The 72,089-nt window shown below is 39.2% G+C and overlaps 4 protein-coding genes across 4 annotated transcripts; 3 read left to right on the forward strand and 1 right to left on the reverse strand.

Moving 5' to 3' along the window:
* Nucleotides 1-16,969: 16,969 nt before the first annotated feature.
* On the forward strand, nt 16,970-21,767 carry K441DRAFT_584284 (uncharacterized protein; the record flags this gene model as incomplete). Its single annotated transcript, XM_067644540.1, has 2 exons — nt 16,970-17,078; nt 21,712-21,767. Coding segments are annotated over 2 exons (165 nt in total), but the record flags the coding sequence as incomplete, so codon positions are not given.
* A 17,794-nt stretch (nt 21,768-39,561) lies between these two features.
* K441DRAFT_681146 (uncharacterized protein) lies at nt 39,562-40,559 on the forward strand (the record flags this gene model as incomplete). Its single annotated transcript, XM_067651436.1, has 3 exons — nt 39,562-39,962; nt 40,021-40,315; nt 40,374-40,559. The coding sequence occupies 3 exons, from the start codon at nt 39,562-39,564 to the stop codon at nt 40,557-40,559; spliced, it is 882 nt and encodes a 293-aa protein (XP_067498816.1).
* A 1,994-nt stretch (nt 40,560-42,553) lies between these two features.
* On the reverse strand, nt 42,554-43,660 carry K441DRAFT_681147 (putative ER-golgi SNARE complex subunit Sed5; the record flags this gene model as incomplete). Its single annotated transcript, XM_067651437.1, has 2 exons — nt 42,554-42,585; nt 42,649-43,660. 2 exons carry the CDS (start codon nt 43,658-43,660, stop codon nt 42,554-42,556), a joined length of 1,044 nt encoding a protein of 347 aa, XP_067498817.1.
* A 481-nt stretch (nt 43,661-44,141) lies between these two features.
* K441DRAFT_667727 (uncharacterized protein) lies at nt 44,142-49,265 on the forward strand. The gene is made up of 2 exons (XM_067649892.1): nt 44,142-44,553; nt 44,605-49,265. The coding sequence occupies exons 1-2, from the start codon at nt 44,507-44,509 to the stop codon at nt 48,938-48,940; spliced, it is 4,383 nt and encodes a 1,460-aa protein (XP_067498818.1). The 5' UTR covers nt 44,142-44,506; the 3' UTR covers nt 48,941-49,265.
* Nucleotides 49,266-72,089: the final 22,824 nt, after the last annotated feature.

The raw sequence follows: 72,089 nt of genomic DNA on the forward strand, positions 1-72,089 counted from the left end.
ATAAAAGCTAGGGCCTAACACTTAACTAGGTAGTTCTAGATATTAAGGAAAAGAATAAGACAGCCGGGCTAATCTATGTAGCAATCTTACGAGTTAAGAAGCTTTTAGGGCTTATATTTAAACGTAGGTTTAATATAAAACGATTTTAGTCATCTATAAGTAAGACTAAAGAGGTATAATAAGAAGATTTTGTATGGAGGCAGCAGCAACTACTTATAAACGACTTTTCCTAAATAGGAAATTATATACTGGCTCAGAGGTAAGCGGAGAATGCGGCATTCGTCTTAGTTTCCTAATTTTTGAATAGCTTAACCGCGAAATCCAATTTTCTAAATTTCAACCCCCCTATCCGTCCTACCTTCTTACCGCTTCTGGAGCTGTTAGATATATATATAATGGTATACAGGGAGAATTAGCAGTCTTACCGGATTAATATTGCTGCTGTCTATAGTGTTAATCGATTTTTGGAATTTTTTAAGTTTTTTTTAAAGGGCGGAAATATCGCTTATATAAGGAGTCACGTAACCTCCGAGAATACATGCTACTTGGGACCGCATATTAGCAGCCACGACTTCTTTACCCTATAGTTAAGATTTTATATATACCGCACCTAGAGCTACTTATAATAACTGTTACCTATAGATCTGCCGATTTATAAATTAAAAATTAGACGTGGTTAGAGCTGTTAGTAAGGGTTATCAATCGCACTCCCCGTGACAAAATTTTGGATTTTAGTAATCCAAACTAATGAATTAAATTAACGTCCAAATAAGGTTCTGCTAAGACGCTAGCTAGACCCTAACCTAAACCCTTCCTAACCTATTAAATTCTAAAAATGATAACCCTTACCGAATTAAAAATCAACCTTATCCTTAACAAGCCATCTAATTAGATTTAATAGTTCTTTATTATCTAAAACATAGCTAAAACTAATGAGGTATAGTAGTATATCGACCCATCTAAGAAGAAAGACGATCTTCCAAATCTTCTAAAGCTAGAACTACTAAGTCGGCCTACACCAAGGGATATACTACCTACGGCTACATTAATAGCAAAGCTAGACCCAAACCAGCTCACTACCTATAACTAGCTTTACGCCAAATACAAGGACGATCTACGCGTATACTAGAAGCAAAAACAGGCCATAAACAATATCAACAACTATATCATTTGCACCATATCGGTAGCCTACCTTCCACTTATCGACAGCCTTAGTAGTCGGTTACATCAAATATTTAAGGCGTCTCTACCACTGCAGTAGCCACTACAGTGACAGAGATACCCTATATTTTGGTAAGCAATCAAGCCCATCTTGTACGAGAATCTCATGCTATTAGTACTTACCAAATCACGTGCTCGCAGGGCCTCCTCCCGTCTATAAATACTCCTTCTATACCTTCCTCTCTTCCTTTCTTCTTCCTTACAAGAGCTGGCGGTACTCTAATACTCCTCCTTAGTCCCCACTAAGGGACCTATTAGTTAACGTGGCGATATAGACAGCATCGGACGAGGAGACGGGCGAGAGAGAAGATAGGAAGGACGGAGGAGCCTCCGGTAGGTGTCAGTCAAGCAACGTCAATGGCTATATTATGGCTGCCTAACCTCCTGTACTTGCAGGCCTCCTCCCGTCTATAAATACTCCCTCCTTTACACCTTCCTCTCTTCTTTTCTTCTTCCTTATAAGAGCTGGAGGTGCTCTAATACTCCTCCTTAGTCCCCACTAAGGGACCTATTAGTTGACGTAGCGATATAGACAGCATCGGACGAAGAGACGGGTGAGAGAGAAGACAGGAAGGACGGAGGAGCCTCTAGTAGGTGTCAGTCGAGTAACGTTAATGGCTATATTATGGCTGCCTAATCTCCTATGCTTACAGGCCTCCTCCCATCTATAAATACTCCCTCCTTTATACCTTCCTCTCTTCTTTTCTTCTTCCTTATAAGAGCTAGAGGTGCTCTAATACTCCTTAGTCCCTACTAAGAGATCTATTGGTTAACGTGGCGATATAGATAGTATCGGATAAGGAGACGGGCGAGAGAGAAGATAGGAAGGACGGAGGAACCTCCGGTAGGTGTTAGTTGAGCAATATTAATAGCTGGTTTTTGTCACCCAAAAATTGCGTTACGTAACAATATTTGGGAACGCAAATATATACCCTGTCCCATACTTATACCACTACTAAATATTCTAGATTTTATACTCGGAGCTGCTTATAATAGGCATTCCTAAAAGATCTGCCGGTTTAAAGCTCTACAATTAAACGTTGTTAACGTTTTATATAGGGGTCGTTAATTAAGCTCCCAGGACACGATTTTTAAAGTTTAACACTATACCAATATTACGACCTTCTTGCAGTGGCCGAGCTACCCCCAATCTCCTCCCCTTCCTCTTCTCCCTCCCATTACTCAGCGCCAAGCTATTGTGTCGTCGCTAAGCTATTGTGTCGTCGCTAAGCTATTGTGTCGTCGTACGTCCGAACTGGGTGGGCAATAACGTGGTTAATAGTTATTAGGCATTAAAAATATTTAGTATATAAAGCTTTAAATTGGAATTATAATCTACTATATTATATCCTACGTAGAGGGCTCTGTATTAAAGCTCTGCAGTCTAAATATGTGCTATATTCGTGACCAATATATTCTTTAGGCCCGGCTTAAGTAGGGCGCCTCGGTTACTGCAGTAGATCCTTACCTAGCAGTAACCAAGGCGCCTTAATCTTACTACTACTTCTAAATTAAGCAAAAGCTCTATATAGGGGGGTCCCAGGGGGTCTCCCCCTGGAAAACCTCATCTCTATATATATTAATTAAAGTTTATATAATAAAGCTCTAAATTAAAGCTTTGGGTTAACTAATTAGCTTATTACACTCGGGTTAAAATTTGCGTTGGGGGACCAACGTTCCGCATGTTATATATAAGAGGGGAACCGTACAGAGCCGGGTAAAACCTCTCCTTCTTCTATTACGTGGCCTATATGGCCTCTCTTCTAATTAGTAACTACTAAGCATAAGTAAACGTCTCCTTAAGGCGCTATAGAAAAGCCATCTTAATGCGTACTCCTAGGTCCGTCTAGTGGGTGTATAGCTAGGCCTAGGTTCGGTGTCCTAGGGTTAGTCCCGTGGTATATTCCTAGTTGCTCCCGTTATCTAGGTAGGGCGTAGGCCAGCGGCCCGCAAGGCTAGTGGTGTCGAAAGTTTATAGTAGGGAGGTAGATATTTTGCTATATTCTGCCGTATTCTACTAAGTTCTACCGTATTCTACTAATTTCTACTAACAGGTAGGTGGAATATAGTAGAGGTTAAGGTGGTCCTATTATATTCTACTAAATTCTACTAAATTCTGCTAAATTCTGTTAACGGGGTAGGTAGAATACAGTGGAATACGGTGGAATACGGTAGAGGTAGAATACGGTGGAGGTGGAATACGGTAGAGGTAGAATACGGTAGAGGTGGAAAACGGTAGAGGTGGAAAACGGTAGGGGTGGAAAGCGGTGGAGGTTGGTAGAGTCAAGGCGGTAGGGACGGGTGGGCATTAGGATTAGGCTCCTCTATAGTCCTCTTCCTCCTCTTAACGCGCTTCTTAGCCTCCTCCCTTTACCCTAGCCAGCTCTCTAGCTGGTAAGAGGTATAGTAGGAGGTTTATCTATATAAACCAGTCCGTAACTACCTTAGCAGCCTTAGGCTTAGTTAGGAGTTCTTTATATATAGACATTCTGGCACAGTAATATATTTCTACTTGGCTAGCGGCGTGTCTAGGGCAGAATACCACTACATGCATTGTTAATTGTTAATTATAGCCGCATAGGCAGGCCGGTGTTAGGTACCCTAGTACTTTTCGGTAGTAGAGGTATCTATTAAGCCCTATATACTTAGTTCTAAGTAGTATATTAATTATACTCTCTACCTTAGTAAGCTTTATGTGGCGTTTAAAGGCCTTCTTATTCTATAGCTCGGCCTAGGCCGTTATACGGTAAGTAAGTATGCTCTAGTACTTTTCCTACTCCCTTTTCCACCGCTCTTTGAACGCCTCTTATACCTTAGCCCTTCTACTCTTCCTATACTGCGCTTTAGATAGGTCCGCCAACCGCTTATCTATCCCTAAGATAGCGGCCGCTATCCTCTTAAGCTTATCCCGTCTGGTGGGCCGCATTAGTAGCTTTATTCTAGGCTGGAGCTAGTAGGCTATTATAGCCCGTATAGTGTTGTACTCCCTTTTAATATGCTCTCTTACCGGCCCCTCCCGCGTCCTCTCTGCATAGGCTATAGCTAGCTCCTCTAGGTGTATCTAAAGCGGCGGGAACCCCGTCTCGTGCTCTAGTACTACTATTAGCGTTAATTTATACGCCCCCGCAACAGTACAAAGGCATAGGTTCTGTGCTACGTCCAGCTAGCGCAGCTTAGCTTTACTTATCTCCTTAGGCTTTGTCCACTCTGGCAATAAGTACCAGGTGCTATATCCGTATAAGATTGCCGGCCGGACTACAGCGGAGTATATCGTCCTCGCCTTTTAGAAGGAGGCGCCCTATATAGAGGCCGTAAGCCGGGTTAGTGCGGCCATTTGGGTAACCGTCTTCGCCTTAACGATGTTGATATGCGGCCCCTATTTGAGCTTTGAGTCGACCTGCACCCCTAGCACGCGTAGGTTGCTAACTAGGCCCTCCGTAAAGCCGCGTATGTTAACTGTAACCTTCATGTTGAACTTCTTATAGCTCCTTGTAAAGTGGCAGGTAGTTATATATTAGCTAGTAATACAGTAGAGTTCAACACGCCTACTTATCTAGGCCTCTACCCCAGTTTTCTGGTACCTCAGTTCTAGTCTATAAGCAGTTAGCTGCCACCACCTAATACGGGGATTCTCACCAGTTCTTTCAGATATCTTATAACGGGATTGGCCCGAGTACTAGTCCGCCCCCCAGCGGTCTATATAAGAGTTTCCTCCTAGAGTTGGTACGCTTTCGTACGGCTTAGGAGCCTTCCATAGCCTCTAGTTTTACGCTTCTCTTTATTGTTTCCGCCAGCGCGGGCATAAGCTGCCATTTGCAGGGGTCGCAACTCCCGTCTTACGCGCCTACTGGCGTAGTCCTATGAGGGCGTCGTGGCTGCATCCTGCAATGTAGCTAGGTATACCTTCTACGGTTAAGGCCCAGCCAAAACCTCTCCCGCCTGAGTAACTCCTGTTTGCTCCTTAAGCGTCCCTCACCAGCGTACTGCCCTAGCGAGCAGTCCTGTCTATTGGTACACCGACACGCGCATCCGTTCTCTCGAGCCACGTAGTAGTCTCTCCGGCCAGGACGTGATCCTGCCTGCCTACCAGGTGCACTAGGGGTCAGAGCCCAGCTAAGGGGTGAGGTCCTTAGAGCCAGCAGTGGCTACTACGTACTACGCCCCGCGGGCCTTTTAGTTCCCGTTTCGCGTTACCTGTAAGAGTCTCCTTATGACAGGCCGACCGTGTCTTGCAGGAGGGGGCTATAGACCAGGTCCCGTGCCAGGCGACCTGTTCCCCCCTCTCCTACTAACCAAGCTTGTGTCCCCCCTTTTTATAAGCTGGCCTGTGTCTCTAACTATTGAGGACCTCATCCGACTGGCCTGTGTTTCCTTAGAGCCTCCCCCATATATATACGCGTCAGGTTGCGTGCACCACGCCTATTAAGACCCTCCTGTGAGTCACCTGGTTGAACGCCATGGGGCCGTCGAAGCTGGCCTGTGTTTCCGCTGCCTAGAGCTTTGCCCGTGTTTCCACCTCTTCGAGCCGTCTGGTCGCCGTCGCGTCGCCGTCGCGTCGCTGTCGCGTCGCTGTCGCGTCTGTCGTCCAGGTCGCGCGCACCACGCCTATTAAGACCCTCTTCTGAGTCACCTGAGTGTCGAGTAGTACCAGATAGGCCCTCGTAGAGGGGCCTTAACGAGTTCTCTAGGCAGGGCCTTAACAAGTTCTTCGCGGTGGCCTTGGGGCCTTAACAAGTTTCGTACGAGGTGCCTGCGACGCGTTAACCTTAACAAGTTCTTATAAAAAGAGGTTCCCTACGCCCTCGCCGCATCCCTTTGCGATCTCAGAGCTAGTGCAAGCCCAAGGGTGTCCTGTTGTACGCCTAGGGCGCGTCCACGTTGACTGGCTATGATAAGACCAGTTTCGGGCCTGGCTACGAGCCAGGTAGTTGTACATCGGGTGGTTTTCGTATCCCAGTTTCCCTTGATAGGCCTCCCTAGGTGGTAGAGCAGGAGCCTCAAGCGGAGGCAGTAAGGCTCCTGGTGTTGTTGAGGGCGATGCTTTGGTACGCGTCGCGGGCTCAACACCACAGAACCGCGACGACAGCGCGTTGCATGCGCTGCGACGGCTCCCTACCATCGCCTCTGCACTTAGCCATCAAAAGGAACGAATTCCTGATGATGTTTCCACCCGCGGCGGCGTGGACGCGTGCAGTAGGGCTTCGCGGGTTTAAATCCGCTATAATAACTATTATAGCCCTAGTTAGGGAATAAATAACTATAATATAATAGTCCTTTATAGATACCTTGGCCTAGTAATAAACTATACTAAAAGCTTAGTATTAGTAATTAATTAAAGTAATATGCAAAGGACTTTATAATACTAAAGTACTTGCATTAGAGACCCTAATAGCAACACCTATAAACGAAAATTAAAATAATTATATACGAACCTAACCTATTAAATATAAACCCTAAACTAGTAATAGCAGCTTAACCTATACCTATAATAAACCTAATACCTACTACGAAATCTAAAAAGCTCCCTAACCCTCTAATGTTTAATAGAAATTAAAATAACCTACGTCCCTTTATAACTAAGCTCCGTCTTAAACTTTTAATAAACTATAACTAATACTCTACTAAAGCTAGCAAGATTAGCTATAGAATATCTTATTTAAGTAAAAACGCTATATAAACTATAAACCTATTCTTCCATAATAGCACCTTTATTAATTTTAAAATCTTTATCTCTCTACTAGAATAAACGTATAATAACGCCAGCTGTAAATATATAGCTATTACTAAACTTAAAAACCTATAATAACGGAACCGAGACTTTACTAGCTTCTTTTCGGAATTTTTAGGCTTTATTAATAAACTAGATTGGAATAAAGCCGCTAGAGTTATTACCCTCCATTAAGCTATTTCGGATAAAATTAAAGTATAGTTAGTAGGTAGAGAACTACTAAAGGACTTACCCAAATTTGCTATAATATATTAACGAATTAATAAGGACCTTTAATATAATAAATAGACTTGTTTCCTAAAGCTAACCACACCTTATATTTAAAACTCCACGAAACTAGTATATACCCTAAAGCGCGATCTATCTCTAAGACCTAAAAGCCCTATATATAACCCTATAGACCTTAATACTACTTAATCCTATACATCCTTAGGAACTAATAAATAAAGAATATAAGCCGTAAATAGAGAATATTTTAGATGTGGAAAAAAGGGATATATTTAAAGGGATTGCCAAACTTACCCTTTTAAAAAGGTTTGCTGTAGCTCCTCTTAATTCTTAAGTTGCACTTATTTTATAAATTGTACTTATTCTATAAATTATACTTAGTTACTATAAAGCGTCTTATCTTCGGTTAATTCGGAAAATAAATTATCCTAGGACTAAGTTATGCCTTAAGATAAGAAGTGGAAGAGCATAAGTGTCTAGGCTTTTTTAGCGCTAATATATAATATAACTCCCTTAATATACTTAGCAAAATTTAAACACTTAAAAAATAAAAGGAAGTATAAATCCTTATAGACAGCGGAGCTATTAGTATAGGCTTTATTAATATAAACTACGTAAAAACTTAACGCTTAAATTTAAAAAAAACTTAATAAGCTATAAGGCCTATAAGGCTTTAATAGTAAGCCTTTAATATACGGCGAACTAACGCACTATACTCTTATAAAGATGCGGATAGGCAAATACCTTAAATATATTTCCCTATTTATAACACCCTTAAAGCATTATAAGGTAATACTTAGATATAGATAGCTAAAATAACACGACCCTTTAATTAAAGAAACACTAAAATTCCGTATAACCTACTACCGAAGTTATTACTTAAAATACTACTTACCCTATAAACATGTATATAACTATTTAAATTTAATATAATATAAATTACCCTTACTATAAATCTTAAACTAATATAATAAAGTTATAACTACTAATTGTAGTAAAGAATGCGAAGATAATATATTAAAACCCCATAAAATTTATATAGTATAAGCCGCATTCTTTTATTTATTAGCAAGAAAACAAGACTATAAGATTTTTACTATAACACTAAAAGATATTAAAAAGGCGTTAGAACTAAAGTAATATATTAACCCCTAACCTCTTATACCTAAAGAATATTATAATCTAATTAATATATTTAAGAAACGATTTATAGACTAACTATCCCTATATTAAAACGAGTATAATTTTAAGATAGAACTTAAACCTAGTATAACGCTAAAGTTTGGCCCGTTATACGGTATATCGCAAAAAGAGCTATTTATAATGCGATAATACCTTAAAGAGCACCTAGAGAAAGGATTTATTTGCCCTAGTTAATTACTATTTACCTTACTTATACTATTTATTAAGAAACCTAAAAGAGGCTTAAGATTCTATATTAATTATTAAGCCCTAAATATAATTATAATTTAAAACCAATATCTAATTCCTCTGCTTTAAGAAACGCTTAACTATTTAGTAAAAGTATAATACTTTATAAAGCTTAACGTAGTTACTGCCTTTAATTAAATCCGTATTTATAAAGGAGATAAGAAGTATACGGCTTTCTATATATAATAGGGACTTTTTAAATACCTAGTAATGCCGTTTAGTATAAAGAACGGTCCTAGTATATTTTAGCAATACGTTAATAATACGCTTCGCGAATTCCTTAATATATTTATTACCGCGTGTAACGGAACCTTGTAGCAAGAACTACGGTAGGCTCATTATTAGGCTAGGTGTATAGGAAATGCAAGTATAAGAGTTAACAACGTAATAATAACTAGTGGAGTGGTTACCTAACAGATTAACTCTAATTGTATTCTAAAAATCACTATAAGGAAGGAACTATCTAGGTAGGGATTAAGGGTCCTTAAATACACAACCGTACTCCTATGAAATCCTTCTTATACGTGATATACGTCTTATATATAAGGTACATAAGTTCCTCTCGTTCCTCTTATTCAATATATAGCATATTATATAACCTTAGTTACCATTCCTCGTCACATAGTTCTATCGGCTCTATCCTAAACCGTGCCTAAATTAACCAACTAGCTTCTTCCGTTTCTTCTCTAAGTAGTTATAATATCATACTTAAAGCGTCCGTAACACTATCTCCCTCCTCTTTATCTTCGTCCTCAAAAATTCAAAACATCTCTAAGTTATTCACTAGAGGTATAATATCCGTTTAATTAATTTGGTTAACATTATTACTTATTATACCTAAAGTAATTTCTTCTTTACACGCCTAACGTCGTACTCGCACTATTACTGCAATATTATCTCTTAATGAGATTATACCGTCTCCGTATTCTCATTATTTAAAAGAGGGGTTAGTTTATATTGCGTTAGCGAACCCATCTTCGCGATAACCGTCCTCTTATTTAGAGTGTACTAAAGCGAATATTTATTCGTCCTATAACGTTCGCTCTACTTTTAATACTAAATATACGCGACCTATTACTCTTAATAGTCATCTAGTTCCCTAATTGATTTGTCTTAGGGTCTTATATTTAATCTGCTACTGCGCGGCTAGATAGTAAACTATTATAAGCCCTTGCTAAGTTAGAATGTTCCTATAACGCGGAATAGAAGGCCCTAGATGCTTGGATTACGGCATTTACTTATCTGCTTTGTCTTAAAAAGGTTTATAAGAAGGTTTATTTTAAGGAGTGGAAACTTATAGAATAAGGTTTATAGGAACTAGGTAATAAAAGAACGGATTCTCCTCTAATAGAGAAGGAAACAAATCTAAGTAGTTCAGCAACTGCTCTTTTTAGGTCCCCCTTAGGTAACTTATTTTTTAGCGATTCTTCTTTATTAATACTGCCTGACCTAATCTCTTCCGATACTCCTATACCTTTCCTATAGCGTTCTTTAAATTTTCTAGTAGCTTCTAGGTAGTCTTAGTATAGCCTATCCACTTAACCTCGTACTATATCTCATCGTTAGTGTTCTTATAATTAACAATCTTTAAAACTTACTATTTGTCTTCTTCTTATCCTCTATATATATCTGCTTTATAGACCGGTGGCTTAATATTCCCATATACTGGCTTTAGCATTGTGATATGCTATATAGGGTAGATCTTTATTTTGGCTAGTAGGTTTAACTTAAATATAACCAGTAAAATCCTTTATGTAATTTTAAAAGGTCCTAGTTTAACATGGTTTAACTTCTTACTTAGTTATCAACTCTTAAAATTTTTATATAGTAACCACACTTTATCTCCCTCCTTAAGATCTAGTCCCTCAGATCTCTTAGTATCGTAGTACTTTTTTATTCTCTCTTATACTTTCTTTACTAATTCCATAAGGTCTATATAAAGATTCATTAACGTCTTTATTCTCTCTTTAGCTATACTACTTATTTTCTTTACTTGCCGTAGTAATAATAATATTCTTAGCTTATATCCGTAATTTGCCTTAAATAGTAATATACCTGTTCCTTCTTAAGGTGTTGCATTATATGCGAACTATATAACTAGTAATAGTAATACCTAATTATTCTGTACATAATTAATATAATGCCTTAGATACTGCTCTAGCGTCTAATTTAATCTTTCTATTTAACCGTCTGTCTACAGGTAATATACGGTGGAAGTTACTGCTTAAACTCCTTACTCCGCTAAAAAGACTTCCCAGAATACTACTATAAATCTTAGATCTCTATCTAATATAATCTTGCTTAATACTCCATGTCTTGCAAACACTTCTTTAACGTAGATTCTAGCAATATCTTCCGCTAAGATTTCTTCTATGCATGCTATAAAGTATCCCCACTTCATAAGCTTGTCTACTATTACTAAGATTACATTATAATCTTATCCGGTAATAGGATCTTTTAATTTTAGCAACTTAATAATAAAGTCCTATAATATAACCTCCTATAGTCTCTCTGGTATTTTAATAGGTTATAGCCCTCCGTATAGCTTATACCTTATTAGTTTATTCCTTTAGCAATCTAGATATTCCTTTATAACCCTTTTAACTATCCTCTAGATTCCGTTAATAATGTACTCCTCCTAGAGTCTTGACACTAAGCCCGTAGCTCCATTATGTCCTTAGGTTAATCCCTTATAGAAGTCCTCCACAAACTACTCTGCTATGCTTCTTAGGATATACTTTACTTCTTAATTTTCGTATATATCCGTCTATAGATCTTCTAGCTGTACTTCTAGAATTCTTTATACCTAAAAGCTTTCTAGTGTTTTATAGACTTTCTCTAGTTTATTATCTTCTTAAATTACTACGATTTTTGGATAATTATACCTAATTAATCTATCTATATCTTTTTGTAATAAAGCCCCTAATAGCTTTTCTTCATTTTATAGTTCAGCTTTACAGCTTAGAGTATCTGCCCTTATATTGTCTGTACCCTTAGTATACTAAATCTTAAAATGGTATTCCGTAAGTATCTCTACCTATTTAACCTATCTTTAGTTAAGTTCCTTTATTATTAGGAATCCTATTAGGTTCTTATAATCCGTCTTAACTATAAATGGTTTCTCTATACCTTATAAAAATGCTCTCTATTTTTTTAATACTATAACTATACCTAATAACTCCTTATTATAGATGTCATAGTTTAACTCTAGTGGTGTCATTTTCCGACTATAGTATACCACTAGGTGCCATCTATCTTAATGCCTTTATATAAAGTATGCCCCTAGTGTATAGTTTAATATATCTATTTCTACAACCGTCTCTAGTTTTAGTTAATAGATCTTAAGAACTGGCTCCTGGGTAAACAACTCTTTAACTTTCTTAAAGAGTTCTTTTTACTCCTTTCCCTATACCCATAGTTCTTCTTTCTTTATTAACCGCGTAAATGGCTTAATATCCTTTAACTACTACGCTATAAACCTTCTACAGTAATTGCAAAACCCTAGGAACGATCTTAACTATATAACGTTCTCTAGTTCCTGCCAATTTACTATAGCCTCAATCTTTTTTAGATCTATGCTAAGTTGGCCTAGTTTAATAATAAATTTAACAAAATCAGTCTTCCTGGTAAAGAACTCGCATTTCTTAATTGCTACTGGCATCTATTCTTCTTATAGTCTCTTTAAAACCCATTTAATGTGTTCCCCATATTCTTTTTTAGTCATTAAGTAGATAATAATATCGTTAAGATATACTATAACAAATTTATCCAAGTATTCTCCTAATATATTATTAATACACTTCTGGAATATTACTGGTGCGTTTATAAGTCCGAATTGTATAACTAATAGTTTATATAGTCCTTCTTTTAACCTAAAGGCTGCCTTCTATTTATTACCTTCCTTAATTCTAATCTAATAGTACGCCTATCTTAGATCTATCTTTATGAAGATTTGCGCATTACCTATCCTATTTTAGATTTCGCTAATTAAGGGTAAAGGATACCTATCCTTCCTAGTAATGCTGTTTAACTATCTATAGTTAATACACAGCCTTAGTTTGCTATTCTTCTTTGGTATAAATAGTACTAGATAACCCACTAATAACTGCGATGGTCTAATGTATCCCTTTTATAGATTTTTCTAGATAAACTCTTTTAACGCTCTACCTTCTTCTTTAGTAAGCTTATAGATTAGAAAGAACTTTAGACTTGTTTCTAGTTCCAACTCTATTTTATAGTCCCATGCTACATATTTTGACAGCTTTTTACTTTCCGGTAACCATAGTTTCTTACCATACTTGTAGTATCTCTTTAGTATATAGCTTAGTCCTTTTTTTATTTCTTCATAGGTTGCTCCTACTTAGTACTATACCAACTTGGCTTATTATTATATCTTGCGGCGTTAAGTATCTCTAATATTGACCTAATCTATAATCCAATTGATCCTTGGATTATATTCCTATAACTAAGGTATACCTAATACTGCCTCGTCCTATCCTAATAGTAGGATATTAAAAGACACCTTAATTTATCTCCCTTTAATAGTTATCCGAATAGGTCCTGTTTTAAGATTAATAATCCCTCCTCTATAGGTTATTAGATCTCCTAAAATCGTAACTAATAGGTAAGGTTACTCCTTTTATCTATAAGGTAGTCCTATTCTCTTAACTGCTGCTAGTAAGATATAGTTTCGCGTTACTCCACTATCTATTAGCGCTTTAAACTACTAATCTTGCTAACTAACTTATAAATTTAGGTGTCGTCCTTAAATTCCTTTAAGGGTCTAAGGCTCTACCACTAGCTCCCTCTGGTCCCGTAGGCCTCTACTTTTCCCAACTATTAACTGCTTAATCTTGGTGCACTTAGCTCGCTCTTTAGCTAATGCCTAGTTCGCTTTTTATCTTTAATATACCATAGATATATATTTTCTGGGCATTCCTACTACTATTGTCCGTCTAAGCATTCTTCTGTAAGGAATCTTCCTAGTTAAAGTACTAAACTTCCTTCCTCTTGGACCTCTGCTGGATGCCATCTATATATATATTTAGCATTTCTATACTATTACTCGTCCATTATCCAGTATATCTTTATAGGGTATTTCCGATTCTTTTCCTTCGGATTTTTATATATTTCGTATATATTGTCCACATACGCAATCTATAATAACGTGTAGTATACTAGGTGCTTTGGGTTAACTCTTAGCTTATCTTTATCCCTAAGTTTAAACCTTTATTATGCTAATCTAAACGTTATAACCTTATTTATAGGTGCTAAGATGCGTCTCTCGCTTCTCTAGTCCTCTAAACGTTCCTTTAGATCCTTTAACGTTATAATTAAGGCTCCTTTAATATATGTTATAGCCTTCTTTATAATCGGGTGGTCCTAGATAACTTTTTTATCTAACCATATATAGAAATCTTCCTACTTATTATTATGCCTTTGCCTATACCACTTTTAGTATAGCTACTAGAGTATATATAGTTTATCCGTAAGGAAGTATCTTCTTATTACTGCATCGTGACAGCCCTTTATATATCGTTCCTTAAACCTAGTAGGAATCCCTAAATCCTCTTTATCTTCTAGTTTAGTAAGCCACTTAGCTCTTAGTGTGCCTACTCTTAGCCTATTAGTGATTCTTTATACTAGTACTCTGTCCTTTATACGTCCTAATATGCTAGATCTCTTATCTAGTTTCTATTCTTGCTATATAATAATTCTTTATCTAAACTCTTCTATAGTTTCTTTTGGTTTGCGCCTTGCGCTCTAATCCTTAAAGTTGTCTTACTTCTTAATCCTAGTATTAACTTTTTAATCTTTAGTCCGAATACTTTGTTTAACTAGTAAATCCTCTAAGTCTATGTATTCGTCTCCTAGTCTAATTACTGTTTATACCGCAGATTCTCTAATCTATAAAGAAGCTCCTTATCTTTTATCTATAGATATCCTAATTCGCACTCCAAATTCTTAACCCCTTAAGTTCTTTAATCCCGAGCTTACTTCTAACTTAAGCTTAGCTCTAGCCTTAGTCCAACTAGGCTTATTTAGTGTTCTTATCTCATTTTAAGAGTCTTAAATCTCACTTATCTTATCTTAAGAATCTTATACCTGTAGGAACTTTTGTCCTAAGCTTATTTATATAGTTCTAAACTAAGCTACTACTCTACTCTATCGGTTATTATCTGTTGTAGGTCCTTAAGCTTACCTTATCTCGTCTTAAGAATCTTGGTTATCTCTTATCTCGCTATAAAAATCTTAAGCCTTTGGCCTTTTGCCTTTATTAAGTGCCGAAGTGGTTCGCTATCCTACTTCTCTTACGTCTTATAAAGCGATAGACATCGTGTTTAGTGGGGTTTTAATCCCTACTAATATTCCCTATTCTATAGTGGAATTATCCTCTACCTTTGGTATGACATTTCTGAGGTCTACTCGCTCCTAGTAAGCGGCCCTTATTGCCTTATCGTTATGGAATGTTTCGCCTAGGTTGAATTTATTATCCTTAATGTCCGATCTACGAACTGGTTCATTAGTTCCTCTGTATCCTATAGGTGCTAGCTCTTATAGCTAATAGCTTGCGCCGTACTTAGCGTCCTTATAAATTCGGTATACGTTATTATAACAAAACGCAAAACTTTTAATTAAACATTTTTTTGTTCCTTATAGTATATTATCGTCCCTCTATACGTATATATCGTCTACTAGTCTCATACCTTTTACTATATAGTAACTCTGCCTACTTCTACAGTCTCTAACGTAATAACCCTATTTTCCGCAATTTATATAAGCTCCTTCTTTAAACCATTTCTCTTACTATAGAGTCCGTTTAAATATCTTCTGCTAATAAGATCCCTAATTTGGCCTCTACTTCTTAGACTTTTAATTACTTAATCCTTATTCTCTAGGTTTCTATAGTTTGCTCTATCCCCTATAGGCTTCTTTGGTACTACTTAGGTCTATTAGCTCTACGCTATACCATAGTTTCTAACTTGGCTTTTATTGTTGCGTACTCTACGCCTTATATAACTATAAAACTCTATCCTAGCCTCTCTTAGCCTATTCCCTTTAGTAGATTTAATTATTAATCTTAATTACCTAATCTATTAGATCCTTTAGGGTGTTTATATCTTTTATTAGGATAATTATGTCCTAGACTTTAGCCTTAAGTCCCTATTTATACTGTGCCATAAGCGCCCTATTATTCTACTTTACTTATATTGCTAGTGTCTAGAACTATATTATATACTTAATTACTAAAGTTCGTTATATAAGGTTCTAGAGTTTTTTTTTCGCTATAGTTATTTCTTCTAGGTCTCTAAATATCTGTGTTAGTTGCTCTATAAATCCTTCCTAACTTAAGAACATAAATCGCACGTCTTAGTTAGTGGTCGTTATTTCGTTTGCTTATATCTCTATAAGGTAAAATTTAAACCACTTAAGTGCTTTTCCTAATAAGAATAGTCCTGCGTAGGCTATCTAATTTATAGGTGTAGGTAACTTTACTTTTTCTTATAAGACCTTAAAATGTATCTATATAAGGAATCCTTTAAGCTTTAACCTCTCTCTAGTAAATCTCCTAATTAATAGTAGCTTAATCTTTACTGCTCCTATCCCGTTAAGTCTTTCTTCTAATACTATATTATTAGCTATTAGCTGGTTAACTATTTCCTATAGCTATCTAACCGTTATAGGTTGCTATAAGTTAGTATTTGCCATACTAGTATTACCTCCTATCCTTAAAGTAGTTGCTGCTGTTAATAGCGTTGTAGTGGCTGCTTTTAGTAGCATATTGTTTAACTTCTTATATTAATATTGTAACTAGGTAGTAATTATATAACGGAACCTTGTAGCAAGAACTACGGTAGGCTTGTTATTAGGCTAGATATATAGGAAATGCAAATATAAGAGTTAACAACGTAATAATAACTAGTGGAGTAGTTGCCCAACAGATTAACTCTAATTGTATTCTGAGAATTACTATAAGGAAGGAACTATTTAGGTAGGGACTAAGGGTCCTTAAATACACAACCATACTCCTATGAAATCCTTCTTATATGTAATATACGTCTTATATATAAGGTATATAAGTTCCTCTTATTCCTCTTGTTTAATACATAGCACATTATATAACCTTGGTTACTATTCCTCGTTATATAGTTCTATCGGCTCCATCCTAGACCGTGCCTAAATTAACCAACTAGCTTCTTCCGTCTCTTCTCCAAGTAGTTATAACATCGTACTTAAAGCGTCTGTAACACCGCGTATATTAATAATATCTTAATTTATTCGTCTTTGCTTTTTAAGCATTAAAAGTATATTTAAATAGTCCTTAAACGCCTATAAGACGCAGGCTTATAATGTAATATTAAGAAATACAAGTTCTATATATCCAAAGTTATATACTTAGGCCTAATTATATCCCGCAACGAAATTAAAATAGACCCTAAAAAAATCGCTATAATTATAAACTGGGAAAGTCCTAATAGTGTATAAGACATTTAAGGATTTCTAGAATTTGCAAATTTCTACCGTTAATTTATTAATCACTTCTTAAAAATTATTTAGCTATTAGTAAACTTAATAAGAAAGAATATAAGATTTAAATAGACTACTAAATATAAATAAGCTTTTAATAACCTAAAATATTATTTTATAACTGCTTTAATTCTTACCNACTTTAANCTAGACCTTAAATNTATTATTAAAANAGACTNNTCTAATTATATANTANGAGGAGTNTTATTATAATATAATAAGAACGGCGAGCTACGCCTAGTAGCCTTTCTCTCCTAGAAACTTACCCCTGTTAAATTAAACTATAAAATATATAATAAGGAACTGCTTATAATTATTAGATGCTTTAAATAATAGCGTCTAGAACTTAAAGGATTATTATTTCTAATACGCGTATTAACGGACTATAAAAACCTATAGTACTTTATAACTATAAGTAATTAACGCAGCGCTAAATTTATTAGGCTAAATACCTCTTATAATTTAACTTTAAGATTATATACTAACCTAGTAAACTTAATTAGAAGCCTAACTTATTAATATAATAATTATAGAACTTACCTATAAACGCCTCTAATAAACGGATTATAAATTAATTATAAATTCTACTACCCCCTAAACGCTTTAAGAAACTACACCCTATATTTTTAAATACGGAACTTAATAGGAATAAATTAGAAATTAATAAGTGGGATATAGAAATTAATAAATTAATAGAGTATAAATATAAGAACGACCCCTAGATAGCAGATATAATAAAAGCAATTTAAATAGAGAAACGGCAATATAAGGATATTACACTCGCTAAATGCGAAATCCGCAATAATCAGTTATACTATTAATAGAAAATAGTAGTCCTAAATTCTAAACCCTTATAATTTAAGATACTCAAATTTATACACGATTCCCCTATAGTAGGGTATTTTAGCTATATAAAGACCTATAAGATTATCTAACAAGTATATTACTAGCCTATAATGCACGACTATATATAAAAATACATTTAAGCATATAGAATGTGCGTACGTGGGAAGACCTCTTATATAAAGAAATAAGGAGTACTTTAACCGTTGCCAATTCTAATATAAAGATAGCAAGATATTTTAATTAACTTTATAGTTAACCTGCCTAATAGTAATAGGTTTATAAATATTATAGTAGTTATTAACCGTCTTATAAAAATGTAATATATAATTTCTATAGACTTAATTAATGCAATATTAGTAGCTAAATATTTTATTAAGTACGTCTTTAAGCTACACAGACTTCCTAATTGTCACGGGACACCCCCATGACACCTTATACACGTCCACCTGTTTCCACCAACTCAGCAACTAAAGACTAACCACAAGACGGCAATTTACGGCAATCTGACGGCAATCTGCCATATTCTACCATATTCCGCCAAGTTTTACTAAATCCTACTAAGTTCTACTAGGACTACTACCTAAATCCTATTCTACTCTATATATATATTAACTAAGCAACCAAGCTAACAATATATACCCTTTCTTCCCATTTCCCTACCTTCTCTCCTTACGTAACATCTTAACCTTATTACACAGTTCATATATATAACTTAATAGTATCTACTTTACTACATATTATCGCCGCTTATACTCACTCCGTAACACTATATTACGTTAACTACCTATACTACCGTTAAAATACAGACTAAACCTAAAGCCCCTATAATAACCGCCAGTATTATATCCGCACTCTAAGAATAATTAGTAGAAATATAGAAGTCTTTTATAGACGCCCTTATACAGAACTAAGCCACTTTAAATTAATAATAAGCCGAATAAGAAGCACGACACCGACAATTAATTAAGAACCTCTAAGAAGAAGTCCGCACCCTTAAGATGCTTACGCTAGGACCTTAAGACCGAACGCCGTCTTTAGAAATAAATACGCGGAACGCGAGCCCCAAACCCGCAGTAGTTACTTACCCTAAACCGACTACTGCACCGCAATAATCTAAACGACTACTAGACCCTCTAATATTTACTAGCAAATAACGAGAACTCTAATTATTTCTAAGCTAGCTTAAAAATAAGCTAACTGGTAATGCTAACCGCTACCTAACTAAAGCTAACTAACTCTGCTACGCCCTAAGTCGACTAGAAAAAGACGCAGCTAACTTTATTAAACCCCTTTAACCGAACTTAGTACTAAGTCTAGTTATACTTCTTAAAGCTATATATAGTAACCTAAACCGCTAAGCTACTGCTTAGAGAAAGATAAACTATATAACTTAAGGAACGAAAAGCTTTCTAGTATACTTCTTTAAATTTAACTATTACGCAAAGAAAACAGGCTAGAACGACTCCGTACTAATTAACAGCCTTATTAAATCCTTAAGCTCTAAACTAAAAACCTCCCTAATAGGCGTAGACCTACTAGGAGCCCTTAATACCTACGCAAACGTTATTAATAAACGGTATAACGATATACTACGCCTAACACTAAAGCCTGCCCCCCGATACAATATAACAACCCTATAAATATCTACTAAGTCATTATCTTAGCCTAAGCACCCCGACGCCATAGATATTAACACTAGAATCCTAGATTATGCCCTACTAGGGTCCTCTAAATAAAAACAATGCCTTAAGCTAGGCCTCTGCTTTAAATGCGGAAGGAAGGATTATATCTTAAAACACTACCTTATTCCCCTACCTACGCACTAAAACGATTTATAAACGGCTAACACTAACAGCCGTTTACCGTATTGATCTTCCGGTTACCGTCCCCAATCTTTATCTAGTTCCAGCCCTATATTTAGCAAGCACTATTTATAAAGACGAAGTTCCAACTAACACTCTATAAGAACCCCGCCCTAATTACCTCTAAAAGGAAAGTCCTAGAGCTAAGTCGCTCTCTAGGACGGCTTTGCCTTAGGATCTTATTAAACATATTTAACGTTATAAACTCCAACTCTTAGGACTGTAGCATAACTATTAACTACCGTCTTTAGCAGAATAGTTAATAGGCTAATACTTAAATCCTAATTAATACAGGAGCTAGCGGCATAGGATTTATTAACAAAATCTTTATATAAGATAATAGTTTCACCCTAACCCCCCTTAACCGGCATATTAACGTATTTGGATTTAACGGCAAACACACCGTCTTAGGCTGTATCACCTATATAGCAGCCCTAAGACTCTAATACCTAAACCACAAAAAACTAATTAAGCTTTTTATTACCACCTTAGGTTACCTAGTAATCCTTAAATAACCTTAGATAAAGCTATATAAGGTAACTATTGACTAGAATAACCTTAAGCTTCTATTTACCGCCTCCTATTGCAAGCAGAAGTACCTTATAACTCGCTGCCCTAACCCTAAACTAAAACCCAAAAAATCCACCAGATTCTACTAACCTAAGAATTCCACTAAATTCCACTAACATAAGATTTCCACCGATATCCACTAAAGATCTAAAAATTCCACTAAACCCCATAAACTAACCCCAACTACTACACCACCCTAAACTAAGCAGAAGCTTAAGCTTAGTATATAGGAGTACCAAAAGAACTAGTACCCTATAATAAAAAGAATACTTAAAGAACCTAAACCTAAATCTAATACCGACTTTATACCTAATACTAAACCTAAACCTAAACAAGAAACTATATAAGAGACTATAGACGATCCGAGAGAGCTTAACACCCTAAATATCCGCATAATTAGAGCTACTCCGCTAGCTTAGCTTACTAAGAAGCCTAAATATACGATTTTCGCTGTTATAATAGCTAATATTAAGAAAGCCTTAGCACTAAAGAAGCACACCAACCCTATTATAAAGGTACTAGCAGAGTACTATTACCGCTTAGACGCATTCTTATAAAAGAAAGTTAATAAGCTACTAGAATACCGACTATACAACTATAAGATTATACTTAAAGAAGGAAAGTAGCCCGGATTTGGACCCCTATACGGAATATCCCAAAACAAACTCTAAGTGCTATAAAAGTATCTAGACGAGAACCTAAGTAAAGGATTTATTAGAGCAAGCTCTTTACCTATAGCTATACTAGTAATCTTCGTTAAGAAACCTAGCGGCGGTCTGCGCTTCTATGTAAATTACTAAGCCCTTAACGCCGTTACTATTAAGAACCGATATCCGATCCCATTAATATAAAAAACGCTAAACTAACTAAGTAAGGCTCGCTACTATATAAAGCTTAATATTATCTCTGCATTTAACTGCCTCCGTATAATAAAGGGAGATAAATAGCTTACCGTATTTCGTACTCGGTATAGATTATTTAAATACTTAATAACGCTATTTAGCCTCGCAAATACTCCGAGCTCGTTTTAACATTATATAAATAATACCCTACGCCCCTACCTAGACATCTTCTATACTGCTTATATTAATGATATCTTAATATATAGTAATAACCTAACCAAATATTAGAAACACGTTAACCTTATTCTATAAGCCCTACACGGAGCTAGTCTATAATTAGATATAGATAAATATGAGTTTTATAAGACGGAAGTCTTATACCTTAGGCTTCTTATTTTTATAGACGGTATATAAATGGACCTAAAGAAAATTAAAGTAATTATAAACTGGTAAGAACCTAAGAACGTTAAGGACGTAAGAGCTTTTATAAGATTTGCTAATTTCTACTAACAGTTTATTAACAACTTCTCCGCCCTAGTTTTACCCCTTATAGCTCTAACCTAAAAGGATAAAGCCTTTATCTTTGACAAGGAATATAAGAAGGCCTTTACTTATCTAAAGGTTATATTTACTACCGCGCCCGTACTCTAATACTTTAACCCAAACCGAATAAGTGTTATAAAAGCTAACTTATCTAACTACGTTACTAGAGGCATCCTGTCTTAATATAATAAAGAGGGAGTATTGCACCCTATAGCATACTACTTAAAACAACTAAGCCTAGCCGAATGTAACTATGAGATCTACAATAAGGAACTGCTAGCTATTATTAGATGCTTTAAGCAATAGCAACCTAAACTAGAAGGCGCTGGATTCCTAATTAAGGTCTTTAGCAATTACAAAAACCTATAGTACTTTACAACTATAAAATAGCTAAGCCACCGTTAGGCCCGCTGGTTAGAATACCTATCTCGTTTCCAATTCTTAATTACGTACCGCCTAGGCGTTTAAGGCTAGAAGCCTAATGCCCTAACCCGACACTCGCAAGACGCGCCAGTACTAGAAGAGGCACATTCTTACTAAAATTAGACCCTACTTCGCCCCAAACTATTTAACCCTCCTACTAAAGATCTTATAGTATAAGTCCTCAAAATAACTAATTAATTAATTAAATATATTATAATTAATAAATACCTAAATAACGAGTTTATCTAAGAGACGCTTAAGCTAATTTAAGATAGCGTTAGACGCTCTAAAAAGATCTCTTTAAGTGAATATAAAGCTTGCGGAAACCGCTTATATTACTAGAACCATCTAGTTATTCCTAATTACAATAAACTTAAGCTTAAGCTCCTTAAATACGTACATAACCTACTAGTAGCCGGCCACCTAGGCTAAGGAAAAACCCTAGAGCTACTCTAATAGGAGTACTACTAGCTAAACATATATAATATAACACAAAGGTACGTCTCTAGCTATTACGTCTACTAACGAGCCAAAGCTTTGCATAAGATATATAACGGCCTTCTAAAGTTACTGCCTATTCTAGACTAAAGATAGAAGGACGTCTTAATTAACTTTATTATTAACCTCCCTATAAGTAAAGGCTGTATAAATATTATAGTAGTTATAAACCGACTATCTAAGATAAGACACTTAATCGCCTGCCCCAATATATTAACACCTACCGTCGCCCAACTGTTCCTAGACTACGTATAGAAACTCTACGGACTCTCTAAAACAATTATCTCCAATAAAGGCAGCCAGTTTATCTCTATATTTTAAAAAAAACTAACTACCTAACTCTATATTAAAGCACTGTTATTTATAGCATATTATTTAGAAACGGATAGTTAAACGGAACGTGTAAACGCTATAATAGAATAGTATATTCGGATATATACGTCGTACTTATAAGATAACTAGATTAATTAGCTTATATTCGCCGAGTTTACCGCAAATAATTCCGTTTCGGAAACTATAAAGGTCTCCCCATTCCTAGCTAACTACGGCCAGCATCTATAAATAGGTTTTAAACCCTTTAGTAATGTTCCTTGCCCTACTTATTACACCTTATAAGTTGCGGAAGTAAATGAATTTATAGAGAAGATAGAGGAACTATAATAGTTCCTTACTAACGAAATAATATAGGCTCAATCTATCTATAAAGCCGCAGCGAATAAGAAATAAACCCCAGCACCGGCCTACTAAATTAGTGACTTTGTCTAGCTAGATATAAGAAATCTAAACACAAAACGACCTGCTAAGAAGCTTAATTGGAAGAACGCTAGCCCTTATAAGGTTAAGAAGGTTGTTTCCTCCTACGCCTACTAACTAAAGCTCCCTAATATGGTTAAAATCCACCCTATATTCCACACGTTAGTCCTCTACCCTACTACTTTCGCATTAGACGCCCTGCCCGGACAAATATAAGACCCTCCCCTACCAGTTAAAGTGGATAGTAAGAACAAGTACTTTATTAAAAGAATTAATAATATTAAGTATAATAAACGGAAACGTTAATATATATATTTTATAAAATAGAGAGGCTTTATTAAGCCCTTATAGGAACCTATTAACTCTATAGGACTTATATAAGCCGCAGAAGACTTTTATAAACTCCATCTAGAACTACTATAGCCCCATCTCGCAGAAGCTTAAGTTTAAAGGGGGGGTACTATTATGGGACACCCCCGTAATACCTTATACACGTCCACCTATTTCCACTAACTTAGCAACTAAAGACTAACTATAAGACGGCAATTTGCGGCAATCTAACGGCAATCTGCTATATTCTGCCATATTCCGCCAAGTTCTACTAAATCCTATTAAGTTCTGCCAGGACCACCACCTAAATCCTATTCTACTCCGTATATGTATTAACTAAGCAACCAAGCTAACGATATATACCCTTTCTTCCTATTTCCCTGCCTTCTCTCCTTACGTAACGTCTTGACCTTATTACACAGTTTATATACATAGCTTAATAGTATCTACTTTGCTACATATTATCGCCGCTTATACTCACTCCGTAACACTAATTTAATAATATCTAACTATAGAAGCTAGTTTATTTTAGACTTCTAGTAAGCCCTATATAAATAATTAAGTATATAAATACAACTCTTAACCATATTTTATCTAAAGATAGATAGTTAAACTAAAATTACAAACGCGATTATAGAATAATACCTATAAATATACTGCTCCTACCTATAAGATAACTAGGAAAAGTAGCTACCTTTAGCTAAGTTTACTATAAATAATATAAGAAACAAATTAACAGGCGTAACGCTGTTCTACGCAACCTATAAATAAGACCCTTAATGTAACGGAACCTTATAGCAGGTACTACGATAGGCTCGTTATTAGGCTAGGTGTGTAGGTATTGTAAGTAAGTTAACAACGTAATAATAACTGGTAGAGTGGTTGCCTAATAGATTAACTCTAATTATATTCTAAGAATTACTATAAAGAAGGAACTATCTAGGTAGGGACTAAGGGTCCTTAAATACATAACCATACTCCTAAGAAATCCTTCTTATATATAATGTACGTGTTGTATATATTATACGTACATTCCTCTTATATACTGTGTATACTGCGTATAATATTATATAACTCATTTACTATTCCTTATTATATAGTAGTAGATCTTTAATTAACGTCTAATACGGATCCTATCTAGGCCCACTCAGACTACTCCGTACATAAGGGGAAAGTAATATTGATAGGAAAAACCCCTTGCTATTAGGGGGGAGGAAAAACCCTATAAGCCACCTTAGTAGGATAAAAACCCCCGAATTGCCATACCTACACGTAGCAGCGGCCCTACGGGCCTATAGCTACGTCCTCCTCCTTAGATGTTTTAAACTCCTTAGGAACTACTGCTTCCTTCTCTAGCTTATCTAGAGCTAGGGTTCACTACGTCCTAGCTAGGCCTTACTAATCGATTGCTATACGCTTATAGTTATATCCCGTATCTTAACTACCTCCTATATACTATCTCTTATTAACCATTACCATATACGCCTTGCCTCCCCCCCCCTAAGGCCTATTAAAGGCGTAAGGGGGATTTATCCGTTCTACTATCCTAATACTAAAAGACGAAAGCGGGATGTGTATATATGTATATCTAGGTATCTTTTATACCTAGGCCCTAGTTACTAGGCCCTCTCTAAGGGCACCACTCCGTTAAAAGGAGATAAGGAAAACCGTACGGGGTTATCCAGCTGCCTTTTAGTAGTATTATGGTAGTACGGTAAGTGACCGCATGCTCCGCGGGCGATCGCCCTAGGGGTTAGGAGGGGCCGTATATTTACTCATTCGTTCGCTCGCGCTTGTCTATTCGTCAATATAAGGTCGTTAATGCTTTCCATTAGGGTTTTTGGGGATGTTATTAAAAACTACTTATCCATGTTGGATCGTATAGGTGCCCTAGATAGAACAGTGTAGTAGTAGTCGTCGTATTGTAGAGGGCCAATAGTAGTGGTTTTCAAGATCTCACCATCCGAAAATTTTTCACCACCGCCCTTAACGCCCATAACCACCACTAGGTCCTGTCCGCACGCTATGCGACGTTTCTGCGTTGGCTCTGGATCTGAACTTCAAAGACTAGGTTTGTAGCCGTCACCACGTATAGGTGCAGAGTCCGATTTCGACGGCCATTCCTTATTATATAGTTCTACTAAATCTATCCTAGACTATACCTATATTAACTAACTAGCTTCTTTTAACTCTTCTCTAAGTAGTTATAATATTGTACTTAAAGCGTCCGTAATACTATCTCCCTCCTTTTTATCTTTGTCCTTAAAGATTTCTAATATCTTTAAGTTGTTTACTAGAGGTATAATATCTATCTAATTAATTTAGTTAATATTATTACTTATTATATCTCCTAAGGTTTCTAAACCTCCTTTATTTTTATAAGCATAGCGTTATACTTATACTATTGCTAGCATACTATCGCTTAGTAAGATAATGCTATCTCTATATTCTCGTTGTGCGAAAGAGGGGTTAGTTTATATTGCGTTAGCGAGTTTTTTCTCCTAGCAACCCTTCTTATTTTTGGAGTGTACTAAAGTAAATATTTATTTGTCCTATAACGTTCGCTTTATCTCTAACGCTAAGTATACGCGTCCTATTACTTTTAATAGTTATTAAGTTCCCTAAGTAATTTATTATAGGGTTTTATATTTAATTTACCGCTATAAAGCTTAATAGTAAGCTATTATAGGCTTTTGTTAAGCTTAAGTGTTTTTATAATACGGAATAGAAAGCCCTAGATGCTTAGATTATAGCGTTTACCCATCTTCTTTATCTTAAGAAAGTGTATAAGAAGGTTTGTTTTAAGGAGTAGAAACTTATAAAATAAGGTCTGTAGGAACTTAGTAATAAGAAAACTAACTTTCTTTTAATAAAGGAAATAACTTTAAGTAGCTTGGCAGTCGCTCTTCCTAGGTCCCCCTTAGGTAACTTATTCTTTAGCGATCCTTCCTTATTAATATTACCTAACCTATTTTCTTTTAATACTCCTATACCTTTCCTATAGCGTTCTTTAAATTCTCTAGTAGCTTCTAGGTAGTCTTAGTATAGCCTATCTACTTTACTTTATACTATGTTTTATTATCTACGTCCTTATAACTAATAATCCTTAAAACTTGCTATTTATCCTCTTCTTGCCCTTTATATGTGTCTTCTTTATAAACTAGTNGCTTAATATTCCCGTATACTGGCTCTAGCATTATAATGTGCTGTACTAGGTAGATTTTTATTTTTGTTAGTAGATTTAACTTAAACGTAACCGGTAAAATCCTTTATATAATTTTAAAAGGTCCTAGTCTAATATAGTCTAACTTCTTGCTTAGTTGTTAACTCTTGAAATTTTTATATAGTAGCTATACTTTATTTTTCTCCTTAAGATCTAGTCCCTCAGATCTTTTAGCATTGTAGTATTTCTTTATTCTTTACTATACTACTTTAGCTGTTTCTATAAGGTTTGTATAAAGATTTATTAAAGTCTCCATTCTTTACTTAGCTATGCTATTTATCTTCTTTGCTTAATATAGCGATAACAATGTTTTTAGCTCGTATCTATAATTCGCCTTAAATAGTGAAGTGCCTATTCCTTCCTATGGTGTTATATTATATATAAGCTATATAACTAGTAATAGTGATACCTAATTATTCTGTGCGTAATTAATATAGTATCTTAGATACTGCTTTAGTGTCTAATTTAATTTTTCCGTTTAACCGTCTGTCTGTAGATAATATACAGTAGAAGTTACTGCTTGAACTCCTTGCTCCGCTAAGAATACCTTTTAGAATACTACTATAAATCTTAGATCTTTGTCTAATATAATTTTACTTAGTGCTCTATATCTTACAAACACTTCTTTAATATAGATTCTAGCGACATCTTTCGCTGAGATTTCTTCTATATAGGCTATAAAGTATCCCTACTTTATAAGCTTGTCTACTATTACTAAGATCGCGTTATAATCTTGTCCTATAATAGGATCTCTTAATTTTAGTAACTTAATAATAAAGTCTTATAATATAACCTCCTATGGTCTTTCTAGTATTTTAATAGGTTGTAGCCCTCTGTATGGCTTATACCTTATTAGTTTATTCCTTTAGCAATCTAAATACTTCTTTATGACTTTTCGTGCTATGCCCTAGATTCTGTTAATAATATACTCCTCTTAAAGTCTTAACACTAAGCCCGTAGCTCTATTATGTCCTTAAGTTAGTCCCTTATAGAAATCTTCTATAAAGTGCTTTGCTATACTTCTTAAGATATACTTTGCCTCTCTATACTTATATAGTATTTCTTCTCCTAAATATTCTAACTGTTCTTCTAGCTATGTCTTAAAGATTCTTTATGCCTAAAAGCTTTCTAGTAACTTATAAACTCTCTCTAGTTTATTTTCCTAAGTTACTATAATTTTTAAATAATTATATCTAATTAGTTTATCTATGTCCTTTTGCAGTAAAGCCCCTAATAGCTTTTTATTATTCTGTAGTTTAGCCTTTTAACTTAACGCATCGGCTCGCGTATTGTCTATACCCTTAGTATACTAAATCTTAAAATAGTATTCTATAAGCATCTCTGCCTATTTAACCTATCTTTAGTTAAGTTTTTTTATTATTAGGAATCCTGTTAGGTTCTTATAATCCGTCTTAACTATAAATAGTTTCTCTATACCTTGTAAGAATACTCTCTATTTTTTTAGTGCTGTAACTATACCTAATAACTCCTTATTATAGATGTTATAGTTTAGTTCTGGTGGTGTTATCTTCTAACTATAGTATGCTACTAGGTGCTATTTATTTAGATGCTTTTATATAAAGTACGCCCCTAGTATAAAGTCTAATATATCTGTTTTTATAACCGTCTCTAGTCCTAGTTAATAGATCTTAAGAACTAGCTCCTAGGTAAATAACCTCTTAACTTCCTTAAATAGTTTTTATTGTTCTTTTCCCCATAACTATAGTTCCTCTTTCTTTATTAACCGCGTAAATAGCTTAATATCTTTTAACTATTGCGCTATAAACCTTCTACAGTAATTGTAAAACCCTAGGAATAATCTTAACTATATAACGTTCTCTAGTTTCTACCAATTTACTATAGCCTTGATCTTCTTTAGATCTATACTAAGTTAGCCTAGTTTAATAATAAATCCTATAAAATTGGTCTTCCTGGTAAAGAACTCGCATTTCTTAATTGCTACTAGTATCTATTCTTCTTATAGTCTCTTTAAGACCCATTTAACGTGTTCTCTATATTCTTCCTTAGTTATTAAGTAGATAATAATATTGTTAAAATATACTATAACAAATTTATCTAAGTGTTCTCTTAATATATTATTAATTCGCTTCTAGAATATTACTAGTACGTTTATAAGCCCGAATTGCATAACTAATAGTTTATATAGTCCTTCCTTTAATTTAAAGGCTGCCTTCTATTCGTCGCCTTCCTTAATTCTAATCTAATAATACGCCTATCTTAAATCTATCTTCGTAAAGATTTGCGTATTACTTATCCTGTTTTAGATTTTGCTAATTAAGGGTAAAGGATATCTATCCTTTCTAGTAATGCTGTTTAACTATCTATAGTCGATATACAGCCTTAGTTTACCATTTTTCTTTAGTATAAATAGTACTGGATAACCCGCTGATAACTATAATGGTCTAATGTATCCCTTTTATAAGTTTTCCTAAATAAACTCTTTTAATGCTCTACCTTCTTCTTTAGTAAGCTTATAGATTAGAAAGAACCTTAGACTTATTCCTAGTTTTAATTCTATCTTATAGTCCTATACTATATACTTTAACAGCTTTTTACTCTTTAGTAACTATAGTTTCTTACTATACTTATAGTATCTCTTTAGTATATAATCTAACCCTTTTTTAGTTTCTTTATATATTACTTTAACTTAGTACCATACCAACTTAGCTTATTATTATATCTTGCGGCATTAAGTATCTCTAATATTGACCTAACCTATAACCTAATTAATCTTTAGATTGTATTCCTGTAACTAAGGTATTTCTAGTACTGCCTTATTATTTCCTAATAGTAATATATTAAAAGATATCTTAACTTATCTCCCTTTAATGGTTAACTAAATAGGTCCTGTTTTAAGATTAATAATACCTCCTTTATAAGCTATTAGATCTCCTAAAATTGTTATTAATAAGTAAGGATATTTCTTTTTCCTGTATAGTAACCCCATTTTTTTAACTGCTGCTAGCAAGATATAGTTCCTTATTACTCCACTATCTATTAATACCTTAAACTATTAATCTTGCCACTTTACTTATAGATTTAGGTGTTAACCTTAAATTTCTTTAAGGGTTTAAGGCTCTACTACTAGTTCCCTCTAGTTTTATAGGCCTCTACTTTTCCTAACTATTAGCTGCTAGATTCTGTTTATACTTAGTTTAACTTAAGCTAATACTTAGTTCGCTTTTTATCTTTAATATACTATAGATACGTATTTTCTAAATATTCCTACTACTATTATCCATCTAGGCATTCTTCTATAAGGAATCTTCCTAGCTAAAGTGTTAAGTCCCCTTATTCTTAAACTTCTACTAGGTACCAACTATGTATATACTTAGTGTTTTGGTATTTTGCCTTATCTATTATCCAATATATTCTTATTAAATACTTCTAATTTTTATTCTTAGGTGCTCTATATATATTATACGCATTATCCACGTATGCTATCTACGATAGTGTTTTAGGTTAACTCTTAGCTTATCTTTATCCTTAAGTTTAAACCTTTCTTGTGTTAATCTAAGCGTTATAACTTCATTTATAGGTACTAAGATTCACCTTTTACTTCTCTAGTCCTCTAATTACTCCTTTAGATCCTTTAACGTTATAATTAAGGCTCCTTTAATATAAGTTATAGCCTTTTCTATAATCGGGTAGTCTTAGATAACTTTCTCGTCTAATTATATATAAAAATCTTTCTACTTATTATTATGTCGTTGCCTATACCACTTTTAGTACAGCCCTTTAAGTGTATACAGCTTATCCGTAAGAAAGTATCTCCTTATTACTGCGTCGTAATAGCCCTTTATATGTTATTCCTTAAACCTAGTTAGAATCCCTAGATCCTCTTCTTATTCTAGTTTAGTAAGCTACTTAGCTCTTAGTGTGCCTACTCTAGGCCTATTAGTAATTCTTTATATAGGTGCTCTATCCCTTATANANCCTANNATNCTAGATCTCTTATCTAGTTTCTGCTCTTGCTATAAGGTAATTCTTACTCTAAATTCCTCTATAGTTTCTTTCTTTTCGCGTCTTATAAGTGGATCCTTAAAGTCTTCTTACTTCTTAATCTTGTCGGTAGTCCTTATTTATATATTAAAATCTTGGTTTTATAGGATTCTTAATCCTAAGCTTGCTTCTAACTTAAGCTTAGCTCTCGCCTTAGTCTAACTAGGCGTTTATAGTATTCTTATCTCGTTTTAAAAGTCTTAAATCTTACTTATCTTATCTTAAGAATCTTATGCCGTAGGAAACTTTTATCCTAAGCTTATTTGTATGTCTTTAAACTAAGCTACTACTCTACTTTATCGGTTTTTATCCATTATAGGTCCTTAAGCTATTCTTATCCTATTTTTAGAATCTTAGATCTCTCTTATCTCTTCTTAAGAATTTTAAGCCTTTTGCCTTTTGCCTTTATTAAGTGGTAAGCTAGCACTAGCAGTCGTCTACTTATTTAATCTTCTTTAGATATTACTCCTTTCGTCTTATAAAGCGATAGATGCTATATTTAATGGTATTATAATACCCGTTACTAAACCTTACTCTATAGTAGTCTTAGTCTCTACTTCTATTATAACTTTTTTAAGGTTTGTACGTTTCTAGTAAACTGCCTTTATTACCTTATTGTCTGTAAATGTTTTGCCTATATTAAACTTGTTATCTTTAATGTCCGGCCTATACGATGGTTTGTTAGTTCCTCTACACTTTATAGATTTTAGCTCTTATAGCTAATAGCTTACGCTATACTTAGCATCTTTATAAATTTAGTATGCGTTGTTATAATAAAACGCAAAACTTTTAATTAAACACTCTTTTGTTCCTCGTAATATACTATTATCCCTCTATATATGTATGTCTTCTGCTAGTCTAGTTCCCTTTATTATATAGTAACTTTAACCATCTTTATAATCCCTTATAAAGTAACCATATTTACCATAATTTATATAAGCTCTATCTTTAAACCACTAACTTTACTATAAAGTCCGCCTAAACGTCTTTTACTACTAAGATCCCTAGTTTAGCCTTTACTTCCTAGTCCTATAATTACTAGATCCTTAACCTTTAGGTTTTTATAGTTTCTTACTCCATCTCTTATAGGCTTCTTTAATACTACTTAGGTCTATTAGCTCTGCGCCATACTATAGTTTCTAACTTGGCTTTAGTCGTTATGTACTTTACGTCTTATATAACTATAGAACTTTGTCCTAGCCTCTCTTAGCCTATTCCCTTTAGTAGATCCAATTATTAATCTTAATTACTTAATCTATTAAATCCCTTAGGGTATCCGTATCTTCTATTAGAATAATTACGTCCTAAACTTTAGCCTTAAGTCCCTATTTATACTGTGCCATAAGCGCCTTGTTATTCTACTTAACTTATATAGCTAACATTTAGAACTATATTGTATACTCTATTACTAAGGTTTATTACGTAATATTTTAGAGTTTTCTTTCCGCTGTAGTTACCGCCTCTAGGTCTCTAAATATCTATATAAGTCGCTCCGTAAACTCTTCCTAACTTAAGAATATAAACCGCACCTCTTGGTTAGTGGTTGTTATTCTATTTACCTATATTTCTATAAGGTAAGGCTTAAACTATTTAAGTGCCCTTTTTAATAGGAATAGTCCTATATAAGCTATTCGATCTATAGGTATTAGCAGTTTCGCTCCTTCTTACGTGACCTTAAAGTGTATTTGCGTAAGGAACCCTTTAAGCTTTAATCTCTCCCCTAAGAATCTCTTAATTAAAGGTAACTTAATCTTCGCTACCCCTATCCCATTAATCCTTTATTTAAGTGTCGCATTATTCTCTATTAACTAGTTAACTATCTCTTATAGTTGCCTAACCGTTACAGGTTGTTATAAGTTAGTATCTACTATACTGGTATTACCTCCTAACCTTAAAGTAGTTACTTCCGTCGATAGTGTTATAGTGGCTGCTTTTAGTGGCATATTATTTAACTTATTAAAACCGTAACTAGGTAGTAATTATATAACGGAACCTTGTAGTAGGTACTATAATAGGCTTGTTATTGGGCTAGGTGTATAGGTATTATAAGTAAGTTAATAACGTAATAATAACTAGTGGAGTGGTTACCTAATAGATTAACTCTAATTGTATTCTAAGAATTACTATAAGGAAGGAACTATCTAGGTAGGGACTAAGGGTCCTTAAATACATAACCGTACTCCTAAGAAATCCTTCTTATACGTAATATACGTGTTATACGTATTATACGTACGTTCCTCTTATACACTGCGTACACTGCGTATAATATTATATAACTCGCTTACTATTCCTCATTATATGGTTTTACCGGATCTATCCTAGACCGTGCCTGTATTAACTAACTAGCTTCTTCTAACTCTTCTCTAAGTAGTTATAACATCGTACTTAAAGCGTCCGTAACACTTAACTTAGGTTTAAACTATAACCCAAAATTAATATAATAGGCCCTATAATTAAGAGGATTTAACTAATTAACGCGTATAACTTTACTAATTAAATAAAGCAGTTAATGGAACTATTATAAAGTAAATTAGCGTACGCTTAAATGGTATAGAAATGGCATATAAATAAAGAATAAGCTCCTATATAGGACTTTAAGGAAGGTAATATAGTTTACCTAAATATACAAAACCTAAAGACTTAACGACCCTTAAAGAAACTAGACTAGAAGTTTACGGGCCTATACTAAATTAAGAAGAAACTAAGCCCGTATACTTATAAGCTTAAACTACTAACTAAAATAAAAATAAATCTAACGTTTTACGTAAACTTGCTATAACCCTTAAAGGGTAAACCTATAACTTGCGAAGTACCACCGCTACCTTCTATAATTATTAATAATGGTAATAGTTCTTACTTTATTAACTTAATTAACAATATATAATAGAAAACATAATCTAAATAATTTAAACTTCTTATTAAATGGGAAGGATATAAAATATAAACTTAGGAAACCTATAACTAGATTAAGACCAACGCGCCTTCCCTAGTAAAAGAATTCTATAAAGACTATTCTTTACGGCCTGCTTTAGCTAGATAGATATAATATAAAGGTAAATAACTACTACCTAATATAAATATATAAAACACAATAGCAGAAAGCTTAAAATTAAAAAGAATTTAAAATACGTTATAACGTTTATAATATAATTATATAATACGTAAGATATTAAGGAACTTTAACTACTAGTTAAAGTTATCTAATTAGTTAGATCCGCCTTGCTAAGACCTACTATAAAGATATTAGCTCTGCTTACCGCCTTAACTAAGCTAATAGTAATTTTCTATCCTGGGGATAGAAAATCCTAATTGGCCCATTTAATAATAGAATCGGTAAAACTCTATACCGCCACCTAACGTGAAAATATAACACGCAATAAGTTATAAGTCTTAACTAAAATTAAATTATTTAGACCTTCGGCTAAAAGGGGGGGTACTATAATGGGACTAGCCTAGTTATAGTAGGAATGTCTTAGTGAAACACTTAACAGCAGACCTGCGGAGGATAGGCCGGATAGGCCTCTCGGATAATAGACTTATTAGCTGATAGTATCCGGAGACTATCCGGATAGTCTCCGGATAGTCTTGGCAAAAACCCCTAATATACTTACACTTATAATGCACCCCCCAATATTAAATAAATAATTTTTCTATTAGTATAGATTTATAGAGCTTATAAAGCGCTTTAAAATGGTACCACTTTTATCTAAATATCCTAAGGATAAGTAATATTATATAGATATAAGGCTTACAAGAGCTCTGCGGGGGAGCCCCGCACAGAGCTCTACCAAAGCTCAGCAAAAGCTCCGCACGAAGCTCTGCGGAGGCTCCGCTCGAAGCTCTACGGAGGCTCCACTCAAAGCTCTGCGGAGGCTCCGCATAAAGCTCTACACGAAGCTCTATATAAAGCTCTGTACAAAGCTTTTATATAGAGCCTCCGTAGTAGAGCCGTTATACACAAAACCGTCGTACACAAAGCCGTCGTGTAGAGCCTTCATATATAGAGCTTTGTGCAGAGCTTTATATAGAGCCTCCGTAGAGCTTCATACAGAGCTTCGTATAGAGCCTTAGCAAATACCTTTAGCTTTCCTACTAATTAGATATCTTCTTTCTACCTTTTTATTTATATTTCTCTTTATATAAAATACTATAAAATAAAATAAAAATAGGAAAAAAGAGAGAAGACCCAGCAGTTTAAATTTAGTAACTTTTTTCTACTCCTTATCATCCCCCAGTTCCACGATCCAATCCTTACCCTTTAATACTCCCGCTACCGCCACTATAGGCTAAGAATTTATATTGTACAACGAATATCGAGCTCTATAATCCCGCCACTTACAATTTCCACAGCACCTACTACAGAACCCTAGGAGACTCCAATATTTAGTAAAGGGGCAAGGGCCCACTAGACGACGTAGAGTCGCCGTATAAGCCTTGCAAGGCTAGTATTAATTAGCTCTCTGCCTTATACAAGTAATATAGATTACTTATAGTTATATTTAGAGACCTACAGCTCTAAATTAGAATTGCATTTATATATAAGGGCCTCCCTATCTACACCTACCTCTCCAACACACCCCTAACCCAAGCCTCCACATTAATTGCCAGTAAAGCTTCTACCCTCTCTTACTTATTCTAAGAGTAGTTAGTTATATAAGTATATTATACGGAAAGGAGAGTTTACTTACAGTATGGTAATATTGCCGGAGAATCTATTATACGGTAGGACGAGAAGTATACCAGACAATTGTATTTCCCAATTCTTAATAAAGGACGACGTTAGTGGGATTTAAACTTATAATCTATTAAGTTTAAAGTTAGCATATATTTACCTATGCCACCTACGCGCCTTTAGTGGTTACCTTTTGCCTAAAATTATTTTATTTATATACCCCCCTACCCCCCTTTAGTATTATATAATATACCCCTTATATACTTTCCCTTATACGACTATAAGAGAATACTTAGAATCTTATAAGCTGCCTAGTCCTTCACGCATTCTAATACCTTAAGTATTTATAGAGTAGTACTTATACGATCCCATAGAACGCGACGTTAAGAACCTAAAAATACTCTCTCTAGCTTATCGCTTATTTTAGGTATTAAGAGAACTTTAATTGCAAGCTATAAGAGTTATAGAAATCTTATATACTAAAGAGGCTGGTTCTACCATTAAATAGCCATTGTATGGCTATTAAGCGGAATTAGATTCTTATTAATATAGTTATTAAACTTATCTAAACTCTACGGACGAGTATATTTTAAATAATACTAAAGATAAGCCTTATAGAAGGTAGAGAGATTTTCTTTAGACTTTAAAGGCGGCTTTTAAGTTTTCTTAGTTGCGTACAATATAGTTAAACCTAAAAGTATTACTTTCTTGCGGAATCTCTCCTAGAGCTTTTATACGCTAAAAAGCTTTTTTTTTTTCCTTTAATGGTAATACAATCGTTCCGATCTTTTAAGAAAGCTATATAATACTTTAGGTTAAGAACTTATGCCGCTAGATAGTAGGGAGAATTATCTAGCTTTTTAATGTACTTTATAAGCTTTTCCTTAGCACATTAGAGTTAAGGAGTCATAAACTTATCCTTAGCCTTAGTAGCTATTACCTATAGGAAAGTTAGCTAAAGAAATATTAAGAGTATCGTATAATATACTAATGCGGTCTATATTATATTCTTAAGAATATTAACTAATTCCAGAACCCTCTTTAGTATTGTATAATCTCCTTAAAGAAATAGAGTTACTTCATAGAAAGACTAAAGGAAATCACGAATTATATAAAGATATATCCATTCGCTTATTAAGAGGATATTATTTTTTAAGTTATCCTTATAGTGCTCTACGTAGAGTTAAAGCCTAGCCTTTACCTTATCCTCTAGAGCTATATATAGTATAAGAAACCAGCTATTCTATCTTATACGGTTATTAAGAGGAACTATTTTACTAGCACGTTTAGTAAACTATATTATACGGTTAGCTAAGCTATAGATATAAACGATATAGTTATAAAGCTTTCCCATTAGCCCTATAATATTTTAAATATTTTTACCTCTTTTACGCTTTTCGTCTAATGCTAGCTCTAATTCTTTATCCTTCTTTTTCTTTTTTTTAACTAGCGGTAGTACTTATCGTATAACTTCTTCTTCTTCCTCCTTTTCTTCTTCGTCCTATTCCTTATCCTCTTTATTATATAAGTTTATAAGCTTCTTATCATTTTTTAAACTAAATAAATAATAAGATTAATAACGTGCCCCTAATAGCGAATTCTTTAATACGTTATAATTTAGTTAATTTTATACTTAAGGCTAAGCCATTAGCCAATCGTATAATAGAGAACATCGTTTAATCTAGTATTATCGCTAACAAAAGCTCTAATCTTTATTTTAATGCTATACTTAATAAGAACCGGACGAAGCGCCTTCTATTAATCTATACTACTCTAACTAGACACCGTATAAAGGGCAATTAAGGGGTTCCGGTATTTATCCTAGATATTAATAAAGCTAGTATAGATTCTAAGAAAAAGGGAATAACTTAGAGAGGTCCAGATATCTATAGCAAGGTAAATATTTATTTTTGCAGATTAAAGTACTTTTTATATAATATCTTAACTTTTAGTAAAGTGTTTAAGAATCTAGGCTATAATTTTTAAGTGGTATATAGGGATAATTAAGGGTGCTTTTTAATTTAATGCTTTTATAAAAGTATAAAACTCTAGCCATTCTATATATAAGAAGGGAAGCCATTATACGATAATTAGATCTAGAAGTGCTTGCTTTACAGTATTTTAATATACCATACGCTTTAGAATCTTACCCTTAAGACCTTAAACTTCTTTTTTTACTAAAAGCTTTTAATATAGTTCTAAAAGAGATCTCTCCCCTTAATCTTTTACTGTCGTACACTCCTAGTTCTCTGCTGGATTCTATTTAATATTATATTTTTTAAGATAGCCTTATAATCTAACGGTTAAGAAATAGTGTCCTTTTAGGTCTTAAGGAGGATAGTATTTACAAAAGTAGCGTTTCTTTATATAAGCCTTTTCTTCCTTTATTGCCGTACGAGTATATTTATGAATTAAGGAGACTTATCTTAAGATCTGTGTTATATAAGTAGTTAGGATTAAACCAGTATTAGCTTTGGTCTTAACGCCGCTTAAAAGGGCGGAAAGTGTATTAACTTTAAAGGAATTATTATCATTAAAGTTTTTAGGGTGAATTTTACTAGTACTAGCTATATTTATAGCGTCGTATAATAGGCGGTAAAGGTTTAGTTTTATAGTTAAAATTTTGCGGATATCTAGATGTTATCCGGATATTATCCGATATCCGGGCTATCCTCGGATAGGATTATTATCCGCCCGACCGGATAGGATAATCTATCCTCCGTAGGTCTGCTTAACAGATGAATTCTAACGCTTTGACCGAATTCTACTAGATTAATTAAATTCTACTAAAGTCCGTTAAAGACCGCGTGCGTATATACGCACGCATTGACCACTAAGCCCCTAACTATTTAATTATATAATTCTCTTGTTATTCCTTTCTCTTCTTTACGCAACGTCTTGTTCTTAGCGAGAACTATATACCCTTAGATTTAGATAGAATTTATATTGTTCCTTCAAATCTTCCCCGAAGTCTCTCCGCGCCCTTACAGGCCACTTAGTAGGGTAGGCCGCTTGCTAGTGGATTACGTTAACCCTATACTTAGAGGATATAAAATATTTTAGTATCTCTTAACTAAATATAAGTTTTTCTGCTATAAGCAATCTAGCTTATATATTATATATAGCTTATATTATAAAATTCTACTTATTACTAGTATTAAAGAAGAGGTATTAACAGATTATTATAGCGTAGGCATTTAGGATTATATATCTTTATAATACTTCTAATATAAGCTAGATATATCCTAATTACTATCTTTAATATTTATATATATGCGTTCCTCCTATACCTATTACCCTTTTATAAAAGAAGTCCTTCTATAATTATTCTAAGTCTTTAATTAAGGACTAAGTTTCTTCTATTAGTAGTAGTATAAAAAAAACCACCCAAGATAGGTAGTTGCGTAAGGGTGCCTAGATTATATCCTAGATATATTATTAATCTATCCTAAATATATCTCTGCATACCTTAAAATAGCTATATATTATTAGCTATTTCTAATACTAAGATTTATATAATCTTAAATATACTAAAGATAGGGTACAGTTATATTAAAAGCTTATTGGGTATACACGAACGGGGCTAAAGTTCATCAAGTGCAAGATTTTGCAACATGGCGTATTTGAACACTCCCGGAGCTTTCGGCTAACGTTACACTCTCCGAGCTTCACACTTGTCGATTTCGTTAATGCTGCCAAGACAGTTTAGGTAAGCATTGTTGCCCACACCGAACGCGTTAAAAGCGTCACCGAGAACCAAAACACACCACCAAGACGACACCAACTTTCACACAACATCAGCAATCTGTACAACCCGAGATTGGACTCCTCCGATTACCATGGATAAGAATTCGAGATATCGTACTATTAAGGAGAACTATAACCAGCTTGGCCCACTGAAAGCCAGCCTCCAACAACTACCGGGAACTCATTTGAGCAAAGCTGATCTCGCGGAACTTGGGATACAATTAATGCAATTGAGTCTCTACTCTAAAAAAGCCATCGGTTTTGAACCGCGATTCTGCACTCCCTTGTCAGCCAACAAAGTTGACTCGCTCCTTCAGAATTTCATGAACGACAGAGAATCCCGTGGCTCCAAGCCAGACTGGCCATTACCTGTTCCGGATATCGACAGCTATTTCTATGAAGGGCTCGGTATCGTCTCTTGGTTTGAAAAGGTTTTGGGTTGTGGTTATTTTCCGGATAGCATGCTGTCGTCAACTGAATGGATGCAGCAACAGTGAGCTTCTTTTCTGCAGTTGAGCGACACAGGGAAATCTGTTACTGATTTGTTGTAGCGGGTCCACAAGACAGCATCGATACCTTTACGAGGACTTCGAAGGGCACCATTGGGCAACGGAAGCTGTCCTCCATGCTCTTCCTCAGGCGAAGAGATGGAGAGACCCTCAGCCTAACGCACCCGAAGGCGAATATCGAGACACCACAAAGCCCAAAAAACCGCATATTGCATCTATACTCATCGAGGATAGCGTCGGGGATCACAGAATATTTCGGAGCGAGATGATTGTGGCATTGGCCCGCATGCGGGAGCAGATGCGCATCAGGGAAAACCAAGACCATTATATCTTTCCTGTTAGTATCCTTATTTTCGGCCTCATCTAGAGTATTTGGTATTTGCTGACGCGTCTAGGTCTTCGTTTATACCTTCTCTGGCCGACGAGCACGCGTCGTTCAAGTCCATTTCAATGGCACATGCCTTGTAGTTCGCCTAACCAAGTGGATGGACTTTGAAGAAGAGAATACGAATAACATTAGACTGATGTTAAGATGGATGATGAACACGCCTATCGGAGATACGTCTTTCCACTCTTTATAGATGTATCGGGAACTAGAATCCTCCACTGAATACCACCTACACTGAGCAAACGATCACTAAATTGTCGCGGAATTTGAGTATCTGGTTTTGCTTACAGTTCTGCAAACCTAATACATAATAACCAGTCCTTGCTGTACTCTTGTGGAACTAGCTCTTGTCTTTTAGGCGCATTAATTGGATTATTACAAAAGCATTAGGAAGAGTTTCAGTAAGCTTTCGAAATTACGATAGTGATGGCTGAACAAGGAATTGGCGCATTAGAGGTATATTGTACTTTTAGAATGTGTCGGCACACGATGGCATAGTGGCACAGGGAAGCTTATAGCTGTGCCAATTTCATCCAATATTCCATTTAAAGTTTTGCAGAACCTATGAGCCATGCCCTAGCCAAAGATAGCAACACTCATTCACTTCATATTTCTGCAAGCACTTTGTTCTCTCCGCTCTTCAGTGTTAAGTAGCCGGATGGAGCGGTCATGTTAGTTCTATATAAACTGCTCTTCCTCATACTTTACATGATGCCGGTGGAAAAGGTTTTCCTGTTCTTAATATCATCTATTCTTATTGCTCTACGCAGAACAAACATAGTAACGCGCTATATTCCATATCTCTACTGCCCCTAGGTCTCTCACTATAGTAGTGATCGTACCCCCACCACGATTGCAGCTCAGATCTCCTCTATGGTGTTGATTTCAGCTAATGTCAGTACAGATTTTATCCCAACCTATCCATATTTTTAGAGCGGTTATCTACGGTTTACTTTCAATTTCATCGTGCTCGTATAGGGGTGTGACAGAATTTCCATTGGAATGGCACAGTTGTATTAACTAAACATGTGGCTTCACTTTTCAGTGAACGGCACCTCCGGGCCCATGCAGAAAGATATTCACAAAGGTCACACAATCAAACAGGCGCAACTCCACTTGAGTCATAAATTCTGGCGTCTGACTGCTCCAGTGGGGGAGCGGAAGACTGCTAAAGAGCTAATTGAGGATCCCCGGCTTGTTATCAAAGAGTGACTTCAGCTGTTACTTTTGGAAGCCCAGTCTATTTACAGGACATTGCGGTGATACGGCTAACTGGTTAAAGGGCTTTCTTCTGTATTCTTGTCACTCTATACTTTAGGATTTGCTGGGGGAGAGCTATACGAAGCTCTGAAATTCCACACTTACATACCGGGTCTTGTACACCTACCACATCAGTCAGCCTCCGCGGCAGCAATTCATAGAAACGAAAAAAGAGTAGCGAACTAAAGGTTGGCGTACATAATGCTGACACAAAAGCTAGTGTGAGATAATCAGTCACATAACCCACCAGCGTAGCTCCAAGTCCCGATTTGCTAGGAGCCAGCGGTTAGATGATGATGTTTCTGTAATGTGATTCGTCCTCTAATGATATCTCTCGGCTTGATGCTTAGCTCTGACGTTGTGCGGGTTTCAGCCCTAAACACTAGTCAAGCATCTTAAGCATAAATGACACAGCCACAATGCAAAGCTTAGGTCTGAGCTAAACAACGCACTTACAATGCCTCCACATTGCCTTGATTGAAAAACTATGCCAGACGTTTTGGTAGAAATTTGAGTTGAAGCCTGGTGTACAATCTTGTGGAAACAAGGATAAACGATTTTCAGGGCTTGGACGACAAATAAAAATCATGTGACTGAGGTAGAAAGCAAAAGAATTGACTTAGTGCAAGACAGCAACGCACATATAGAGTAGTTCGGATTGAACCGTCTTCATTCAATTGGCTGTGAGACCTGTATTCTATTAATAGGGACTAGTTGGCACAGACAACCCATCAACATGCCACGTTCTTCGACACCATACGTAAAAAGTACAAAGAAGAAAAGTAAAACGTAGAAATACAGAAATGAACAGTGTCAATGCTTAACAGTACTTTCCGGAGCTCTTGAGCAGGAGCTGGAGCCGCCTATACCTTTGTTTAAACGCCGAGAAAAATGCAAATGCTGGATTGGGAAGGAAAATGGAGTTATTCAGCCAGCGATGAGGACCCATAGCAGGAAAACTAGGGTATAAAGATTAGCATATTATTTCTTTAGGAAAACATAGAATTATCGAGGAAACTTACATATCATCAGAACTCCAAACATCTTCGCTACGAGCCATCTATTCCCGCTAACTCTACTCCAGTACTTCATCAGCTCCCTCTGGGCGCCCTGCACGTTATCTACCACGTCCTCGGTGTTGGCATCTATGCGCTGGATTTGCTCGCTCTGCTCTGATACCATTTGTGCAAGTTGTCCGAAGATGCTGCCGAGTTCGTTGATGGTGCTCTCGATTGCTTCGATTGCCTGCCCTCGCTGCTGGATGTATGTGTTCTGAGGCTGTGCTTCTTCCATTAACAAGAGTTGGGCGTCTGATTGCGGGGCGCCTCGAGTAAGAGCAGATGAGGACGAAGGTTCGAGGGACAGCAGGTCCTGCTGCGCGGCATTGGTAGTTTGGAATCCAGGCGAACGTCCACGTTGCGGGGCCTGGTACAGAGGTGAGTCTGTTCGCGCGGGATCCATGNTTGACTGAGAGTGCGAGGCAGCGGATGAAACGAAGTTCTCGGTCCGTGAGCGTGACGCCTGGATATTCTTCGTGCGCACTTCTAGGACTTCTTTGAAATTGCCGGACACATCCGCTAGTTTGCCTTGCAGCAGCATCACCACGTTGTTGTTGTGCTCGCCCTCTTGATCCCCTCCGCCCGGACGTGCGTTCGGATGCTGTGCAAGGGAGAGTGACTGTAGAGACTTAATTTGCGAGTTGAGTGCAGAGAGATCTTGCTTGATGATATAGGTGAGTTCCGCGATCTCGACCGGCCGGTCGTCGAAGAGAGTCTTGCGCTTTGCGAGTTGTGCCAGTCGTTCTAGTTTCGCCATTGTGCCGGAGATCCCGCGACCTATCTCGGCGGCCTTACGCGCGAATTCAGAGCGCTGGCGCTGCTGGCTCGATGCGCTGCCATTTGCGGCGGCCTTTTGTGAGTTGGTCAGGAGAGATTGCCGCTGGGCGCCAATTTTAGAATTTGCTTGCCGTCGTTGGGCTTGGGCGAGGATGCTGCGAAATTCGGATGTGCGGTCTTGTATGGATGTGGCGGCCATGACGAGGAGGGTGTAGGTTGAGATGAAGGTTAGAGACGGAGATAGAGGAGCGTGGGGAGGACGCGCTAAGTTTCGAGAAGGCGGGCCCGGAAATGGCGACAGAGGCTTAAATTGGCTTCACCTAGATTCCCGCGAAGTAACTCGGTGCGTGTAAACTTTTCGGGAGGTTGACCGGGTGAAATAGGCGGGTTGGTGGGTATTGAGAGGATATTGGGCGTGGTTGTAGACAAAGGGCGTGACTTTTTAATAGTCTCCTGGATGTATTCAAACAGATGGCGATGTGTTCGATGACAGGCCGTGCTCAGCCACAATTCATTGTCAGGTTTACGCGGGCGTTTCTGGCGTGAAGCAGGCCATAGCTCACTGTGGTGAAATGAGGTCTTTGGCATTCTTAACCACCCTTACCTACACCTCCTCTACAGTACTGATACCCTCTTTCGTTAATTGTAGCAGGCGCTGTTCATCTTAGTGTTCAAGCAGTATCGCAAGTCAACAGCAGGGGTTTGATCGCCATAGAACAGGTTCGCCGCATCATCCTCATCCTCTCTCCACACGAGCCTCGTCTTCTGCACCAAGGCCCTCGGGTCAGCAAACCTCCAGGCTTAGCTCTCGCTGCATATTCTATATCTAATACTACCGCCGGGCCAGCCTCTAGTAGTTCATCGAACCTCATCCGCAACTACTTAATTGCTTGCCTTGCGACACGGCTGCTTTGCTGTCACTCGCTAGGTTTATGCGCTCCGCGCCGCTGCCAGCCCACGGGGCGTCGCCCTTATAACTCCTCTTTGGGAGTGGTGTTGTGTATTCCTCGTTTTACGGAGGGAAAGGGATATTGGTTAGGACATCATGTCTCGGCCATATCAATTTACTGAAGAGTCGTCAAAGTCGCCGCTGTAAGTACATCATTCAGCCGTGCATATGTAGCGCCAGCTAATTCTTCGCAGTGACCCAAAGCCACACAATGTCTTTCAAGCCGGTCAACCGCCCTCATTTAAAACCAATGTTAATCGCATGAAGACAAAACGATGGGTCGAGGCAAAATCTTTCTCATACGATGGCGACGACTGGGGTGAGTATGATGAATACGACGAGTATGGTGCCAACGGTCAGCCGCCTCCTCCGCCTAAGCCTACAGCCCCCACAGGTCCCAGACAGCAAGAGCAGAGTGCCGGCGAGCCAGGGCACAGCTTTACAGATCCGCAAGCGGCCGGCCAACCTCCAATACCACGCAAGAATTCCTTCGACGCTGGAGACGAGCGGAGGGTATTTTCTACGGCGACACCACCACCCTTGGGGACTTTAAACCAGAAGACACAAATTGATACGGCACAAATTCACACAAAAAATGGAACAGTTGGTGAATCTAGTGGAATGTCGCCAGTCACGGCTCTATCTGGACAATCAATTCATCAATACTCTGCGAGCAATGGCCAACGACCGGCGGTTGCTGTGCAAATACCTGCTGTTGTTCGTCAAACAAGTGCAGCGCAATCGGACACAAGTGATACTCCTCAACACCGTCGAGATTTCTCGCCGTCCGCGCTACCTCCACCTCTCCAAACACGAATGTCGCCTGCTCCCAGCATTGCTACTGTTTCGCCAGCAGGCGCACGCTTCCCAACTCGCAAGAGTAGTCTGAGCCAGTCGTCCCCTACCGAGCCCGCCGGGTCACCGTTCACTCAGAGCGCGCCCTCAAATATGCCTTCAGCACCGTCTCGGGAACATACCCCGAGCAACGCCGCGAAACCGCCTCCATTTATTAGACCTGCAGACGTCTATAAACGGGTTAATGAGGAGCGCGAAAAGGAAAGACAGTCGATGGAATCTAATCGCCCTAGCTTAGATTCGCTGATGTCCCGTCCTGGCGAAGACGCTGCACCCTCGAAAGGCCCCAAAGAGCGGACAAGTTCTGAGAGTCTTGGCAGACTTAATGGACGACGCCCAAGTCTTGAGCGTCCTGGTGATGGCCATGAAACGGGAAGAACACTTCAGCCAATGCTAGAACCTGTCGCAGAGAGAAAGAGCGAGTACTTGCCAGACTTTAGTCTCCCTGGTCAAGGCGTTCAGTCAACTGCAACCCAACCTGCGCAGTCGTCTCAACCATCGTCGACTTCTATTCAACCAAACCCCCTAGACCGGGTTTCGCAGACCCCGGCCTTGCCACAGGTCCATAGACTATCAACCTTCGGCGATGACTTCTGGTCGAGCGCGACCGCTTCGGGTGCTGCGTCATCACCAGCTACTGGCAACGAAGTTTCAAATCAGCCGCCTTATGGTGATCCGGGCTTCCGATCAGTCGTGGACCAAGCATTTAATCGAACCGATGACTGCTCCGCGCCACCTACGCCAATGTCGAAGCAATCTGAATCTGGAATATCTCGGAGTAACACTGACAGCACTTCTGGTATTAGCCCAATCATGAGCCGCGTTCCAAGCTCTGCAACTTCGGCGTTGAAGGCTAGAAACGCCGAGGCACGAGAGACCTCCACTCCTGCTATCGCTGAAGAAACCAGCGATACTGGCACCCCTCCTTCGAGGCCACCATCCGCAGCTATGCTTGGTAGCGGTTACCAAATTCCTAGGAAACCATCACCCGGCCATTCTCGAAATGTTTCTGGAGGATCGATACCCGGTTCTGCCTCGGCGACTTCACGCTCAGGTCTCAATACCCCAAGTCCGGCCCATAGTCCCGCGAGATCCCCAGCGATTGAACCCCGGAAGCCTCTGCCGGAGCCTGAAGTTGCAGTAATCAGCTCATTGAGCCCCACGTCACCTAACCCCATCGAGGGAGGCCTTGCGGCTCCATCAACAAATTACGCAACTCGAGAAGCTGATATTGCTTCTGCAATGAGACAAAGTCCCGAGAAAGATATTTCTGGACTAGGTGATGTTGAAAAAGAGTCACAGGTTGCTTTCCTTGAATCCCACAAGGACATCAAAGCTCTAACCCTCGAACGTCCCCCACAATCACGATCAGGCTCGCCAAGTAAGGGTAGGGTACAGGAACTAGCAGGGAAGTTCAACGAAATTTCTGAGTCTAGGCGTAACTCTACTCATTCTATTGCTTCCAAGGACAGTGTCTCCTCATGGGAAAGAAGCCAAGAAGACTTAACTCTACCTGCAGCTGGAGCTCAGGGGCTGACCTCACAGGGGAGAAACAACATCCCAGATATTGGCGCAGTAAGGGAAACGCTAGCTGAACGCCCAGTCGCCCATCGGGGAGGGAGTTTCAGACCAAAATTGCCAGGACAGTGGGAATCGTACACGACAGCTGCTACTCCATCTGAAAAGGGTGATAGTAATCTTCAACTTGGTCATGGAGATGCTCGTATCGCCGAGCAGAGAGCTCTCGGAGCACCTATCGGAGCCAGGGGCGAAGCCGACGAGGAAATTGATTTGACTCCAACCACAGCAAAGCACTCTGCTGTTTCCGATTCTTTAAAACCCGCATCTGATCCTCCAGCTGCCTTACAGGCTGCTGGTAACACTATGGGTGAAGCCATTAAAGCATCCGTGGGGATGGGCAAAGGCCCTTCAGATGTTGAAATGGAGCGGGATACCGAATCCAGAGTACCTACAGAGACACATGGTTATTCTGTTGATGATGTCTACCTCCGCCCCTTACAGCTTGAGAGGACTGCTTCCTCAATTGCGTCGAGTGTACCGCCTACGCCTCCGCCAAAAGACAATTCATTCAAAAATGCTACTCCCGAATCAGAGGACATGCCGCCTCCCGTTCCTCTGAAACAGAAGAGCCCCGAGCCAAGCTCTCCAAAAAACGACGAGCTGACTCCCACCCGGCCAGCCATGCTTCCGCAACTCAGCACAGATCCTTCACTGCATGACCAGGAGAGTGACAAGTTGCGGAAAGAGATTGTTTTGAGCCTTAGTCCTCTAAAGACATCCGAGGCTGTTGCACCTGAGCCCTCGAGATCTTCATTGCAACCTAATGGCCTTCTCGTAAATAACCGGGACAGCTCAATTCTTCCAGCTGAGTACGAAAGCTACTGGGCTAATGGAGACGTAACGAATCAGCCAACGGAGCCACAGCCATCAAGGTCTTCTAACGAAGTTACTGGTCGGGCCCTTGAAACGATTCCCGATGTTTCAAGTGCACAAATCCCTGCCTCAACTGGAGCTACCATGTCTCCCCCGACCTCTTATGGCGCTAGACCTGATCTGTTAGATCAAAGATCTAGCCTTGAGAGTGACCCTACCAGGTTTAGCCCGCAGTCATCTTTAAATACACAAGCTACGCCAGACGCCAGGCTCTCGCAAACCGCCAAAGAAAAGCCTAAAGCTAGCTCACCTACCCTTCGCCTTGTTGAAAAAGAAGCGGTGAATAAGCTATATATCACTCCTACAACATCATTTGGTCCTGGGCATACGGGCTATACCGTCCAGCCGATTCCCAGCGTTGTTGAACCTGAGCCATCAGCTCAGCGCTCAAGGACACCACCAATGGTCGCGGAGACAAGTACAGGCACATCACAATTTCAAAATACTCGAGAATTAACGCCACCAGGAAAACTTTCAATTGAAGGTCTTCACGTTGTCAATTCCGAAAACCCCGAGGCAGTGGATATTCCACCACGGTTGAGTGCAGAAGTTGTACCAAAGCCGCCGCCAGCACAACCGCAGTCGCCCTCTCACGAGGCAATGCTTATGGGACCACGCCCTCAAGCAACGCAAGTGCGATCTTCTCAGCCTAATTCTATTATGGACAGGCCTCCAGGTTTTAGGGAGATTTTAGCCATAAAATCATCTCCAGATCGTATTGCCACATACAATATGGCTCGAGAGCATTTCGCACGTCCAAATACAGGTCTCAGCACATGGCTTGCTGCAACTGTGGCGGCCAATCCGGATTCTAAGCCTCTTGCGAATCTTGCAATTCGACCGACCATGTCAGCTGCTGGACCCAGCCGCCATAAACCCACGGGATCGATATCTCTTTTCGCCAAGCTCTCAACTCACAACTCACAACAGCAGCCCCAGGCTACGCCTTACTTTGAGCAATACAACGCTGCGGCCTCTCAAATGCCAACCCATGTTGGACCTTCCACTCCCACTGCAGCACCGCAAGGCAACCAGCAAAGTGTTAGTGGGGCAGGCGCAGGAGGCAAAAGCACAAGCCACCAGATGCAAGCCAAAGGCAAAGACTTGCTACACTCAGCCGGAGTATTAGGCGGAAAGGCAACGATTGGCGCCAAGGGTTTATTCGCAAAAGGCAAAGGCCGATTTCGGGTGAGCGGAGGCGCAGATAAGGTAGATAATTAATTTCATCTTCTTCCTACTCTATTATTTCTTTACTGCTTCTAGTACTTGTGATCATTATGATGCGATAGCAGACTGCAACATGTAATTTTCCACGAATGCTTGAATGACGGGTGAGACAATGAAGGTGGCCAGCCGCCTGCGGAAGTTTCTCTATTCACTGTCTTTCTTCCTTTGGGCGTTTTTCTACTTAAGGCTGCTACGTTGTGCTATAGTACAACACGCAACAGCCCTCACAACGTCGTCATGAACCGCCAACTTCTCATGTCCGACCAGGGCCAGCACGACTCTTCTCATAATCAGTACAATGTTAATTTTATTACTCTCTTACTGCGTTCCAAAACCCATGAGAACATGTGTTGATGCGTGTGATATGTAGGCCGCCCGAACAAGTTCAATCTCGTCCACCACCGCTTCCAGAGAGGCTTCCGAAGAACCCGAGTGGGTAACCACACCTGAAAAACATGTGAGGGGGACAACATCATCCGATCCCGGCGATAGCAAGGACAAAAAAGAGAAGAAACGCAGACTCTCATCACCATTTAGTCGCTCAAAGCCTCGGCCCTCCAGTGTTGTGTTACCTAAAAGCCAACAATTGGACTTTACAACACTGTCTATGCATTCCAGAGGCACCCCTCCCAGGGAGACTCCGCCGACGGAAGGCAGCCGTCCCCACTCCTATGCTGCGCCAGATTCGTGGAACATCCAAGATCCTGACCAACAAACCCTGCATTTAACACCGCCGCGCGCTCTTACATCCCCTCCTGACCGTCTTGGGATCCTTCCTTCTCCTGCTAAAAGTGCGTTCTCGCTTGTCCAGCAAGAGAAAGACGGCGATATCCCCCTTGTGCCCCCGATTCCTAAGGGTATGGAAGAGTGGCAGAAGGAGAAGGGAAAAGGTGAGGAGAGCCAGGCACACCGCAACCTGCAGTCCGTCATTAAGCATTCAACACCGCCGGTACTGGAGACCTTCCAGAGACAGAATCCGGGGGATTTAGAGATTTCGCAGAAACCTGTTAGTGTTGATACAAAAGACCCTGTATCAGAAGAGCCACTGGAGAACCCTCCCACAACCGCTGGGGACCTATCACAACCCACCACGGCTGCTCCGCAGTCCGTTAACCTACCCGCTCCCGGGCCGGGCGACGTCTCGCCCATTCTTCTACCTCAAGAAGAGAATGACGACGAACCGCCTCAGCTCAATCATGAGCCTTTGCTTACCACTGCACTTCCCCAACATCTACGCCAGCCATTAGACATATCGCCGGCTTCTGTGCCCCTAGCATCAGAATCAGGGGATATCTCGCCCGTGGCATCCTCTGAAGATCATCACCGTCTGAGCTTCAATGATGATCAAGAGGACACACCAGCAAGGCAGGAAACTGATTTTACTACCACCAAACCGCAGCACCAGGCTGGGGATCCGGAAGATGTGAGCCCTGTGCTGTCATCACTCGTGACAAGAGGCTTTGCCGGTAAGGAGAATCACAATAGCACTAAATCTGGTGATAGAGAGGATCCTCAAACATCGAAAGACCGCCCGGCGTATGAAACAGAATTGATCGGCGCCGGTGACGTTTCGCCCGTCTCTTCCGAGGGCCATCGAATGCCCGTCTTCGAAGGCGAAGACGAAAAGGCGACGCCGACAAAGCACACGAACAGTAGCGCAAGTAAACATACGCAGAATACTATCGCTAGCGCACAAAACCACATCTCTCGGTATACTCCAGCGCCGCCGGTAATGCAGAAGGAGAACCCTGTGTCTCAGCAGCAGCAAACGGAAAGTGAAGTGCCTAGACCTAGCGTTGATGCTCCGGGTGCGTTTCCAGAGACGCCGGCTAAAACTCCGGATGAGCTTTATAGCCATACAGATACTAAGCCAACTTTCGTTGCACCGCCAGTACCAAAACAGCTTCCTCCACCACCTCCCTCTCAGACGCTGAGAGTAATGCAAGCGGTTGAGTATGCTCCAACTAGATCCTCTATGGAGTCATGGGAGCAGGAAAGCATTTCCGAACTACCGCCTCAACCTGACGACGGACCATTCGCCGATAGGTATGAAGTTATTGCGGCGGCGTCAAACGCAGGCCACGAAAGACAGCTACAGGAGTTCAGTGCCCATGTACAAAGCCAAGAACCCCAACAGCAGCCACGAATGCAACCCAGCCCGCTGCAAGTGGCACAGCAAGAAGAGCAGTTAAAACAGGAGCCAGTACCAACTCCAGAGTCAGCGCCAGAACAAGCTCCAAAACATACACAGTCACACGAGCAGGCACCAGTACACGGAGCTTCTAGAAATCTCCTTTCCCTCCTCTCTTCCGCCGTATCAGCTGAAGGAACGCCTACATCTACCACCAGCAACCGCTCTATTTGGTCAAGAGCTTCAAACCATCAGGCTCCTGCTACCACGTCTGCTCCTCGGTATGCAGCGCAAGCACCCATGCAAAGCGCAGATGTTACAAGAGAGTCACAGCCAGAGATACTCTCGCCTGTCCATGATGACGGCTTTGATCTTTATGCGGACCACAATGGCATCGTGAGGGATTTGCATGATGAGAAAACTGGCGAGCCGGTCAGAGTCGCACCTATCCCAGTGTCGGTTGTTCCAGCTTCCGTGCCTACTGTTGCCGAACCTCCAGTACGGCAGCCCCCAATGCCGCTAGAGGTAGTGGTAACACCGAGAGAGAGGGTTGAACAATCGCCGGTGGAAAGGCCGATGAGTTTCATTTCTCTGCCCAGGGACGCAAGAGGAAGACCGCAGGAGCAGATCAATCGAGAGGATATAGTGGAGGAGGAGGCGAGCCGGGACATAACGCCGCAGCCTCAGGCGGACGCTCCAGTGGCAGAACCAGCGGTGATTAGTATCCAGCAATCTAGGGGCGAAGGACAGCCGCAGCGCGTAGCGCCGCGGCCGGAGGAGCACAAGCAGACACCACTCGAAGAGGAGCAGGCGCGTCGAATAGCCGCTGCGGCGGCTGCGAGACAGCCTGAGCGCGGCATGGGCCCCAGCCCTGGCGCCCCGCAACAGCAGATAATTCCACCGCAGGCTGGAGAGCAGGTACGACAGCAGGCTGGGCCTGCCCAGTCTATGGGACCTATTGGGCCGCTATCTCAGCAGGCGGGACAGCCTCTGCGTGGCCTGCAGGAACAACATCGGCATCCGCCGCAGCAAGTTGGCCCGGGTCAGCCACTATCACCAGAACAATATATACAGGACCCGCGTATGCAGGATCCACGCATGCAAGATCCTCGAATGATAAACCCCCACATGCAAGATCCCCGAGCACAAGATCCTCGAATGCAGGACCCAAGGATGCAAGACCCACGACTCCAAGATCCCCGACTCCAAGATCCTCGACTCCAAGATCCTCGACTCCAAGATCCTCGACTCCAAGATCCTCGACTCCAAGATCCTCGACTCCAAGATCCTCGACTCCAAGATCCAAGGATGCAAGACCCACGAGTGCAAGACCCACGAGTGCAAGACCCACGAGTGCAAGACCACGAGTGCAAGACCCACGAGTGCAAGACCCACGAGTGCAAGACCCACGAGTGCAAGACCCACGGATGCAAGACCCACGGATGCAAGACCCTCGTATACAAGATCCTCGTATGCAGGATCCTCGCATGCAGGATCCACGTATGCAGGACCCTCGCATGCAGGGCAGAATCACAGGACAACCCTATCCACAAGATCCCAGAGTCCAAGCCCAAGTACATATCCCAGGTCAACCTTATTCAGTGGATCCTAGGCTGCAAGGCCGTCTACCTGGACAACCTTATTCCCAGGACCCTCGTATGCAAGGCCAACAGTACGGCTCGCCTCCTCTCCCACGGAATGAATATGAAGCTCAGCAGCAGATGATGGCGCGTCAAGCAATGGATCCCCGTCTGCTAGGTGCTGAGTACCAGCTCTCTGGTGTTGGCCCACCTCAGGCCCCCGCACAGCAAGAGGTGCCAGATGCTGGACGACTTAAGGTTGCTAGTTCTGTGTCCAAGGGAAGAGCCCACCCTAACCTAGTCCAGCTACCGTCGAATAATAGGATAAACCCGCAACTAACATCCCCTAACGACTCTCATCGTAGCTTCTCATACCAGCCAAGTTTAGGAGATCTGCCAGAGCAACAAATCAACGATAAGAAAAAACAGCGTAAACCTAGCATTTTCAGCTCTTTAGCCAGTCGCCCGCAAAGTGTTGGAACAGAATCTCACATTAGTCAGGAGAGTACCGTTGCACACGCCGCAGATTCACGGCTAGACCTAAGGTATCCGACGAGCCCTGCGTCATTCAAGGGCATTCCTCCCCAGGTTCCACCTCCTGGCGCTCCTATGAATTCCTCAAAGAATGGAAAGAATGCCCAGCCACAACCGCAGCGGGCATCGACCACGGGAGTCCCGGAAACGGGGAAAAAGAAAAGATTTTCAGGCTTGGGAAGTTTTTTTGGGAGAACCGGGACCACAGGACACTCGCCGTCCACTAAACCAAGTAAACTGAGCAAGAAAGGAGAGAAGGCTGCGAAGGCTCAAAAGCCACCTGTCCAGCAGTACCAGCAGCCGCAAATCCCCCAACAGCAATATCCCCAGCAACGGCCGGTAATTCTACAAGTTTCTCAGGGTTACCCAATCCCGCCACAATATCCCCCTCCCCAGGGCGTGCCACAGCAATATTACCCTCCTCCAGGTCCTCAAAGGAATCCTTCAGCACATGTGGAAACAAGAACAGTCGTCCAACCACCAACTCAACCCCCACAAGGACAGCCTTCTGTTTCTCCGCCCACCAGACAGCTAAGCCCACAGGATGCTCAACTAGCGCCCCTTTCGACAACTACCTCTTTCGAACATACCGTGAGTCGAATCGACGAGGCTGGCGAGGAGCCACCTGCAGGCGGGTACTACGCGCCACAGCGGTGGTCCCATAACCACGGCGCCAGCGGCTTCGCAGCAATAGCTCAACAAGCTACCGCAGGCCAACAGCCTCCAAACCAACGCCGCCTTTCGTCTACCTCCTCTCTGCAAAGCTCGCAGAATCCTGTAACCACGCCCACCTCCCAGCGTGTAAGCTCACCCAACACAGAGCCCCGCTATGAGATACCTCAGGTCCCTGCCGCCTACAGCAATGGTGTTTCTAAGCAGCCTCCTGCATCTCAGCCTGCTCCTCAACCAGCAAACCTCCCTAATCAAGTGGCAACTGCCGCACGTGGACAGTCGCCGTCTTCCTACGGCGTTCCAGCGCGTCAATACTCCGATCCCCATCGGCCAAACATTTCACCCCAAGTCTTGGGCCAGTCACAAATGACTCCCGGCTCGCAACGCGCCTCCGCCTCATCACCAGTTGTCTCACCCATCTCAAATCCTTCTCCAAGTACGCCACAACAGCCACCACAACAGCAGTATCAGAGGGGGAAACAGCCCAGAATGGGCAGTATCAGCGAGGCGTCACATCAAGAGCGGCCATGGAATATAAGCCTACCAATTGAGGAAGGTGGAGAGGATGAGGTCGCATATATCGAACGGCAGCAGCAAATGCAGATACAGCAGCAGGTAGCGGCGCAAGAGCAGGCAGTACGGAACGGCCACACACCATCGCCGCATCCACCGCAGAGCCAACAAGCGCCACCCTCCACTTCCAGCCCTACTCTCCAAGGCTTCCGTGAAGTCCTCCCACGCAGCTCGCCGCAGCCATATCTCATGCGACAGCCGCCGCAATCACCGCAACCGCAACAACCACAGAAACAACCCCCACCTAATCCATCACCACATCCGTCACAGCACCTTCAGCCTCCTCCTCACTCGAATACCCAAACCCCACAGCCACAGCAACCAGCCCCAGTGCACCCCTACCAGCTCCAGACAAACACTGGCGGCCCCATCCAGGCAGCCGCATACCCGCTCCCCACATCCCCCGCCACCGCCACCTCCCCCATCAACCCGCTCGCCACCGCGCTCCCTCCACCCCCACCGCCCAAGATCCCGCACAGCCCGCCCGGCATGCACCCAGACAACCCAGCCTACGGGCCACAGCCGCCCCAACAGCCACAGGCACCCGCGTACCAAGAGCAAGCCTACGGCCCGCAGCCGCCGCACGTCGGCTACAACGAAAGCCGGCGCGACTCGCTCCCCGTGCCACTGTCGCACCCGCAGCCGGCCAGCATGNCCGCGCAGCCGCAGCGCAGTGCCAGCGACATGGGCGCCAACATGCTGCGGCAGCGGCTGCTGGAGGCGGAAGAGCGCGAGCGCATCGAGCGCATGCAGCGCGCGGACGAGGAGCGCATCGAGAGCGAGCGGGAGCGGGCGGAGCGCGAGAGGGCGCGGGTGAGGGCGCGCGAGCTGGAGAGGGGCCGCGGCAGCACGGCTAGTCGTAGTAGTGCGTGGGAGAGGAATCGCGGCGCGCCGGCGCAGGCGTTCGAGTTGAGTGCTGAGGAGGATGAGGAGCCGGTTATGCGCGGGGTTAGTTATCCCGGAATGGAGTGGACGCCTATGTGGGATGGGGATTGAAAACTACAGAGTGTGGAAGGCAAAGAACAGAATGTTGAGAGTGGAGATGGCCTCTTTCCTTTCGCATTTATTTTAGTTACATAATCTTCAGTTCGTATATTCAGCCTTCTGTTTATGGATTTCAGGTCTAGGAAGACTCCCTTCTAGACCTATTTGTACAGTGCTCGTTCGGGGTCCAGAGCCCCGCTGCGGCCTATATCTCGCTTTGGCATCGTTGCTCTCCTTTATCATTTTTAGTTTTCATGTCTAGTTGGTTTTTTGGCCGCGTCCCGGGCTTAAGCTGGATACCCCTGAGTGTTTTGGCTACAGTTTGCTGGCAGGGTTAGTCGCAACGGCGTTTTGATCGCTAGTGTGTAAAATTGTGCCCGAGTCGGCCCGACACGCTAAAGGAAGTCATTACCTGTGAAGATATCCCTCCCAAGCGACACAGGTGATCTGTCCCGGAACCCCCACAACCGTCAAGCCCATATAGCCTTTGTAACAAGCTGGGTCCTGCCTCATCCACATTCACCGAACCGAACCGAATCATCGCCAGGCTACAGATAGCCTCAACTCCCTTTCTTAAGACTATCCCAACTATATCAAACTCCATATACCAGACCATCCTAGGCCTTCACACCTCATCAGAATAGAGACAGATGGCGAGTGAAGCCTGCAAGTGACGACCAAATTGTGAATATCGCTCTAATTTCGTTTCTCAATGCTCTCACAATATTTCATGAAGATGTTCGTGCCGGAAAGCATTCCATTTATCGGATAAGTTCGAAGCCAGGACGGACGGTCTCTTAAAAAGCGGTAGAAACGAATACCCACTCGCTATCCTGGAGGCAGACTTGCTGATAAGCAAGCAAGCAAGCAAAACACCCCTCTGCTTGCTTGATTGCCCGATTTGGAAGCCCTCTGCTTGCTTGCTTGCTTGTTAGCCTCAAAATCACGTCTGCTTGCTTGCTTGCTTGCTAATTGCTTGCCAAGACAATAGAATTTGAAGTTCTATAGAATTTGAAGTTCTATAGAAAATCCGCCATGGCTTCGCCTAGTAGCAGTATATTGCCCACCAAGCTCCTCCACCATCAATCAATTGTAGTATAAGGTATAGGCTTATTCGCGCGGCCCGGAGGCAGTTTATGAGGCAGACTCGGTAAAGGCAGCGCGTATATCGCGATCTTGGCGTGGTGTAGAGGATCAGGAGGTAGCAGAGGAAGGTGTAGCAGCTGTTCCTTTATTAGCTATTAGCTTTATATAAATTAATAGACTTACTACCTTCTCTAGCGGCCTTCTTATAACCCATCTTCTTCCAAGAACGCGTGCATTGTAGAGCAGCAATTATTATTGGCTGCAGCCTAGATTAATAAGGCTCTAGTAGATCACCAGCTTCACTAAATCCTTGCTTACAATCTAAGCTTATAGCTGGTATAATTAGTATATTAAAGGCAAACTGGGCAAGGTGTGGAAACTTAATCTGCATCTACTACTAGTACTTAATTAGATTCTGGGCCAACGGGTATTCCTTTAATAGAGGATTAAGCAACTTCTACTGCGTATACTCATCCTCGCAAACTATCTAGCTTAGTATTAAGGCACCAGAGTAGGCATTAATATAACTATTACAGCCGGCGGAGGCTCGTACGCGCTTTAGAGGCGGTGCCTCTGGTTCTACTAATAAAGGTAGTAAACAATCTTTATACTAAAGCCAGAGAGTTTAGAAGATAGCGTCGCCGCTAATAATCTAATTGGGCCTATCCCTCTACGCGTTCTAGTAGAAGCGTTTAAAATAAAAATATAGAAGGACTGCTATATAATATACCAGAGTATCATTAAGCTTAAGGTAGTAGTTATTTAGCTTTACCTAGGCCACGTTTAGATTAATTATAAAATAATCCTCTATGGCTTCCTAATTTGGATAGTCCTCTATTATAGCTTTAGCAACGCAATCCTTTTTTTCTTTAAAGACTCTAAGCAGCTAATTAAACGTAGGAATAACCTCCTAAATCGCGCCGTGTTTACTAGCCTTGCCTCTACCTTCTACTAAGCTTATAGCTTCTTTAAAAGGGCTAAGGATCTCCATATATTTATTAATAATTAACTAGTTATATACGTTTAAGCCGCTAATAGCGATATAGCGGCAAGGCTTAGGCACCTTCTTGCCTTTAAATCTAAGTGAGGCTGTTTTCTTTTTATATTTTATAATTTGGTACTAAACAAATAAATTAAGAGGCGCTTAGAGTTTGGTAGCTCGTTTAAAGGTAGTATAATAGCTATTCTAGCGGGTCTTAATGGGCTTAATAAGCTGCTTAATTTAAAAGCCTTTCTACGGAGGTATATTCTTATTAACTTAATATTACTTAAATAGCTGCATAAGCTGAGGCGTATTAATTAAATTAATAAGGTTATAAAGTGTTCCAAATAGTCCTTTCTTTCGCCACTGCTCTAGAAACTCTTCTTCTTTTAGTATATTTATATCCTTATTTTTAAAAGCTTCTTTATTTTTACTAAACATAAGCTACTAAGTAACTAGATTTAGGATATAGTAAGCGCAGCGAGCGCGCCTATAGGCCTTATTAAAGCTAAATTTAACTGCTAGATAATCTAAATAAGTATTATTTATATAGGCGTTGTTAGTAATAAAGTAGCTAAGCCGCTCCTTTATAATCTTAAACGTATTAAGGATATTACTAATAACTTCCGCGTAGTTAATTCCTAAGTACTAGCTAAGCTACGTGGGTAGAGTAAGCATATAGTCTACTACACAACTTTCCTTGTTAAGGTAATATATATATACGCCAGTAAGAGTAAGCTTGCTATTAGGGGTCTACTAGCTATTAAAGGATATATATAGAAGTGATCTAGAGGCAGCGAGAGTCTTAGTAATAGAGGGGAGGTACGCTTTATAGTTGGCTAGTATATAGTCTACTACCGCTTAATAATTAAGCCAGAGTACGCGCTTAGCCTTAGGATTCGTAATTTGTATTATATGGCGGAAAGATAAGGTTTTAAACTCTTATAGCGGGTAGTTGTTTTTAGTAAGCTAATTAATAGCTAATTGCTTAAATATAAATATATTAAAGCCGCTAATAATTGCGTTAGCAGCTTCTTAAGAGATATATTAGCCTAAAGCCTAGAGTTACTTAAGAACGGTGTGCCCGCGCTTTTTTAATTTAGATATAATCTCTCCATTTTTATTATATCTATAGCTAGGAGTATTTTTAGTAAAATGCGTTTAAGCAGCAGTATTAGTATTTAATATATTATAACGACCAGGACCTCCATAATTAAGAATTTTATATTAGTAGCAGTACTTACAGATAAAGATAATTTACTCTAGCTTTACTTAACTTTAGTACTTATACCTATATTTATAAATAAAGCTAGGCGTCCGCTTTAAGCTATGATGGGTTTTTTAAAGATCCGGAAGTCGTTTCCAGTTAATACCATTATAATTATTAACATTATCGTCGTCTGCAAGCTTAGCTTCTAATAATAAGATTATAGGGGCTAAGGGTTTTTTGCGGCTATCGCGCTTATATTCGCGTTAGTAGGGTCCTATACTATAGTAGTAGCGGTAGCTAAGTGGGTTCTATTAAATTGGTAGAGTTAGTGGCGGATAAGGATAGGAAGGTATTTATTGTTTACTATAAGCTATATAAGACTTTTGGTTAGTATAGAAAAACGTTTTAAATAGGCTTAGCGGTTGCCTAAAAGGGTATATTTACACTATTTGCATTACCTCAGCCACTTTAAAAACACTAAAGGTCTATTACCAACTACCGCTACTACTAAATTAACTATATATAAGCAATAAACAAGTAAGCAAGCAAGCAAACCCCCCCTTTGCTTGCTTAATTGCCCAAAATAAGGCCTCTTGCTTTGTAAGCTTTGCAGTATATAGGAATTAAATAAGCGACTTAATTGTAAATGTAGCTCTAAAGTATCTATATATATACGAACAAAGGTAGGTTACAAGTACCCCTTAATCTTATCCTCAATATAGCCGTAATTACCATTTTAGGCTAATTAAGGCGGCTGTAACCATTACGGTCCACAGTAGGTGATATAGCAGTGTCTTTAACGTAGTACTGGTAGTCGGTTACACACCCCCCTAGATTTAACGGTGTAGTTAAAGCTGTAGAAAATAAAAATAAAGGTAGAGATTATACCAAAATAGGAAATTTAGATACAATTTGGGAGTAGTAAAAGGATAGGGTAACCGTAACGGATATTATAAATATTGCGGATATTGCTAGTTGCTAGATACAGTATTAATCTAATATTAAATATCTACTAAATTTAATTACTTTATCCAAGCTTCATACTTTTAACGGGGTAGGACCTTAGTAAGGCCGTTAGTAGGTATCTTATCTGTCAGGACCTATCAGACGTCGATCTTTTTATCTTAGACTTTCTGTCTAAGCCAGTGCTAATACACGTCGATATGTCGAAGCTTGGTATCCAGTTTTGGTGTATCTTATCTTAGCAGGCAGATAGTCTACATATTATCGCATAGTAGGGTAAATTCGCGCTCTATATTAAAGCCAATTACCTTAAAGAATTATTACCACCAGATAATTTTAATAGCAGTAGTAGACAGGGAAAGAAGCTCCGCTTTAGTAGTTAAGCGAGTTACTAATCGCTATATAGTTGCTTTCCAATTAATTAGGCCTCTAAATAGGATAAATAGGTATCCTTAAAAGCTCTATCTAGTCTCCTTATAGTCCGCAAATACTATATCGGATACTCTATAAAAGGTAACGTCTTCTTCTTTAGGGTTTCTAAAGTAGATATAGGCTCTAAATACTTTGCTAGAGTATTTAATAGCTATAGATTTTGTTCTAAGATAGTAGGCAATAGCTTAGTTTACCGCGTTAAGGTATCTTTAATTTGGATTAGTAAGGAATTCGGCCAGCTTAGAATGCGTCTTAGTAATATTAGGTCTTTTAAATATGGCGAGGTATGTAAAAGACCCTACTTATTACTAGTAGGCTAGAGTCCTTTAAGGGTTCGTCTACTAGTTAGACGGAATTAGTTCTTTAACAGGAAGTAGTGACTTAGGAAATCTGCCTAGTTAAATATTAAATTAATTGGCTATCTTTTTAATATAGGAATCTTGGCAAAGCCAGAGCTTTTAACTTAGTCGATCTTATTTAATTTAAATTCCTAGGAACCACTATAGGTCTCCTAGTGCACGGATCTCGTATTGTTGTAGAAGCTTAGCTTCAAATTCTTCAAGTCTTAAAAGGTCCTTTTTAGTCAATAGAACGGCAATGTCGTCTACATAGAAGAAGATAATAAGTCGTCCGTCGGTGTATAGGCAGTTAGTACCTAGGATAGGCTTTAATCCAAATTCGGCCAGTGTACTGGTGAGCTTTTTATACTATAGTAGCGGTAATATTTTTAATCCGTATAGCGCCATAAGTAGCTTTAGGATATGTCCATCTTAACCAAATTCTTCTAGGTAGTAGCAGTAGACTAGTTTGCTAAGCTTGGCGTTTATAAATATATTTACAGCGTTATACTATCGAATTTCCAAATTAAATGCGGCTGCTATAGCCATAAGAGCACGGAATATTTAAGCAGCTAGGGTTGCTGCATAGGTCTCTTTTTCGGTAATCTATAAGTCTCCGCGGACGCATAATCTAGCTTTAAGCTTTTGTAGGTAGCCGTCGCTATTAAGCTTATATTTAAAGACCTATTTTAGTAAAAGAATCTGCTTATTACTTACTTCTTCTTTTAGTACAGTCTTAAATATCCCTCGGCGTTTTAGGTTATTGTATTCTTTTTCTATAGCCTTTTAAAAGCCAGTAGTTAAAGGATACTTTCTTAGATCTTTAAGATTCTTTAGTTTAAAAGGAAGGTTGTCCTAATGTAGAGATAAGAATCTAGTTTGGTTGATGTCCTTTACTAGTCCTATAGTAAAACCAGCGTAGTAACCAAATAGGGTAGGTAGATTGGCTAGTGCTATTATATACGCTTAACGTCGAATTCTTTTTAATCCTTCTAGTAGGATAAGGTTGGCAGAAGGTTTAGCTAAGACTTCGTTAGCTTATAAAGCTATATTTAACAGTTCTAATAAACTGCTTAGCTAGGTAGGGCTTGCTTTAATTATATCCAGGATGTCGTCTTAAAGTCCTTATAGTGAGGTGTTCAATTCTAGCAGATCTGGAGATACCGTCCTACTCAGTGTCGGTAACTGCTTAGTATCTGTATAATTACAGCACCTGTTATACCAAACGCGTGCTTACGCGTTCGGTACACCAGGTACGCGTTTACGCGTTNAGTGCACNAACCACTCNCTTACGCGTCTNGTGCACTTATNAAGCACTAACTAATNAGGGGGGNGGTGCATNAGTATATAGACCACGTAGTCTGCTTTATACAATCGACAGTTACCACTATCCTAAAGAGCATATAATACTATACGTATTTCGTGCCCCGGGATATAACTTAATTGTATTATTAAGTTAATACAAACACTGATTAGTGAGCGCGCACAGATTAGCAATTACTTGACACCTCCCCCCAAGCGATACTTGACAGCAACCACCCGTTTAGACTCCTAGTACGACCTACTGGAAGGTCGGAAGCCGGGGATTACGGAACTATCACTAACTCCGTATACTTATTCAAGTCTTAATACGGTTTAGTAGAAGTTTATAAACGCGAATATAGACCCTTATAGAACCCCCTATCCTTAACCCCCTCGAACCTTAAACCCCTCCGGACCTTTTATGGAAACCCCTACCCTCCTATAAACTATTACGGACCTGTTAATTGCCTTTACGGACTATTATAAGACCTTTTAAACTATTACGGACCCGTTAATCGATTTTATGGACCGTTATAAGACCTCCCCCACCCGTTATAAGCTACTACCACCCGCTATGTACTATACTATATAGTATAGTAGACACAAGCAAGCAGATTAATAAAGGTTAAGAGAAATAGAGATAAGGAGTCAACCTTACATCTATAACTAATATTAACAACTATATTAAGTATAAAATCCTTAAATACGGATATTTTAAGCTTATAAATAACGACCTATAGAAGCAATATAAGGAAGACTTTGCGGACTTTACGGAAGCTATTCTTAAGGCTTGTAACCCTAATGCTATCTATAACCTACGAACCCTTTTATGTTACTAGGGTGTATAGGTTAAAAGGGATAAACAAGTTACTATTGTATGGTCCTTATACAACATAATATAGGAGGAGGACTAAATGGAATGGACTAAAGAGCAGATCTTAGATTATATCAAAACCAGCAACTTCTTTACCTCCTTTAAACTTAATAGGATCTCTGGCCTTATAGCTGACCTATTTAACTAAATTCGTCCTATAGACCTAAGCGGCTTTAGAATTAACCTTGCTGGCTAAAATATACCCTACTCTTAAGTTACGGACCACGCTATAGACCATAATACCCCCGTAACCCAAAATACGGACTATAATACCCCTATAAACCAAAATACGGACTAAAACCCTCCCGTCACCTAAACCACAGATCCGTAACCTGCCTAAATTATAGATCCGCAACCTACCCAAGTAAAGACCTATGGTAAGGAGCTAGCTAACTTAGCTAAGCTCTATACTAATAAATCTAAGTATAGCGGTGAAAACAATAACTTTAACTTTAAACTTACTATCTTTACGGACCTCTGTCGGAAGGCTAATATTCCCAAATAGGAATTCAGCCAAGCCTATTCCACTATACTGCGCGGCCTAGCCCTTAACTACTATTACACTAACCTTAAGAGCAACCCCCTTAGTGTTCCCTTTAATAAGCTATATAAAGCTATACGTAACTACTTTAAAGGACTAGAATATAAGCGGGATATCCTTACCCAATGGAATGCGACTAAGTTACGGACCGTAATTGATAAGAATACCGAAAAATCGACTATAGGGTGCCTGCAAATCCTTATTAAAGACCTTCGGCACCTATAGCACGGCCTTAATGTTAAGCTTCGAATAGACGACTTTCTATATAATAAGCTTATTACGGCTTNCCAGGAAAAAGAACCCTATAAATACGCCTGTTATAAGCCCGCAGACACTATAGCTGGCCTTATTAACGATTTATGGTCCTCTATTGTAACGTACGAAGCCTTAAACCCGCTGGGCAGTACTTAAGCCTTTGTTACGGACCTGCAAAACCCGCAAACTGACTTAGACGCCTACTTTACGGACCGCCGCTACCGCCAGCAGTACCCGCATCGACCAGGTCCTACCCGTAACCCCTACAGCAACTCCCGTACGAAAGTATTCCCCCGCAAACAAACCAGTTAGAAGTGCTTTGTGTGCGGTAAGGAAGGATATTAGTCTATAAGGCATACCTAGGAAGAATGCAATAAGTCTAAAAAGAGATTTGATAATCGGATTAACCAGTTTATCTTAGACTATAAAGGAGAGAAAGTAGAGGAGTCTCTTAACAAGTCAATAGAAGCCCTTATAATTGACTTTAACTTAGATACTTAGGAACAGGAGACCTTAGAGACGTTCCTAACCACTTACGGACCTTTTATGGATAACTAAGCCTTTAATATTACGACCGTATTAGCCGACCGTTCCTTTATACACTTAATCGCACCTAAAAACCAGCCTGTAAGTATACCTATTAGACCCGTCATGGACGTTACGGACCGTGAATAGGACCTATTTGCATATATCACTATAGAACGCTATACCCCTAAAGAATTCTACGGCGTTATAATTGATATAGGTGCTTTTAAGAAGTCTACTATAGGTTATGGACAATACCTTGTATATAAGACCACTATAAATAATAATACGGACATTAATACTATGTAAACTGGGGCCATAAACGTCTAATTCGGTATTGGCTTAACCGCATTAATTGGATTAGTTAAAGTTAAGACTCTAATTGGCCCAGTTAACTTCTATATAGTAAAAGCGGATACCCCTTTCCTACTCTGCCTTATGGATATAGATAGGTTATAGGTCTACTATAACAACGTTACGGATACCTTAATTGGCCCTATAACTGCCCTAGGAAGTAAGTATATTACCCTGCTAATTATACAACAATTTGGACACCCGTTCCTTATATAGGGAGAAACTTTACGGACCTATATTTAGGAATCTCTTAACTATAACCCGTGCCACCTCACCAGTACGGAAATCCACCGCCTGTACCGCCGTTTCGGCCACCTATTAGCTGAAAAGCTGTATAGAGTCCTTAAACGTTCTAGACACAACGACGTTAATAAGAAGGCAATTGACCACCTAACTAAATACTACTCCTTCTGTTAGAAATACGGACGTTCCCTAGGCTGATTTAAGTTTACTCTCTATAAAGACCTTAATTTTAATTACTTGGTATATGTAGATATTATGTATATTAACGGCAGCCTAGTATTATATATAATTAACGAGGCAACCCGCTATTAAGCCGCCCGTTGGTTGCAAAATATATCTATAAAATATACTTGGGATATTTTACGGACCTGCTGGATTAATACATACGTTGGACCCCCTAAGTACATTACCTATAACGCCGGTAGGAACTTTATTAGTAAGGAATTCTAATAATATGCTACGGCTATAGCTATTTTAACAAAAGCTGTTCTAGTTAAGGCGTACTAGTCCGTTAGGCTTATTAAGCGAGCTTACCTAGCTTTATAAAGAGCTTACTAGATTATTACGGACGAGTGTAAGGATATTTAAAAGGAACTGGCTTTATAGATGGCCGTAAAAGCTATTAATGATACCGCTAGCCCTGACGGACTAGTACCCACCCTCTTAGTTTACGGAGCTTACCTAAGGATGAGCAACCTAGGCCCTCCTGCCCCGTTTATTACGGAACAAGCAGCTATAATATAGAAGGCAATAACCGAAATAGCCAAATTACGGGCTAAATAAACTATTAATAACGCCCTATACTACCGTAACGGACCTAACACGACCTTAGTACACGACCTCCCGCTTAACTCTGAAGTCCTTATATGGCGTAAAAGCAGCAATTGGACCGGACCCTACTATTTACTAGCTGTAGAAAATGAGACGTACTGCGTATAGCTTCCTAGCGGGCCAACTAGCTTTAAAAGCACGTCCGTAAAACCCTACTTTTAGCCTAAAAACACCTATAACGTTAAGCTAGACGAACTAGAAATGACTACCGAATTAAATAAACTAGAGGCACCCTTGCCTACCCTAGAGGTCCCCTAGAAACCCACTAAACCTACTAAACCTACCGTAAAGCGTGGCCGAGAACGCCCCTATAAGAATCCTATAATAAAGAACCACCTAACCTCTATAGGCATATCCGCAAAGCAATCTCCGCCTACGGATATATTAGTTCTAGTATAGGAAACCCCTTTTACGGACTTACGGCGTAAAGAGATTAACGGACTACTTAAAAAGGGTGCCTTTGCGATTGTAACGGAAAGAGACGTTTTATAAGGCGTCCGTATATTTAACTTACGCTTTATTAACGAGATTAAGTACCCTAGTACTAATAAAGCCTTTAAGAAATTAAGGCTTATTATATAAGCTTATAATGACTAGGGAAAGGACCTAATCCTTATATAATCGCCTATAATTTAATGGGTTAGTTAATAGATTATACTCGCACTTACGCCTAGACTATAGCAAATTAAATCCGTAGCCCTTTACTTACGGGACATCTTATAAGCCTATATGCAGTCTAATATCTACCTAAATAGGGATATCTTTATATAATCACCCTATAAGCTTAACCTATAACTAGGAACAATTTTATAGGTTATAAAACCTCTCTATAGAGTACTAGAAGCCGGAAACCATTAGTTTAAGATATACTACTAGCATTACGTCAGTAAACTCAAAATAGAATAGTTAACCTACGACCCCTACCTTCTATACAGCCTATTAAACGGCCTTAGTATTATTAGACTCTAAACAGATAATACCCTCTTCTTAGTAGACCGGATATTTGCGGATGCTAAAGAGACTAAACTGTAAGAAGCTAAGTTCTTAGCAAAGCCGCAAGAGCAGTTAACTAAGTAGACTCCAATTAAGTTTAACGGAGGCTTAATTACACAAAAGGGCAACTTAATCTAGCTAACCTAGGAACGCCAAGCTTAAAACCTAAAGCTTATTATAGCAAAGCCTATAGACCTTACTAGTTCCCGCGGAGAGACCTATAAGACCGTAAATATAAAGGACTAATACGCTATATAGTGTATAAGAGGCGCCTATATTGCTATAGTCTGCTAACCTAAATCTGCCTATAACTTGTCCTTTGCGGCCTAGGTAGTAGATCTATAAAAAGAAAATATTAAGCAGCTTAATAAGCGCATTTAGTGGCAAATTAATAATGCAGCAAGGGGACTTACTTTTGTACCACTAGACCTAAGTTCCCTTAGCTTACTAGTATTTATAGACGCCTCCTTTGCTAATAATAAAGACCTATTATTACAAATCGGCTTTATAATTGTACTTATAGACCGCAATTAGGACGCAAATATACTATACTAGTCTTTAATTAAATGCAAACGAGTAACCCGTAGTATACTAGCTTCTAAACTATATGCACTAGCTTATGGATTTAATATAGCAGCCGTAATTAAATTAACAGTCCAGAAGATTCTATAACTAGAGCAGTTACCCCTGGTTTTATGCACCGATTTAAAGTCCCTTTACGACTGCCTAGTTAAACTAGGTACGACACAAGAGAAGAGGCTCATGGTCGACCTAATGTGCTTACGTCAGGCCTACGAACGACGTGAGATTACGGAGGTTAAATGGATCAGCAGCGGAGACAACCTAGCGGACGCCATAACTAAGGCAAAGCCGTATTAAGCCCTCAAAACCCTAATTAACACGAATAAGCTTAACCTAAAAGTCACAGAATGGGTAGAACGGGACTAACGGAGTACCTACGGTACGCCTACGGCCCGTTGGAAGGCCGTACGGCTTATTTTACGGACCGTAAGCAGGACTTACGGCCAGCTTGAGGTACCGTTTGGAAGGCAGCCTAGACGGCACCTCGGGGGAGATTTCCTATATATTTTCCTTTGTGTTCTATAGTTTTATTAAAGCAATTACGGAGGCTATATACAGGTGGTTTCATTTTTTAAGTACTGCTAGTGTATAATTACAGCACCTGTTATACCAAACGCGTGCTTACGCGTTCGGTACACCAGGTACGCGTTTACGCGTTCAGTGTACCAACCACTCGCTTACGCGTCTAGTGTACTTATAAAGCACTAACTAATTAGGGGGGAGGTGCATCAGTATATAGACCACGTAGTCTGCTTTATATAATTGACAGTTACCACCATCCCAAAGAGCATACGATACTATACGTATTTCGTGCCCCGGGATATAACTCAATTGTATTATTAAGTTGATACAAACAGTATCCTTTATAGGAGGCTCTACCAAATTGTTCGATTTAAGTATAGTCGTTTAATCTGCATTTAAGGTAGATCTATATAGTATAGATTTATCCTTAAACTTATCTTTATAGAGAGGTTCTAGTAGACTAATTATCTATAAGGTATCCTCTAATGCTTCCCTTTTTTTTTTTTTTTTTTAGTCCGTTGTATTATACTACGTATAATACTGCGCATGCAGCCTCAGGCTATGGCGCTATAGTTCTATATACATAAATCCTTTCTAGGCAGCTTAATATATACTAGTAGCTATGTCCTAATAGTTTATAAACCCCTAGGGGTTTATAGCTCCTTAGTAAACACTAAGTTACTACAAACTACTAGGGAATGAGAAAACGGTAGGAAAAACTAATAGGAAATCTAATACCTATCTGTCTGAATAAGGTTCTGTAATATAGTAGACACATTGCTTATAACCAATTGGGTTACCACGTAAGCTAAGCGAGCTCAGGAGATCCATCAAATTCCACCTGTAGAAGTAGAGAGAAAAAAAGAAGAAATCAATTAGACTAAAAACCCCCCCTACCGTGATCCGAACACTATCCTTATCCTTTTTGCAATTTATTTCTGTCCTTTTGCTCTCTACTATTCTTTTAACTAGAAGCCTAGTAGGAGTTACCTCCTTCTAGAATCCTATTTATTTTTATCTCTTCTTCTTATAAAACCTTCTACGCTAGTACTATATGTATATACTAGTTTAGCTGCTCTAAGATTCTTACAGTCTTTACTATTAGCAAAGTGTTTTTCCTTACAATTAATGTAAAAAGGGGTAGTGTGCTCGTAAGGCCTACCTAATATTAAACAGGTAGGATAGCAGTGGTCTTTAAATAAATGTGGCAGCCGCACAGAATCTATAGGCTCTAGTAGAGCATCTGTCTCCCTATATGCCAAATTTTTGGCAGCTAGTGCACTGCGTAGTAGGAGAGACTTCGAGGTATTTTACTACCTTAGTGGCTGTACCTGCAATTGATATCTCTTTTTGCTTAAGGATTTCTTGTCTTTTTTCTTCGTTCTCTATAGTAAAAACTATAGAGCCAAATCTGGTCTGTGGATTGTGTCTTTTTTCGCTAGATAAGATCTATCTAGGTAGTCCTTGTATCCTTATAGGATTAAAGGTCTTAATCTCTTCTTTTAGAAGCTTAGAGCCCCCTTCTCCTAAGAAAGGTAGGGTAGGAACCCTATGGGCTATAATTTGAACCCATGGTTCTAGTTTTTGTTCTCTTTAAAAGGTAAAGCAGTTATGCCAGATCTCCTTATATTTGACTAGGAAATCTGCATTATACTCTTCTGTAGTCGTAAGGAGAATATTTTGTTTTCCTTTAGTTCTAGCTATAGACGCTAGAACTGGCTTTTTTACTTGTAGTTTTAATACAAATAGTTGATTGACTTTATTTCGTATAGAGAAGGTATCTAAAGGTTGGTCCTTTTCGTCTGTAATTAGGACTAGCTTCCTTTCTTATAGCTGCTTTTTCTTACTTCTAGTAGAAGTAGAACCCCTACTAGAAGGAGAAGGGGTAGAAGGTAGTGGTGGTGATAATAAGGAGGGTGGGGAGGACGAAGAAGAAGGGAGGTCCTTCTTCAGTCTCTCTGCGTAAGTATTTTTAGTAGAAGCTACCTCCTTACGGAGAGCTCTTACTTCTTTTACTAGTCCTTCTAGGACCTCTTTTGCCTCTTCTTCTTCTTCTTTTTCTGCAAAGGGGTTTTTTCCCATTAGGATATTTTGTATATAGTCTACTAGCTGTCTAACTTGTTTTTCTTGTTCTTCTCCTTCTAGCCCTCTATAGGCCTGGACTAGGCTTCTTAAAGCCTTGCATAGATGTTCCTCCGGAGAAAGGGAAGAGGGAGGTATACTAGGTATACTATCCGTAGTAGTCGTTGGTTTTATTGTCTTTTTTACAGGTTTTTAGTTTTCTTTTTCAGGAGAAGACTAAGGATGTCCTCTTTTTTCTCCTGTCCTAAACGGGCCAGGAGAAGGAGAAGGGGGAGAAAAAGTAGATATAGAATCTTCATCACTTATTTCTATAGGAGGTTTTTTTTTAGACCTATTAGGCCTTGGCATTTTATATCTTATAGGGGGGTTTCTAGTTTTTACTATCTTTATACCCTTTCTCCTTACTAATCCTACTAGAAGATTTCTGGGGAGATTAGGCTAAAAGGTAGTAGAAAGACTAGCCCCTATTGGTATTCGTAGTAGTAGTTATAGTTTTNGTGTTCCTGTCCGTGCCTCGCTTATAAGCTAGGACCACCCCTAAGAAGAATTTTCTGCTNGGGGAAAGGGGGTAAAACNANAAATAAATCCACCTCTAGCTCGCTAGGCAGTGAGAATTAGGTCTTGAAAGTTAGGAAATCGATTGTTTTTAATGGTAAGATGGGTATGCGTAAGTTTTGAAGTGTGGCGCCACCTTTTGGTAAGGTTGCATGTGTGGTGAATGGTTAATGCTTCCCTTAGTAGGTAGTTAATATTCTGACCCTTAGGGTTATAAAACGAGGTCTTGTTAAATATAACGTCTCTAGTTTAAATAACCTTGCGGAGACTTAGTGTCGGAATGTTAGTTATGTGACGTGGTCGCGAGACTACGAAGCGAGGCTAGCTAACCTAACCTTGGAGCAACCCCTTACTTCTAGACAATTAATTAACTACTAACTTTAATATAGTATACGTACCACTACAAGTGATATTCGTGTACGTTAATAATGCGAGTATACTAATACTAATTAGTAGATGTATAGATTAGGAATTATGTAATAGCAAAGCTTAAAACTATATATTAGCTTAACTGCTAACGCGTCAGATTACAGAGCTATCGCCCTATTTTAGTTAAAGGAGAAAACTATATTACCCTTAAAGCTTAAGACCACGTATTAGCTTACTAATGTGTTAAATCGCCTAGAGAATCGTATCTTTACTTAGAGAGAGCTACGTTATCCTTAAAGCTCGAAACTACGTATTAGCTTAACTATTAACGCGTTAGATTGCCTAGAGGACCCTTAAAGCTTAAAACCACGTATTAACTTAACTGTTAACGCGTTAGATCGCCTAGAGGACCATATCTCTACTAAGAATCGTTTATAGTGTCTAAGAACTATAGATTCGTTAATAGGACACGTATATACCTTTATACCCTTACCTTAAACCTTAACTTCTTTAAACCGACGACTACCCTTATACCTACCCTTATATATAAAGACACGATAATATAGAAATTAACTAAAAGGAAAGAATTACTAAATACGGCTACGGAATTGACTTGGAGACGGCTATAGATAACGACCTAACGGAGTATATGGAGACTAAGATATACCTATACATATAATCTAACCTTATAGACTTTATATTATGGATAGTGTTTTAGGAAGACTTTAAGAACTTTACGCTAAAGACCTTTAAATAAGTATAATCTAATACTAAAATAGGAATCCGTTAATACCTAGTTAAGAGAGGAGTATATATTATTAAGTAAGATAAGAGATACTCCCTTAGTAAGGTGCTAACGGACGTTACTAATAAAGAAGAGTTTTATAAATAGACAAATAAGGAGCTTATTGCGGCCCTTACAGAGGTAAAGCTAATAATTACGATAACTCTATAAGACTAACTTAATTTGACCTTAGATAAGCTTACTATACCTTTAGCCCTACTACTAGCTACTTTATTAACTCTACTAGCTATTCCAACTGCTGTACTACTAGCTACTCTAGTTGCACCGCTAGCTACTCTAGCTGCTATACCACTAGCTACTCTAGTTACTATACCGCTAGCTACTCTAGCTACTATATTACCAGCTACTTCGGTTACTGCACTACTAGCTACTCCGATTGCTACCCCCGCTACCCCTAATACCCCCCCTAGTCCTTAATCCTCCAATTATAACTAAATCCACGCTTTTATTAACTAACTACTATAGCTAAGAGAGTAGTAACTGTAGTAGCTATGGTAACCGTAGCAGCTATATATATATACACTACTTAAACTAGCTATACCTAATGTAAAGTAAGGACCTAGGTAAGGACCTAGATGTAGTAAGGAGGTAGCTATAATTATAGGGATCTATATAGACAATTAAAAGTGTGGTAGAGTTAGTAACAGCTTTAACTTTAAGTTAACTATCTTTTATAACATTTGTAAGAGATCTGGCTTACCACTAAAAGGCTACGTAGTGGCATTCCCTAGTATGCTAAAGGGGCTTACTTAAAACTACTACTATAATAGTAACCTTAAGTTAAGACCTTTTATTAAAGCCTGCAACTATATACGATAATTCTTT

The sequence above is a fragment of the Cenococcum geophilum genome, assembly GCF_001692895.1.
Source record: "Cenococcum geophilum 1.58 unplaced genomic scaffold K441scaffold_57, whole genome shotgun sequence".
Lineage (NCBI taxonomy): Eukaryota > Fungi > Ascomycota > Dothideomycetes > Gloniales > Gloniaceae > Cenococcum > Cenococcum geophilum.

What these genes read in the sequence shown, in the direction of transcription:
- K441DRAFT_667727 (XM_067649892.1), top strand. Translation starts at nt 44,507, where the DNA reads ATGTCTCGGCCATATCAATTTACTGAAGAGTCGTCAAAGTCGCCGCT. An exon ending in GAGTCGTCAAAGTCGCCGCT is followed by an intron (nt 44,554 to 44,604) that starts GTAAGTACATCA and finishes AATTCTTCGCAG; the next exon opens with TGACCCAAAGCCACACAATG.